The sequence below is a fragment of the Asparagus officinalis genome, chromosome 2 (assembly GCF_001876935.1).
Source record: "Asparagus officinalis chromosome 2, Aspof.V1, whole genome shotgun sequence".
Classification (NCBI taxonomy): domain Eukaryota; kingdom Viridiplantae; phylum Streptophyta; class Magnoliopsida; order Asparagales; family Asparagaceae; genus Asparagus; species Asparagus officinalis.
Window position 1 is genome coordinate 65,531,329 of NC_033795.1, and position 64,486 is coordinate 65,595,814.

Below are 64,486 nucleotides of genomic sequence, written 5' to 3' on the forward strand. Positions count from 1 at the left end.
CCGGATCTTTGTAACCCAAGATGACAATCATATCAATGAAAAAGAAAACAGTTTTCCCCGCGAACAGCAACGTGTGTTAGGCATTGACTTATCCCTGCTCAGGATTTGGGATAAAATTCCCCGTGCGTGTGAAGCACGGATTTTGGTGTTATGAATAACAACCTGCCACAATGTCGAATATGTGGGCTTTTATTCTTTTTACGGTTAAGAACTAACCGGAAACGCGTGTTAGACGTTGACTTATCCCTACTTAGGCTTCGGGATAAAATTCCCCATGCATAAAAGGTATGGATTTTTGTTGCTACGATGCTGAATACGTAGACTCGGTCGTTTTTACGAGAACGAACCACCCAGCAACGCGGGTTAAGCGCTGACTTATTCCTACTTAGGCTTCGGGATAAAATACCCCAGACTGGATTCTGGTGTCTTTTTCAATCGGTGAAAGACCAAACCGGATAATCCTAACTGTCGGAAGGTTTGATTACCGAACTAAAGGTGAATTTCTCATTTATCGAGAGTGAATTATGGTTTTGACCCTAACTATAGGAAGGTTTGACCAAGCGGGAGTTTAAGGTGATCCTAACTGTAGGAAGGTTTGATCACTTGGTTTGAAAGTTGACCTCTCGTTCATTAAAGGAATCGGGAGGGGATTTTGATTGTGGTCCTAACTGTAGGAAGGTTTGACCGAGTGAGAGTAGGAGTGTGAGATGACCCTAACTTTTATAGGTTTGATCACTCGATTTGTGGATCTCTCGTTCATTAAAGGAATCAAGAGGGGATTTTTGCTTTGGTCCTAAGTGTAGGAAGGTTTGACCAAGTGAACAGTGAGAGTGGGAGTACAAATTACAATGAGAGTGTTGATTTGTACAAATCACTCAAAGGGGGTTTTTTAGTGTTAAGTGACAAATACCTAACACGGATGGGTTTGACAATCGTCAATGATTAGGATGTTGAAATTCTAATTACTTTGTCCGGAATTTAATAATGGGAATGCTGAGTGCACAAACACATAGAAGTTTGAGTGGATTCAACCGAAAGGAATTTTGGTGATCACACCGTCAATTAGTCTTATCGATAGGGGATTTTGTGGTGGAAGACTGTGAGTCGTCAAACACCAATGAGAGTTTTATGAGGAAAAATTGATCAAACAAAGTGATCGAATCTCATCTCAGCAATAGAGTGTTTGGAAATCACATTGGGAGTTTAGTGTTTATCACTTTGTTCGTAATGATCGGGTTATCTCTAAGAAAATTACATGTATTATTCTTCCGGGAACTTCCCATTACATGAATCATCCACCCCTAGCTTCCTTTGCGGAACTGGGTCTGACATTATACTCAGTTACATGACCGGGTTATCCTTAAGAATATTATGTATAAAAATTCTCCAGGAACTTCTCGTCAAAGGTAGGAAACAGTTTAGACTCGTATACCTATTGGAGTATCAGGGAGCAGTTTAACCTCATATACCGGTTAGAGGATTGAGAAGTAGTTTATACTCATATACTCTTCGGAGTGTCAGGGAGCAGTTTAACCTCATATACCGGTTGGAGGATTGAGAAGTAGTTTATACTCGTATACTCTTCGGAGTGTCGGAAGGAGCAGTTTATACTCTTATACTTGTCGGAGTCTTGAGAAGCAGTTTATACTCGTATACTTGTCGGAGTCTTGAGAAGCAGTTTATACTCGTATACTTGTTGGAGTCTTGAGAAGCAGTTTATACTCTTATACTTGTCGGAGTCTTGAGAAGCAGTTTATACTCTTATACTTATCGGAGTCTTGAGAAGCAGTTTATGCTCTTATACTTGTGGGAGTCTTGAGAAGTAGTTTATACTCGTATACTTGTCAGAGTCTTGAGAATCAGTTTATACTCGTATACTTGTCGGAGTCTTGAGAAGCAGTTTATACTCTTATACTTGTCGGAGTCTACATAGCTTAATTGAGCGATATAACGCCAGCTTCAACCAAGGTTTGGATGCTATTCTTGAGAGCGAAGCAAGCCTTGGTAGGATGAAGGATCCTCCTATGGTACGCACAGTACTTTGGATCTACAGTGTTGTCAGCTTCATCCTGATTTGCGATAGGTGGCAGTTTGATCATATTGTTTTTAAGGAGGGACTCGAAGATGGTTGGAACGTCTTCGTCTTTGAAAGAGTACTCTTTTTGGAGTCTCGAATCCGAAGTCTTTTGCTGTCTTCGGGATTGTTGTTATGATGTTTGATTAGCATCAACAGCTACTGCAGGTGCCTTCCCCTTGCCACGGGAGACGAAGCTTGAGTTCGGAGGATTAGCTATCGGTTGGCTTCTCTCGGCCTGTTTCCTTCTAAAGAAGCGTTCGACCCACTCTCCGCGAATCTTTAGTTCTTTCTAGGTATTGGAGGGTGCTACTCCCATAACTTCCAACACGTCCAAGGAGAGGTTGTTGTGATAGGTTTGTAGGATGAAATCCTCTGTGATCGGATCTCGGCAATTCATCGCCTTATTCCGGAAGCGCTTGATGAAGTCGTCGACCGTCTCGTCATCTTCTTGTTTCTCATCGAAAAGTGTCCTGATTGACACCTCGGCGTCATCGTCAAAGAAGTGAGCGAGGAACAGGCTCTCCAGGTCGTTCTAACTGTTGATGCTTGCAGACTTGAGATGGCGGTACCAATCGAAGGCGGGCCCGCGTAGGGTGCCAACGAGTGACCGAACAATCAAGGCTTCATTGCCGGAGATCATACCCAAGTAGGATTTGAAGTAGATCAAATGCTGAGTGGGCGAACCCTTCCCGTCGAACGGCGTGAAGTTAATCAAGTTGAACTTCGTCGGGTATGCTATTGAATCTCACTCTCTTGGATAGGGACACGGAATGCCAGTCTTTTTCACCTCTCGAGGAGATATTAGAACGTTGATTTTGCTCTTGAGATCTTTCATTTTCTCATCCTCGCTCGTATCGGGCTTTGGACGATTCTTAAGAGGAATAACGGGGCCACCCCCGGCGTTGTCATCATTAGTGGGACCACCCCTAGCGTCGTTGTTTTTAGTGGGACCACCCCCAGCATTCTAGTCAATGGGAGGGTTATCAGCATTGATATATTCATTCACGTCTGAATCGCTAGCTGCTTGGCTAACATTGTTACGACGACTGGATTCACCTCACCTAGCTGATTTGAAAAGGCTCGGATCTGTTGGTCATGCTCTTCCCTCATCCGCCGCATAGCCATTTCCATTTCGAACTTGAAGTTCTCTTTTTGCTTAGCCAAGGCATCCTCAACTATTTTAGTTACTTCCTCGGTGTTAATCATAAACACTTCGCGGGATTATCCTAGGCAAGATACCGTATTGTCAGAAGCGACTGCAGAGTTAGCATCTGATGCTTCATCATCCGAGGATAATCCCCTCTACATTCTCTGGTAATCCCTGCGTCTAGTGGTCCCTACGCGTAGCCGAGTCAGACGATGCGATACGAGGGGGTCAGAACTAGAAGGTCGAATCGACTTTCCCTTATCAGCCATGTTAATTGTGACTTCTGGAAGTTCGTCACCATGAACAGCCGATCATTTCTTACGGAGATGCTTTGGTTTGGACTTGGCCATTTCGTTGGAGATCCTCTTGAATACCGAGACCCTCTGCGGAACGGTCTTGGGGCAGCTACATGCTGATAATACTGCCCTGATAATGTTTGTGCACAGACAGTGAGAGTCCGTTTCTCTGGTACCTCTCTTTCGAGATCTATTCGTACCCCCAGCCCGATAGTACAATAATGCGGCAAAATTATGTACCAAAATTATAAGTGCACAATTGATCAAGTTATAGTATAAAGTGTTATCGATCCCACGAGGAAGGTGTTTTGTAGGAGAAAATATAAAATCGGTTCTTATGTTGTGTGCGTGACAAATAGGAGTGATGAGTGAATGTGATTGTGGAGAGAATGATTGTGATTGTGTAAATGAATATATTTGAGTGTGGAAGGGAGTAAAAAATAAATGTGATCAACAAGGCAAGAAGGAAGAATGAATAAAATCGAGAAACAAATAAAAAATTAAGAATGTAAAGATAGCGGATTCAATTAAAGATATGGGTAATCTAGAATTGAATCCACTTCTTAGAAAAAGATGATTCCCTAGAGGGTTGTAGCCTAAAGGCGAATCAAAGAAAGTAAAAATAAACAAAAAGAAAAACTAAACCCAAGAGAGTTCTAGCCTCAAGGTGAATAGTGCAAGAAATTAAAATCTAACTACAAAATAAATTGCAAAAATCTAAACTACAAAATAAAATTGCAAAAAAAATTATTATTATTAATTGCAACAAAAGTTATAATTTTGGAAGGCCTTCTCAATTAAGAGTAGCCCTCCTCTCTAAATAGAGTTACAAAAATTTTCACACCTCTAACCCCTCATTCTCTACCCCTATTTATAGTAAACATTAGTGAATGAGAGCCCTTGGATTGAAATCTTATCCAAAACAAGCAAATTTTAGCCTTTGATCTGTAACAGAACGACGTAGGTATCGATACCAGCGTCGATGCTGGTATCGATGCTGCCATCGATACGGGTATCGATGCTGGCATCGATACCCATATCCCTCCTTTTGCAATCCGCTGATTTTCTCTTTTATTTGGCTTTGGCTTTGGGCTTTTGGACTTGGGCTTGGGCTCTTTCATATATTTGCATATATTCTTCATTAATTCATGGGCTTTGTTGAGAGATGAGATTTTTGGGTTTTATTCTTTATTAACCTGTAATTAAAGATAAAAATAATTATTAGTGGTATATTTATTTATTAAAAATAGATAATGAGGGTATAAAATTATAATAAAATATGATTATCAAATACCCCCACACCTAAACTTTTGCTAGTCCTCTAGCAAAGAAAATAAAAAGAAAATCCTAACTCACTTTCACCGGAATCGCGGTTGTATTTAACGCATACAACAAGCCTTTAAACCTCTAGGTTACCCTAGTAGACGAGTTGTAGTCTCGTGAGGGTTTACAGTGAATATACCCATAAAATTCGGTCAACTTGCCAAATTAAAGAAGTTAGTAAATAACTAAATTTACTTGATAATTGAAGCTAGTTATTACTCAAGAAAACATAACTCTAAGGTATATTTCCTAGAAAATCTTCTCATTATAGCAATACAAAACCAAGCCAAACTTAGAAATTTAATTTAAAAGTTTTGAAAAGAACATGCTAACTCTTTGTTTAAAATAATATTTAAGTTGCTTGATCTGAAATATTTTCTAAGACCATATATACAAATATAACTATATATAAAACATTTATTAGTATTTTATTTTATTTTTATTTTTATTATTATTTTTAACTCTTTCTTCATTGGTGATTTTTTTCTACTTTAACGGGCTTTTTAAGCGACCATTTAATGAGTTTTGGGCCAATTGATCCCAACCCAATTGAGCTTTGGTCATTAAGTATGAAAATACTCATTGGGCTTAATTACTCGGTCAACTTAGGCTTTATAAGATAGAATCACCTTAAATTTAAGAGTTTTTTTTGGGTGCCCATTTATCACACTCTTCTTTTGTAATTTTTTTTAAAATGTATATGTATATATATTCTGAAAAATATGTAAGTCAAGACACTTTGAAAAATTATTTTTAACTCTAAGCTAAGCATGCATACATTCTATTATTTTAAATAAAAATCTAAGTTAAGGCTTAAATGAAGTATACTACTTTGAAAATCATTTCTTAAGAAATTTTTTAGAATTATCATAAAAGGTGAACTTCAGTAAATAACAGATTAGAAAATTTAAAATTTAACAAATAAATTAATTATTACATAACTCTATCAATTTGGCAAGTGACAATATTTTTATAATTTTTTTTACAAAAATGCAACTAAAAATGTAAAATAAAGAGAAAAATTAACTAATTCCCACCCCCATACCTAAATTTTGCATTGTCCTCAATGCAAACTCTATGATACATAAAGTAAAGCAGATAAAAAGTAAGGTACTTACATTTGGTCAGGTGATAAAAGTCTGCAATTACCTTTGATCTAAAGAGGATAGAATCAGAAATTTATTCTTTTTTTTCTTTTTTTTTTCCTTTTTTTTACAACTAAATAAGAAACTCTAAAATAAGAGAAGATTTTATTATGCTGAAATAAATAAAATAAATAACGTAGAATAAAATATTCAACATGAAGAGCTCGTGTTCTACATTGAATCCTACCTTATTGCTAAAAATTCTTCCCCGGGTTTTAAACAATTTCAAAATGATATAATCAACACTGTGCTGAAATTCCAAGCATTCCGGGGTGTTCAATGATTTTTGTGGCAATGGAAGATAGGTATTATTGGTGTCATGCATATTGGACTTAGATTCTTGATTTGTGAACGTTTGTTCTCTAACAACAAATTTTTCTTTAACAATTTCCTCAACCCCAAGATTCATGGTTGATGTGTAAAAATTTGGTTGTTGTTTATTTTCCAAAAATCTTAGTTCATCAAGAAAGAGTTCTTCAAAATTTAATTCAAAGCAGCCATTGTTTAACACAGTTTCCTTATTTTGACAAACCTGATCTGCTTCTCCTAATATTTTCAGCTCCTCACCAAAAACCTGATCTGCTTCTCCTAATAATTAATTCAAAACCTGATCTTCTTCCTCTGGTCTTTCCTGGATTGAGTTGTTATAAGGAGAATGAATTGGAACAAGAATTTGGCTTAAAGGTGTTCTTTCCTGATTATCGACGTGTTTTACTGACTGTAGTGCATTCATTTGAGTGTCCTTAGGATTGACCACGGGTTGATTCAGAATTTCTCCTTCCTCTTCTTCACTTATGGCACTAGCTAGTTGATCAATGTGGGTTTCTAATCTAGCTATGGCTTGAGTGTTAGAGTTAAGCATGAGTTCAGTTGATTGCATAAATGAGTTCATCGTGTAGGATGTTTGAGTTAACATATCCGTGGCTAGTGTGGAGGCCTTAATTATGATTTCAAAACTTTTTTCCAAAATATTAAGACGTTCACTATGATCTGTATCAAGAGGAGTGTGAGTTACAACTTGATGATGGGAAGACTGATTTTGCTGTGACAGATTGGGTTGTTGAAATTGTAGATGAGAATTAAAAGGAACTGTGTTTTCCCTAGGAAAATATTGGGTCGAAGAGGGAGTGAAGTTTTGAGTTTCGGAGTGGTTTCCCTGATTCCATGCAATGTTTGTGTAATTTGCCCGACCTAGGTTGTAGGTTGGAAAAAATGGATCATTCATCGAATCCTGAGATGGGCTCCCTACAAACTCCCGAGCTTCATTGGGGATTTCAATCCTATTGGGATAACATAAATTTTGAAAAACATGTGGACTAGCCATTCAAAACGAATTTGTCGATGTGTATTGTCCCTAATCCACGTTTTGCATGCACCAACAACACTTTCTTTTTATACTTTTTTTTTTATAAAAGTTAGTTTTTTTAATGAGGAGAGAATGGAAAAAGAGGAAAATCCTAACTAAAACAAATCAAAATCAATCACTTTTCAATCACTCTAACTCTAGGGTTTAGCCTAACTCAACTAGACCAGCTCCTAACCAAAACCTCCTATAGTGAAAAGATTAAAGTTTTACCCAGGTAGTTAGCCAGGTAAGATAGTACTAGAGGGTGATCAGTGATCAATTAAATACCTCGTTCCTTGCGGAGCGCTTTACGCAACCCCTAAACCTTGCCTTAGACACCAACTAATCTGAGAAAACTTAAATCGGTTCACTTAAGGATTTCTTGTTCCTTACTGAGCTCGAGTCCTTAGGGCCAATGTCTATGAGTTTTATTAGGCTTGGGTGGTGTAGTGAGAAATTAGTGATTTTTGGGCTAAAGGAAGGGTGATGAAATCCCTCACCTTATCTTGAAAATGGGGTTTTGCCCTTAAAAATATTTTTATGTGTGTGCCAAATCAAGATGCCCAAATCACTTGGCGAATTCCTACTAACAATATGAAATGCAACCCTATGAATTAAAAGCAACTAAAAAGGATGGATTTTTTTTAGGGTTAACAATCAAACAAATGAGAAGGGGGAAATTGTTTGAATTTATTATCTTGTTAGTAAATGTCAAAGTAGAGGGTGAATTTTATTATGGTCAACGAAAATAAAATCTTTTTTTTAGATCCTAATTGTCACTAATTATGAGAAACTAACTAAAGGTGTGGAAATGAAAATATTAGGAAGAAGACTTACCACAAGCGAATATTCAATTTCTCAATCTCCAATTCTTGATCTTTAATCTCCAAGTAGTTCTTTCACAATAAACACACAAGTTAAAGAACCAAAATAATTAAAACCTACTTAGCACCTTCCCCGGCAACGGCGCCAAAAACTTGATGCGGCATAATTATGTACCAAAATTGTAAGTGCACAATTGATCAAGTTATAGTATAAAGAGTTATCGATCCCACGAGGAAGGTATTTTGTAGGAAAAAATATAAAATCGGTTCTTATGTTGTGTGCGTGACAAATAGGAGTGATGAGTGAATGTGATTGTAGAGAGAATGATTGTGATTGTGTAAATGAATATATTTGAGTGTGGAAGGGAGTAAAAAATAAATGTGATCAACAAGGCAAGAAGGAAGAATGAATAAAATCGAGAAACAAATAAAAAATCAAGAATGTAAAGATAGCGGATTCAGTTAAAGATATGGGTAATCTAGAATTGAATCCACTTCTTAGAAAAAGATGATTCCCTAGAGGGTTCTAGCCTAAAGGCGAATCAAAGAAAGTGAAAATAAACAAAAAGAAAAACTAAACCCAAGAGGGTTCTAACCTCAAGGTGAATAGTGTAAGAAATTAAAATCTAACTATAAAATAAATTGCAAAATCTAAACTACAAAATAAATTACAAAAATGAAAGAAAATAAATCTACTCTATAAGCATGAAATAAATCTAATCTATGAGCATGAAATAAATTTAAGGCAATAACAAGAAAATAAAATCTAAACTACAAGCATAGAAATAAATCTAACACCTCTAACCCCTCACTCTCTACCCCTATTTATAGTAAACATCAGTGAATGAGAGCCCTTGGATTGAAATCTTATCCAAAACAAGCAAATTTTAGCCTTTGATCTGTAACAGAACGACGTAGGTATCGATACCAGCATCGATGCTGGTATCGATGCTGACATCGATACGGGTATCGATGCTGGCATCGATGCTGGCATCAATACCCATATCCCTCCTTTTGCAATCCGCTGATTTTCTCTTTTATTTGGCTTTGGCTTTGGGCTTTTGGACTTGGGCTTGGGCTCTTTCATGTATTTGCATATATTCTTCATTAATTCATGGGCTTTGTTGAGAGATGAGATTTTTGGGCTTTATTCTTCATTAACCTGCAATTAAAGATAAAAATAATTATTAGTGGTATATTTATTCATTAAAAATAGATAATGAGGGTATAAAATTGTAATAAAATGTGATTATCATACAACTCATCAGTCCGAAGACTGGAGCAACCTATCGTGTGTTGGCACGACTTCTCAGGTATAACGTCATCATCTGATGAACACGTTTCCTTTTGAGGGCTTACTGTCTTGTTGGCGTTCTCAAGAGTCACACGTTTGGAGCTGCGCTTTCGGGAGCGCAAGACCTTAACGGGCTCTTGGATAATGATTCGCAGTCCTAGGCGATCATTTACAGGAGTTTTCCGTGTGTGACCCCCAGCTCAAGTAGTTGCTCGGGATTCAGTCACCCGACCCAAGAGTTCTTTGACCAAGGCTTTGCCTCGACCCGCATGTGAAGGACCAAGACGATCCTTGATCTTAAATGGGGACAAATCCACGCTGCCGCGGTGCTCCATCGGAGGTGCGGAACTCGATGGGATCGACAAAATAGGTGCAGAACATCATCTGTCTTGACCCTGGCACGGGTCAAATTTGAGTGACCCACGGGTTGGAAGGTCGGATGTGGGTGACCCGCGACTTGCAGGGTCGGATTTGGGTGACCCACGACTTGGAGGGTCGGATCCGGGTGACCTATAACTTGGAGGGTCAGATTTGGATGACCCGCGACTTAGAGAGTCGGATCCGAGTGACCCGCGACTTGGAGGGTCGGATTTGAGTGACCCGCTCGCTGGAGGGTCGGATCTGGGTGACCCGCGAAGTGGAGGGTCAGATTTGAGTGATTCACGAAGTGGAGGGTCGGATTTGGGTGACCCGCAGCTTGGAGGGTCGGATCTGGGTGACCTGCGAATTGGCGGGTCGGATTCGAGTGACCTGCGAATTGGCGGATCGGATTCGAGTGACCTGCGAATTGGCGGGTCAGATTCGAGTGACCCGCATTTTGGCAGGTCGGATTTGAGTGACCCACGTTTTTCAATCTTTTCGGCCTCTATCTTGGACTTTGGCCTCCAAACTTTATGCAGTTTTTGTGTCTTCTTTTCCACTTCTTCCCTCTGCAACCTTTTGGCCTCTTGCGTAAGAATTCGCGCGTGCGCAAGCAGTGCGCGATGCTTTTTGATCCGCTCTTCAAGAGTTGAACGGGTCCTTTTGACTTGTACCCATTCACTTGTTGGTGATTTGGAGGAGAGGGCATTTGTTCGCTGTTGGGGCGCTTGGCGTTGCCTAATTTTTAGATCCGCCTCGTAACGAATCCCGTCAATTGACTCCAAATCCCTAATGAGTTGGTGCGCAAGGCGTTGGCGCTGCCTTTGGCGAGCTCTCTTCGATGAAGTGGGCGCGCCTTCTGTACTCAACTCCTTGATTGAGGAGGAGTTCAGATCTGCAGATCCGGACTCGTTAGAGGCCGGAAGTGCGTTGCAAGGTTCAGCTACTGTAGCAACGGGGGCGTTGATCTTCCTACGCTTGCGAGAAGCGGAGGATCTAGAGGAGGAGGATGAGAGGTATTTTTCGTACTTCTATTGGTCGAACTCGTATTCGACCACCTCTTCAACCGGGATCTTAATCATCGGTTGCGACACGACGGTCTCGGCAGCGAGACCGTTGGCTCCCGCTGTGGTCGCCAGTTTGTTTTCTCTGAAAGTTGTCTTCATTACTGATTTCATTATAACTTTAGTCGTTTACAAAGAATTCAAATAACGAAAATAAAAATTACAACTCTCTTGAAAATAAACACAAGATCCGTTTATCGGCTCCTGCTTGCGTGGGTGTCTTCGCCTGTACCGGGGTTTATCCGTGGACCACCTTTGATCAGATCTGGTTGCTAAAAATTTGGTAGACCTTCTACCTCACCAAGGAGGTATTTGCTTAAAGCGCTGAAATCGACCAAGCGAAATCAGTAGCTCTTCTTGAAATTAAGACCAAGCCTAATCTCGAGGAACGGACGAGAATAGGATTCAGATCCTTCGAATTGCTCCTTCTTTATGCCAGAATTCGTCGGGATCTCGCTAGCCCTTACTGAAATTCGTGCTCCTTTGCTCTCCAACTCGGCAACACCTCCTCGTCTTGATAATTAATCCCCTTTGAAATGAGCCTCCGAGCTCGTATTTATAGGCTTCGGTTGGGGGGTTTTTGGATCAGAATGAATGATTCGTCCTTATCTTCAGTTAATAACTGATTAACAACGTTTAGGGATGATATCAGATCAGTTTGGATGCCTAGGAACGAACAAATCCCGAGAAAAACCGTCAAAAATCGAACAGGGGTCGAAACAACGCGCGGGGTCAAATCTGACCCACGCTTGCGCGGGTCGGATGGATCCGACCCGCACTGGGGCGGGTCAGACGGATCCGAACCATGCCTGCGTGGGTCGGTTGAGTCCGACCCGTGCCGGCGCGGATCGGATCATTCAGACCCGCGCGGGCGCGGGTCGGTTTGGTCTGTCCTGCGCGGTCCGCTGGGATTTTTAGCTTCGCTGATTTCTTGTATTTTCCAACTCTTCCGGGGCTTGTATTTTCCACTGTTTTGCGTATTTGATCGTCTTGTTGACTTGTACGCTCTGCGCGAGTTGACCGACGCGCGTGAGTTGACCAACGCACACGAGTTGATTATTGGGCGCGCGTTTGATTGATACGCTTGAGCTGATTGACGTGTGCGAGCGGATTGACTTGACGCACGTGAGCTGACCAACGCACGCGGACTGATTGTCAAGGGCGCGAGCTGATTGTTAAGCGCGCAAGCCACTCGGTTCACCGTTTTGCTTCAGGCGCTTGTCGGCGTTAGATAATCCTATTAGACTCGGATAACGACGTTCATTGTCTTCTCTCCGTCTCGAGTTGTGTGTGGATACCTATAGGTATTTTTAGACGCCTACAATGCTTGCTCTAAGGAAATACATAGTCTAAACAGGAAATTAGAGCTCTACGAAGGAACTGCTAACCTGGTTGATCCTGAAGACCTGAAGAAAAATATGGAGGCTATTATGTCTAAGAGTGATAGGCATACAAGGGCTGCACATGTGAAGAGGAAAAGTAGTATTGATAGCATTGACAAGGGTGACGGTGTCGATTGCTTCAATTATGACGATGTGTGCATTATTGGTAAGGAAGCCTCTCATATTGTGGAGGATGTAGCGCAAGCAGAGCAAGAGGTAGATAAAGTTGACCAAGACGAGGATGAAGAGAAGGGAGGGGAAGATAAAGAGGAGGAGATGGAAGAGAGAGAGCAGGGGAAGAAAGAGGAAGATAAAGAGGAGGACGAGAAAGAGGATGATAGAGAGCAAGAGCTGTTTGAGGAAGATAGAGAGTAGGAGAATAAAGAGGAAGATACAGAGGCATCTAAGAAAGAGGAAGATAGAGAGGAGTACTTTGAAGAGGGAAATAGAGAGCGGGAGATGAAGTAGATGAGAAAGAGGAAGAGAGAGAGCAGGAGATGATTAAGGAAGGGATGGAAGAAGAGAAGAGAAGTGCAGAGAAAGTGGTGAAGAGGAAAGTGGAGGAGAAAGACTTGCTACAAGTTTATCAAAAGAGAATGAAGAAAGTTGTTTCCAAGGGGACAAGGGGACCAAGTACCAGAATCAGGACGCGATCTCAGCTAGTCCGAACCCCTTTCACTGAAGAAAAGAAGAAGGTAGCCCATCCAGATATAATTACAATTTCACACCATAAGGAGGATAATAGGAAAAAAATCAGGTACTACTACAAGCATGGTGAATGCACTTGGGATTTTCAAAAGAACAGGAAAATCAAGAAGAAGGAGGAGGCTTTGTTCAAGTTGTTGAACGAGGGTATTCCTGTTGTTGATGATTTTAGCATACGCTTGGTTGATAGTGAAGGAACCTTTGTTCACAACTTTAAAATACCCCATCATGTAGTGGCAAAGCTCACACTAGAGGAGAACAGATGAGTCTCAGAGTTTTACAATCAGAAAGCTCATCAGTAAGTTTAATTCATGTAAACTAATGTTTCTATATGCATGTTTATGTTAACATATACATGTTAACTTATGACCACTTATGTTAACCTTTGCTAGAACATGTTATTGTTCACTGTTATATGTTAACATTTCCAAAATTATGTTAACTTATGCCCATTTATGTTAACCTTTGCTAGAACATGTAAGCTTTCATTGTAATATTGTTATATGTGCACATATCGATAACAACTGTTAATGTTTGTATCTTTCTGTCATATATCAGGTCATGTATTGTTGTTAATACGTCAAACAGTAGCATCGATTCTTTGGAGCTTCTCAATCTACTACGAGGAGGTCGTATTGATGACTATGCAAGTTTAATTGCCTCACTATATGCATTTATGTCTTTTTTAAGTGTTTTGTTATTATGCAATTTAATGTGTATCTTATGTATGGCAAATTTACAGGTCATGGAAGCTTTGATCGATAGAATAAGCACATGGCTAGATAGCCCAGAAATTGCTCCCCTGAGCCATAATTATGGGGTTGTATCAGTCTTCTTCTGCGTAAGTTAACTATTTTCTACTACTAAGCTTCTTTAACTCCTGTTTACTCCTGGCATAACATTATATTCTTGGCAATACAGCACAGCCTTTATGCAATCACTCTTGATTTGCCTCATATCTATACTTCATTTATACAAAAGCATGTTGCTGCGAGGAAGAATATACTCCTTATCCCGCTTGTGTCATATCTATACTTCATTTATACAAAAGCATGTTGCTGCGAGGAAGAATATACTCCTTATCCCGCTTGTGCATCAGGACCATTGGCATGTTGCTGAAGTATGTTGCTGCGAGGAAGAATATACTCCTTATCCCGCTTGTGCATCAGGACCATTGGCATGTTGCTGAAGTCAGGTTGGATGGGGACGTTATCAAGCATTACAGCTCAGTTACCCACGATGCATATATTGAACCAGTGAATAAAGTAATTGGTTTCATGGATCATATGAAGTTTGGTTTTGATCCTGATAATGTTAGGAGAAAGTTCAGATATGAAGCCGTCCCTTGCAAGCAACAGTCTGGAATGTTAATATTTCACAAGTTTATCTTTTTCATTGCATCCAACATCATATATCTAACAGAACATCATTTTGTATCTCCGTGTTGCAGTTTTGATTGTGGGCTTTTCGTTCCCTTATACATGAAGGCTATAATCAATGGGGCAGATACGATTCAGGTAACCAATCCAGGAGACAATTCTGTTGTTATCCGTGCCAGGCTTGCAGCCAAACTTCTTGTGGAAGGATGGGAACAGAGACATCAAGAGGAGATTGGAGTACAGAATGGGTGAAAGTATTATCATTATGTAGTAATTGAACAAACTAACTATAAGAACAAATGTAGTCTTGTATATTAATTGAACAGTTGTGAATGAGTGAAAGTTTGAAACTTCTTGTTATGGTATTTCTACATAGGTTAACATATGTTGTTGAAAGTTAACCAGTTTCATCGAAAGTTAACCAATTTTAGCGAAATTTAACCAATTTCAGTCAAAGCTAACCAGTTTTATCGAAAGTTAACCAGTTTTAGCAAAGGTTAACATGTCGCTCTAAAAGTTAACCAATTTAAGTAAAATTTAACATGGTAACCTAAAAGTTAACCACTTTGGATTAGATCAAATAGCTTTGAAAGTTAACCACTTTCGGTAAAAGTTTACAAGTCGATGTTCAATAAACTTACAAAAAACAATGTTTAATTTTCATACCACAGTTTTCCATTATGAACTGCACATGTTTCAGTTCATTTTCAACTTGTATATCACAATGTTTAAGCAAATTAGAACCACACAAAAACAACATAGAAAGAACAAACAAGTTTTTCATTTTTCAACTTCACGATTTGATTGCTTCAATGCTTTCTTCAACTGTTTTGTTTTGGCTGCTATCTAATCTTCAACAGGTAAGTCTTGGTAAACGGCCATATTCTCCTTTATTGCATTAGCATTGTGAGCCTAAGCAAAAAACTTGCATTACCTATTTGGGAACTTTGCACATCCTCAGAAGTATCTACCTTTGTTGTTTCTATTTTTGCACTGCCTGAGGGGGGTTGGAATTTTGCAGAAATAACATACCTCTTCTAGTGCTTGAGAGCCCTCCTCATTCTTCATCTCACAATCTAAAAATGAGATTTGAAGGGATGACTGGAACAAGAGATAAGGTTTTAGTTGAGCTTTGCATAACATTATATATTGCATATGGAACAAAAAGCTAGCCGTTGGGAATATGTCTGTCAGAATAGTTAATCAGCTAGCCGTTGAACAATCACCTAGATTTAAGAACAATCACCAATTTAAACTCAAACTTTGGGGCTAAAAGGTAACCACTTCAGATTTAAACTCAAACTTTGGGGCTAAAAGGTAACCACTTCAGCTAAAAGTAGTAGTACAGGGATAGTTATATGTTAACATGTTCAAGTAAAAAATTCAAAACATCTTGCTGACTTGCAGCAGATTACAATTGTCTCACAATATATAGTCTAAACTTGTATACAACTTATATTTCTCTAGCGCCATTCCTGTTGTAAGAAGTATAACACACTAATCACCGATGGGCTCGTTGCAAGTTGATCGGTTGTGCCCCTCAGCTTTGCATCGACCACATTTGAAGGGACGTTTCAAGACTTCTCTGTTGTTTATGCGTCTTGTTCTATTTCTTCCCCTCCTCTTCGTGGTAATTGGTGGCAAAATCTGGATATGCGTCTTGTTCTATTTCTTCCCCTCCTCTTCGTGGTAATTGGTGGCAAAATCTGGATTTCATCCCTGAGCACACTCCGCTTCTCATAATCTGGTATGAGATATATTATTTTAGCGTAGCTCTTCTTAAACGCTTCTACGGACATGAACCAGTCACAATATTGGTATACCCCCTTTTTCATATAAATGATGACTGCACAAGCATGCACACAAGGAATACGAGTTACGTCCCAAGCACGGCAAGTGCATGTCCTCTTCTCTAAATCAACGTGAGTGGTTCTATGTGATTGCACTTCGAATATATCACCTCTAGATTGATTAATCTCTAAAGTAGATCCTTTTTCCATATGTTCTCTAACAATCTGCTTAGCTTTAGGATAAAGATAGCTTGTCCACTTATAAGCCATTATGCGTCTGTTGTTCATGCGAGTCATAATTTGTTTGCGGATATGCTCCACGATTTGTAGGATATGCAACAATCGAGCTTCACGTATCCAGATATTAAAGGATTCTACAACATTAGAGGTCACATGACCATATCTGCAGGCATTCAAAATAATAGAAAGTATGGTCAGCATCTAATATATAATAAGATTAACACATAGCCACAAAACTTAACCTTTAGTAGGGAACGTTAACATAACTACATGAAAGTTAAAATATATTGGTAAACGCTAACATATATCAGCGATAATTAACCTACAGAAGGGAAAATTCACATATATCAGCGATAGTTAACTTACAAAAGGGGAAATTCACTCATACTGATTGAGTGCAGTACCTAATGCCAAGGAAGAATGCATTTGCCTAATGCTCTGGCGAGTAGTTAATTACAATCTTATATGCAGCTGGAGACATCTTATATATATCCTTCATGTAGTCGTTCCATTCCGCAACAGTGTATTTATAGAAAGCTGATTGGAGCAAATTCCCCAAAACTTGTGTGTCCTTTGCCTTCATTCCCAAAGCCTTTAGCTTTGATCTAAAATTTTCAACCAGGTACAGAACACATCTTGAGTGAATTGCTTCAGGGAAATATTCTCTCACCGCTTCTCGGATCCCCTTGTCGGCATCAGAAATAATAACCAATTGATGGGAAGGATAGTATGGGTCTGGCCTTTCATATAGTATGGACCACATGCCTTGAAGGAACCATCTTCAATTATCAACATTTTCCTGATCACATATGCAATACGCAAGTGGAAACATCCATTGGTCTCCGTCATATGCTATGGCGCTCAGGAGCGTGCCTTTGTATCTGTCTTTCAAAAAGGTCCCATCCAAAAATAATAGGGGTCTACAACCATTTAAGAAACCAATGATGCAAGCAACATAACATATAAACAGTCTTCTAAACCTTCCTTCATTCTGGTTGGTGCAAATGTAGCTTCCTGGATTCGTTTCCTTCACCTTTTGCTCATACCTGTACAACAATGTGACCATATTTCACATAAATATAATAAATTGGAATATAAGGGTAATATATATTAACATAAAAGATCACAATTTTTTATGAAATATAACAGTCCACGGTGATAGCTGAAATATATATTAATAAAAATTAACATGAAGCATTTAAGGAAAATATATTGCATGATAAATTAACTACTAACATTGTGGGTGGATCGACTACGATCAAAATTTATACATTTAAACAGATAACTGTAAAATTTACCATCTTAATTGATCGTAAGACTCATAACTAAAACCGTACATAGCCTCTTGTGCTCTTTCTTTGCCCCACCATATCTTACTGTATTCAAGTCTCAATCTATATCGAGTGAGGAACTCCTTTTGCACATCTTTTGGGTGGATTTCAGGTCGAACCTTTAAGACAGGTCGTAATTGGGTTGCTATGAATCTGCGAGATGCCCGTGATTGCCCTGACAAGTTAGTATGTTATCCGCAACTGTGTTCATTCACAAACCTTTTGATTGCAATTCTTTTTTTCATTTTTAACAAGAGATGCAAACAGCATCCAAGGGCATCCATATGTCTCCTTATATCGATAAATAACTCGGATACGTTTAGGTTCATTCTTTACAAATTCATAGTCAAACTTTTTCGCCATGGAATAGTATTGCAAAGCTAGTCTCAAATCATTTACAGTTTTAAATTGTTGGCCGATTTTAGTTAATACTGTGTGCCACCATTGAGGAATCATGGAAGTGTTATTAAGAATATAATTAGCTCTCATTACAATCTCACCAGACGGACAATCATTTTGGATTCTCTCTGAATTGGAAGCACTTCCTCGAGGAGAAGGATGACAATATTCTTCATTCAAAGATGCATCACTGCTGCACAAATTAATCAACCAGTGAGATATCCTGTACACTATAGTATATAACTTATCTTCTAATATTTTAAATTAACCATTTTTCGTATAAATTAAAAAAGAGCAGTGGAATTTAACAGACACAATGCATAGTTAACTCGTTACGACGAAAGTTAACATGATCACACGAAAGTTAACATGTTTACGTGAAGGATAACATATCTCGTCGAAACTTAACATGAAAGATGAAGAGTTAACGTATAACCATCAAAGATGACAACTATGTTTTTTGACTGCGCATCGAAACCTAAAATAACAATTTTTATATCACACAACCCCAGTTTTTACCAGAGTTCATTGTTTACATATAAATCAGTAATAACTTTGTGCTTTCTTGAAGAAGTAGGACACTCTATGTTATCAAAAACTTGCATTTGAATCTCCGTACAACAAGTGTAAATATTGTGATCCAACATGCACTTCACGATAGGAAGAATATAGCATTAACGCATAACCACACCGTGCACATCAAGTATTTGACGGCCGTTGGGGGTTGTTGACAGTTATGAGGACAATTATGAGGTGACAATTATGAGGTGAAATTGAAGGGATTTAAAGCGCATAGGGGGTTTTGGAAAGATGAAGGGAAAAAAAACTTAAATTTTTTTTCGACTTTGCCTTAAAACCTGAAATCAATATGTTTACATCACACAAAACTCAATGTTATAAAGCGCATAAGGGATTTAAAGCGCATAAGGGGTTTTGGAAAGATGAAGGGAAAAAATACTTAAAATGTTTTTCAACTTTGCCTTAAAACCTGAAATCAATATGTTTACAACATACAAAGCTCAATGTTATAAAGAGTCATTAATTACTTACATTCCACTAATAACTTTCTATTTTTTCCAGAACTGGAACACTCTATATTAATAGCTGTATTAACAGCAGCTTGTATGTGAATCTCTGTACAACCAACATTTCGATTGTACTCCAACATGCACTTCAAGTCATCTTCATTATCAACTGAAAAACTTAGGTTGGGGTGCCTCTCAGATTTATATATCAAGGATAAAGCTTCTTCAGGTACTTTCAGTCTTTCAGCCACATCAAATTTTTAGTTCATAAAACCTTGTTGTCGAGCATAGCTTCAAGAATATGGCATTCTCACCCAAAGACACCATACAAATCAAGTCCTTGGCGGCCATTGGAGGTGATTTAGAGTTATGAAGACAATTATGAGGAGTAATTGAGGGGATTTAAAGCGTATAAGGGTTGTTGAAAGTTGAAGGAAAAAACCCTAATTTCATAAATGGGAGAGTGAGAGATAAAATTAGCCAATTTATAACCCATGATGGTGAAGCGCACCAGTAATGGAGGGAACCCACCACTTTTTTTCTCGCTTTTCTCCGTCTCTTCGCCTTAACTGTGATGGGAGAGATCGGTGATCATTTAATGCCTGGTAGGGGTTTTCTGTGAGAGAGAAGAGGGCATTTACAGGATTTATGTCTAAAGGGGTTGGACCACACAACAAACACAATTTTGAGACTAAAGCCCGAGGGTGTTAATTGGTGGGACTGGGCCGGTCTCCAATTTTGGGACTAGACACAATTTTCTCAAATTTCTTTCCACGGTTTATCTTTGCCAAATTTGAGCTAATGTAGGACTTACGGATTTGTCTTATGGTGTGTTTGGGAGTTTACTAAGGGAAGGGAAGGAAAGGGAAGGGAAGGAAAGGGAAGGGAAGAGAATTGTAATATGTTGTAATATGTTGTTTGGGAGTTGAGTAAGGTGAATGAAGGTGAAAGGAAGTAAATATATGTAAATTTACATAAATGATTTTATACTAATAACACATCAGCTCTTTTATTTGTTTTGATGGGGGTAAGAATGTCATTACACCCCTTTACCCTCCTTTACCCTCCTCTACCGCCCAAATCGGGGGGAAAGAAAACCAAACAATTTTACCCTCCGTTCCCCTTCCTTCCTCCTCTCTACCCTCCTTAAAAAAACTCCCAAACAAGGTGAAAGTTGCATTTCTCTTCCCCTCCCCCTCTCTACCCTCCATCCAAACAGTGCATTAAAAAAAAGAAAAAGAAAAAGCATTGCCCTAATCGGCCAATTCTGGGAGTTCGACAAGAGTTAGCAGGAGATAATGGAAAACCCTAACCCAGAACTCCGTGAGATTTCTTGCTTCTTAAAGGTAACGTGGGAAATTTCTTACTCTTACTTTGCAATTTTCTTTTTTTTTTGTAATTTGAATTTTTTTAATTAGGAATTCTGTAATTTTTAAAGAACATCTCGTGGTCAATTCTTTATATCTATGTTTTGTTGACATTGAATGCAAATTCCATGATTGTACATGTAGCTCTTTAATATGTTCGATTAAAAGAGTAATCTTTATCGGTGTTTTATGATATTGTGTTGTACTCCCATTTTAGTAAAGCCAAAAAAAAAAAGGAAGAAGAAGAAGAAAATGAAAAAACAAATTTGAAATATCTGAATGTTGCTCAAACGGAAGGGTTAAGAGCTTTTTGGGATTATTTGAAAGGAAATCTTTATTTACTGGAGGATCTAAAGTTCTATATATTATGCATGTGGCCGTTGGTTAATGATCTTCTTTTGGTATCTACACCTATACAGTGGTTATTTTTTCATCTGTTGTTGTCGAACTAGCTTCAACAATATCAGTTTCCTTGAAGGGATGACATAATGTTTTTAGTAATTGTACATTCTGTTACGGATATAGAGGGAACTTTGATACATTTGTTACATATTTATATTTTTTTTGGCATGATGACATCTAGCAAGGTGTTTTTTCCCGCTTATTCTAGTTTGACGTGAACATAATTTATGGCTCCGCTGATTGTAGGTCAATTTAAATCAAAGATATATCTTTGCTTCTTTTTTCAAATTATAAATGTGGATGATTTCTTGATAAATGTACTTGATACTTGAGGTGTGATGATGACTTAGAGTTTTTATCTTGTCAAAGTAGTAGTAAACCATGTAAAAAGCTCCGCCTTGCAATAGTACTGTTCAAAGCCTAACAGTTTAAAAATGACTAATTTTTTTCTTAAAAAAAATTCATGCAACGATATTCGTCATTAGCCAATAAGTATATTTCTAGTATTCTTCCCATAACAAAAATGACATTGACGCACCATATTCTGGTCAATTTATCATGGCTTGGTTGTGTGTATGAATAAATATAGAGAGCAAGCTACAAAATTTTGTATAGCAGTGCTATCTACAAAACTTTGACACATCAAACATCCTTTATTCATACGCTCCTCAGCAACAACATTCTTGTTGATTAAAAGCAAAAGAAACTGTATAGACAAATTAGGTGATGCCTGCCGTTAACTTATATCTCATAGGTCATTCCCACCTTGAGTAACTTACTCCTTGGAATCTTCATAGCCTCTCCTCCCTGCCGAAAGTTTCTCCTCATGAAGTTGTAAACATAATCGACAACTATTCTCTTAATAATCGAAGAATTCTTTCCCGCAACCACTTCAGTTTCTCCTAACAGGTACACTATCCCCTTCTCCATCTCTTTCTGAACAAATTGTTGCTCATCTTCGATTACTGACTGTAAAGACTCTGAAGATTCCGTGATGGTATATTCATTGTGGATGAAGTTCTTTAATTGCTCAATAACCAAGCTTTCAAACTCTCTAGCTTCTTCTATGGCGTCTTTATACCCATAGCGTACCACACAACGATAAATTCTGTATTCTCTTGGCTCGACTTGCCTGAAGAGAAATCGTTCGTTTATCTCAACTTTAGTGACAGGCAAACGTTTCACCGAAACAAACACCAGAACTGAGTGTATCGAAGGTACTTTCTCAATGAAGTGGGCAAAGATTGGTGGAATGCCTTCAACTAGTTCCGAATACAGAAATCCAACCCCAGAGATCCTTTTTATGTCCTGTCTAAGAGCCAAGTCTTTTATGTAAGTGTTGGATATTTTGTTCTCAACCTCAAATTTGTATCTTTTGACATGTACGTAGTGCCATATGGCCATGATCTGCATGAGGAAAAATGAGAAGACGAGCGGGAGGAAGCCACCTTGAACAAATTTGGATAGGACTGAAGATAGATATGTAAGCTCTGCTCCACCAAAAATGACAAAGAATGGTAATATTTGCCAAATGCTCTTTTTCCATATCATGAGCATTATTAGAGTGACCAAACATGTTGTGATAGTCATATCACAAAGAACCGCAATTCCTGCAAAAGGATATACAAGTATCATATTTTATCCAAGAACTCCTAAAACAAGTAGATTGATTATTCGTCTTCATGGGTCTTAAGTAAGGTTTATCTCTAATACCATTTTCAATATAAACGCACATATAGGATTTGCGAGCTCCGTGGAAAGTATCGGATAAGCCTATTGGGAACTGACAAGACTTCTGGAAACATTATAGATCTGTTATGAATCTGCCTTTATATTCTCGACCAGAACCCTACCTTATATGTTAAATAAGTTCATATTTCCATCAAAATAGTATTAGGTAGGTTGACAATTAATGGTAATGATTCTTTCCAATTCATATTTTCATATATTTCATCAAGTAATATGTGCACTCAGTGTCAAGGTTTTCCTGATCTTCCAATTATTTGCGATGAGTCCATATTTGTTGATATCTATCTATTTCACATTCGAGTTAGTTGTAGTGTTTTTCACTATTGATAGAAGACATGGCAGAAACTTTCATATGAATTCATTTATATACAAATCAGAACAATGTAATTGCGCTTCACGAATGGATAACCATGCCAACATAAAATCCTAGAAGTTGGAAGTTCAGCTTAACTTTGAACTATTCTGTATAAAATGCTCGAGAGCCTTTCTTAGCGAGCATTTTGTGTATAATCTGATCTTCTGTTAGGTTTCCGGACTTTACACAAATCAGCAGGATGATATCTCTAACATAGTACGGACTCATAATTTATATCACCACATGAACATGGCTACCATGTCCAACTTGTGCGTGTGGACATCATTAGTTTTATCACTGTTTTCAGGGTTTTTTGTGGGACATTTGATATACCTCGAACTATAATTATTGTAGATAAATAAGTAAAAATTGGATAAACTTCCATTATAAATAATGATGATGTTGACAAAATCCTTACCATAGGCATTGCCTATATGTTCTGTTGTTCTGAAGCTCCCCGTCACTAATATACAAGCGATCATCAGTGCAAAGTTCAATTCTGGAATGTACACTTGTCCTTCATATTTCGCAGAAGTGTGGACAACCTTAACTCTTGGAAAGCAACCTAGAGTTTGAGCCTGTGCTATGATTGAAAATACACAAGCTATCACAGCTTGGCTTGCAATAATGGCAGCAGCAACTGCGACTACAAATGTTGGCCAGAATAATGGACCTACATCAAATTAAGCTATATTATTCATCACACAATCTCCTATACTGTCAATAATAGATATATTTTAAATCACATTAGATATGTATTTAGTATTCATCACACAATCTCCTATACTGTCAATAATAGATATATTTTAAATCACATTAGATATGTATTTAGTACCTGGAAGTGATTTGTAGAAAGTGTCAGCAACATTTTCCGGATATTTGGTTAGATATGCAGCTTGCCCGATGTACGCTAGTGATACTGCAGGGAGCAAAGCCCCAACGAAGCTAATCTGTAATTGAAGATTTGGATGGTTGAGTTTACATTTTCATAAGAGCTTGGCATCAAAATGGACAAGCGATGACGGAATAAAACTTGCTAAAGAACAAAGATATCCTTCTAGTTTATTTTTGTTATGTATGAAATTCGGAGGAGTTCATTGTCACAGGTGCAATCTTTGTGCTATTCACTAATCACCACATGTTATGTATGAAATTCGGAGGAGTTCATTGTCACAGGTGCAATCTTTGTGCTATTCACTAATCACCACATTATCTCTCTATCTGTGTTCCATAGTCATTGTCACAGGTGCAATCTTTGTGCTATTCACTAATCACCACATTATCTCTCTATCTGTGTTCCATAGCGAATACAAATCCAGTGAAGCATATCCATGCGATCACTAATTTACATGGTAAATACATAGGTTAAGTATCATAAGGTATGATTGCCAAGATCATTCATTAAGGTAAAGAATAGAGACTCTAGATTCTTTTTAGAAATTATTTAGGAAAGATGTAAACTTGGACGCAGTGAGGAATGCAAAGAAGTGAAACAAACAAACAGTTATAGTCTTCGATATATTTGGTTGGTAGCGTCATAGGAAGAAATAACCATTACCAAATCTAGGGAAACATTGTAGAATCTTAATAAGATTTTGAACTCTAAACAGGCCTAAAACATTTGAAGGCAGATTTGAAATGTCTAAAGGGTATATAAGTACCTGAATAGCTCTAACATTGAAGTGGCCCAAGTCAGCAAACATTGCTTCAGCACCTGTTTTATGAGTATTTTGGGTCCACATCATTTTTTTTAACAAACTCTAATAAGGCTCAGTGCAAATATCATGATGAGTTAAATACCTGTAATGCACAGCACAACACCTCCAAGGGAGATCCATCCTTCTTTTCCATTTCTCTTGAAATAGTCTATAATGTACATTGGATTGAAGGCGCGCAAAACCGTCACGTCATGCTTGAATAAATTGTACAGGCCAATACCACCAATAAGGCTGAACCAGAGTAGGATTACAGGAGCAAACACATAACCCACTTTATCTATGCCGAAGCGTTGAACAGAAAACAGCATGATCAAGATTATGATCGAAATAATTGCGATTTCTCCTGTTTAAGATGAAAGAAGAGAACGATGAGTGATTATCCTTTAGTGAAAACCTACATTTTGATGAGCACCAAGGTCCAAAATATTGCATCCCCATGTATATTTATATCTGTCCGTCAACTTTGAACGTTTCTTGGATACTGAAGTCTCGAGAGCTAGCATGGGGTCTAGGACTTGAGTATGTTGTTATATTTAAAATGCACTTTGCTACAAGGCTACAAACGAGTTGCAATTTTTTATGGAGAATTTGGAATTTTAAGGTGTTTGTCATGTGCATTAGATATGGAATTCATTTTAGCAAGATACAAAGCTAATTGTAGATATAACTCTTAAGACTTATACAGTACGCTATCCGAATTTAAAATAGGAATCTAATATTTCTTTGTTTCTTTTTTCTTTTTCATTTGGTTACATATAACTACACAAATAGTTGATTTTAGGAATGGTAAAGAACCTTGGGAATCATGTTGCAATTGGGGTGCGCACTCTTTATTTGCGTAATTTCACATGTTTTTTGTTGTTATTTTTCTTTAAATTTTTTATTTTTCAAAATTATATTGGTCTTGATTCTAAATTTCAGTAGCCAGAGTTGGCAATTTGGGCCACATGTTCCCGGACATTGAACTTGGGTCACAGTTCCGTATACCATCGAATGAGGCAACTATGATTTTTTGTCTTGTTCTAAAAGAGAGAGTTAGCATTTCATTCTTACAGTAGAAACTGGAATTATTTTCTGAACATACAATTTTTCAACCTGCTTTTATACATTTTTTAGTATTTGCGGAGTCAATAATCAACATTCATACCTTCAGTTAAGGAAGTTGCTTTCTGCTGAATCCCACTTACTGCTGAAAGGACTGCAAAAAATAAAACAAAATTCCAACAGGAAGTTGCTTTCTGCTGAATCCCACTTACTGCTGAAAGGACTGCAAAAAATAAAACAAAATTCCAACGTCATCAATGATTATACAAACAATTATTGGGTCCTATGGAATCAGACATCCTAGTTGCTTACCAGAGATGCATGGAGTTAAGACTCCATCACCCATAATCATCGATGTACCTAAGATTGTTAGGAAAATAAGGGCGACTTTGGCTGCTTTACTGCCCTCCAGCTTCCCTTTGATCCATTGAGCCCTCTTCATTTTGGTTGATGGTGTTTGTAACGTATAATTCGAGAGCATTGCATCTTCAACCTGCTGATTTGGCAGCAGGCTTACCTTAGCATACCGTGATATCAAGGAATACAGAGCAAAAGCCCCTCCTACAAGACGGTTAATTGCCAAGCAAGTGTTAGATGTCAGGAAAAAAAGGGTAAATTTCATGAACTTGGGATGAGGAGAAGAAGAGGTACAAACTCACCATTCCCATTATCATTAGCCCACAGCACGATAAGGGCATATTTGGTCAAAGGTATGAGAAGCAAAGTGTAGAGAATGAGAGAGAGAACACCAAGTATGTCATCTTCATGTTTGATTCCACGAGTAAAAGTGCTTGCATACACATACAATGGTGATGTCCCTATATCTCCGTACACAACCCCAATGCTTTGGAAAGCTAGATGCATTGTGATTGCCCAACTCGCCTGCAATTTTAATTGAAGATTAACTCGCCGTCATAATCTGTGAGAATTAACAGTGATTTCTTTTTTTTAATTTGTTGGGGTTTTTTTTTTCCTACCTCCCTCCCTCCCCGGTATTCACATTTGGCTCCTTAAATCTTTCATATGTTTAATTTGTCTCTCAAATAATAGAAACTACGTACTATTAATTAGCTCTCTTGTTCACATAAAAGCTACTCCAAATTAGTTCCCATGGCGAGTTATGATTTGGATTGGAGGGAATATACCATCAAACTTAATTTTTTGACGTGCTCTTCCAGTTACACCCCCATCTCTAAACAAAAAACCTGTTAAAAACCCAACCCAGAACCCAAATATTTATTTCTTCAATCCCTCCCATCAGTGATCTTCTACTTCAAACCCATTTTTTTTCAATGGCTCTTTTTGCTTTTATGGGGGTAACCCAGACAGACTTAAGGCAGTTGACGGAAAAACTAACACAGGAACTAATTTGAAGGAACTTATACGAATTAGAGGAGTAAATAAAAATTTCAATGAATTTGTTGGAGACCAGCTTAAAACTATGAAAGATTTAAGGGACCAATATTTGAGGAACCCCAATCTTTTTTGTAGAGTTATGTGTCTCTCATCTACAAGCAGTCACCTAAAGATGTACTAAAATCCTATGTTGCAGAAATAAATGTTACAGGGAAAAGAATCACGAACATTAGCACCATGGCTCGTGGCACTGGACACGTTACCAGCCTCCATATTCAACGAGTCGAAACGATGAAGCTTTCTTGTGGATGGCTTTCTTCCTCCTGGAGCTTCTGTGGATTCTGTATTCTCCACTACTTCAGCTTCCTCGACATTGTTGCAAGTATCAAACTCTGCATCAGCCATCCCTTGAAGCTTATACTGCTCTAGCCTTTGGTATGCTTGAAACTCTTTTTGTTATCTTCCTTCCATATTTATAGGCAGGCAACAAAACAGTGAGATATTAAGGGGAAGCGGTGATAAAGTATGTACATGTATTTATACATCTGTAAGCATTTGTATTTCAGTAACAGGACAAATAATGGTATAAGCTAGTCAACAGAATCTCCGCTTGCTAGCAAGATAGTTAGCTGTGCTAATTATCATTTGGGAATGTGTAAGTTAGTGTACATGCATGCGCTAAGAAGTCATGCACGTGTGCTAGATTGAAAAAAGGACAACTTCCACAAAACCCCCCGAAACTTTGGGGTGATTTCCATGAAACCCCCATGGACTTTGTTTTTCCCACAGAACCCCCAATCTCAAAAGAGTCCTCGATAACTCCGGAAACTAACTATTTCCAGGAAGCCAGCAGGGGAAAAAAAGCCAAGGAGAAGAGGAAAGGATGAGCCCAACAGAAAATAAGGAAAGAACAGAAACAAATAGATAATAAGTTCTTGCAATTGCGAGCAACGTTTTTTTTGTTTTTTTTATTTTTGGTTTTTGGTTTATTTTTTATTATTATTATTTTGGGGTTTTTAACCCCTTGTGAGAGTTAGCCTTAAAAAATGCAAATTTAGCATGGGCAATTGTAAGTTTACCAAGTGGACTTTATAAACAAAGGAGGTGAACATGCCTCCATCTTCCGGAACTCAGCTCTCTTTCAAAATTCAAAGGCAATATAAAATTCCACTCTATCTCAATTATTAGAGTCGTAGGTATTTGAATTTCTTTCTGAATGGCACTTAAATATTGGCTAAATACCCATATTGGTGTTTTAATTCAACCCCATTTACCAAGAAAGTATTTTAATTAGGAAAATCGGCGTTAAGGCATTTTAATTGATTAAAATTACCAATTAGGTCATTTTTCTCGTCGGTGACCACTTTTCCGGCGAGAACTCGTCACGTGCGTTGCACACGGTGGCTTAATCTGTGTTTAAGCTGCTGATGTGGCACTGTTTTTATGACGTGGCATGGAGAATAAAACATTCGGCCATCTCTGGTCCTCAAAAAAACCCTCGGGTTCACCCTTTACTTCTCTCTCCTCCCACTTCCCCTCCGCCATTTCTTCTCTCTCAAGCTCAGGTTCTGTTTCACCCTTTACTTCTCTCTCCTCCCACTTCCCCTCCGCCATTTCTTCTCTCTCAAGCTCAGGTTCTGTTTAGGTTTTTATTTCACGATCAATTTCATGCGATTTTTCTCTCAAATTCTGCGATCATCTAGCGTTTCATTTCCATCAGATGGTTTCGCGCGCCGATCCAATGGAATCCTTCGTCCAATACGTAAGAGATGCAATCTCCCCTCTCGAGTCAGGATTCATTCGATTCTCTAAAGATCTCGAGTCCCATTGGTCGAAGGATTCGAGGTTCGAGCCGAGGGATGAGAAGAAGAAAGGTTTAGATCGTTGATCGGATCGATTTTCCCCAATTCGAGCAAGGAACGGGGAGTGAAGGAGGATGAAGAGGAACGAGACGAGTCTTGTTCAATTTGCTTGCATTTTGCCGTTTCTTGGTCGATTTTTGTGAATAATTTTGTTCAGGCATTTCCTAGTCCGTTTAAATCGAAGACAGTGCCACATCAGCAGCTTAAACACAGATTAAGCCATCGCGTGCAACGCACGTGACGAGTTCTCGCCGGAAAAGTTATCGCCGACGAGAAAAAGGACCTAATTGGTAATTTTAATCAATTAAAATGCCTTAACGCCGATTTTCCTAATTAAAATACCTTCTTGGCAAATGAGGTTGAATTAAAATACCAATATGGGTATTTAGCCCTTAAATATTCTATGGTTTTACACACTTAAAATTCTAAGTTGTAAAGTACAGCAGTTAAATACTCCCAGTTGCCAGCTGCTAAAATATTATAAGGGGCTGTTTGGTTGTTGTTGGTAAAGTTATGTATTTATGACACAACTTGGAAAGTTGTTGTCCATCTCATCAATTTTACTTTTATACTTTTCTTTGTTTGTTTTTTATTCCATTGGAATCATAAATTGTTTGTTTGGTTTGTAAATGTAACTTTAATTGTTTGTTTGGAAAGTGTAAAAAGTGTTCCCTACTCAAATGATCATATTGGTTGGAATTATTTTTTATTATTTTTTCCTGACTTCAATGTCAGCTTTCTCCTAAAATCATGTCTTTTTTTTATAAAATCACTTTACAAGCCACATCAGCATATGAAATCACTTTACACTACCCCCCCCCCCCCCCCCTCCCCCACCCAAAAAAAAGTAAGAAAGAAAATAAGCTATGGTTTTAATGAGGTTTTCTGATAAAACTTTATATTAGTTAAAGGGGGATTTTCTAAGGATCCCTATACTTTAAGGGTTTTTTCTTGATAATTTGAAAGTTATGTAAGGTTATCTTATAGTTCTCGACAGCTGAAGGGTCTTTTATGTGATTTAACTAAGCCGTTAAATAAATTCCCCTCACCATTTTCATCCCCCCCCCCCCCCCCTCTTAAATAATGTAAAGAGCTTTCATGGCCTATGCCAACAAAAAAAAGGAGGGGGGGGGGGGGATCTTTTAATAAGAAAATGAGGATAGATTAAAGCAGTAATTATAACAAAAAATTGGGTCAAAACAGTCCTAACTATGGCATGTGATGATCACATGAGAAAATTTCCTAGAATATTCTCACTTCAAACTAACAGAAGGTAGTAACATATCAGATTTGGACAACTAAAGTACTTTAAGCGTTACGTTTTATAACTTAGGGTATTAAAGTATAAAGGTGATGAAACAATAAGGTATTTAAGTGTCATTTAGCCTTCTCCTCTTTAGTGACTTGCGGGCGTTTGACTATTATATTCATTTGAATATAAAACTTATTTAGCCTTTATGTATGGGTGGTTGTTGTAACCTTACTATAAGTTTTAAGGTTATAACCAAATTTAAAGGCTCACCATTTGTGTCTAGAAGCATATTCTCAAGCAAAAATTAAATTTTCTAAACATAGTGACTATTGAGCCAACACATCATGCTTGGTTTTTTTTCAGTGTTCTGTAGCAGATGATTTACATCTGAGTGCAACCTTGGTTTTGTTTTCTGGGACTCTAATTTTGCCATAAAATAAGACATTATTGATGATAATTTCTTAAGGAGTTGGACAAGCATCCAGGACTCTTCAACTCCTTGTACCCCAATTCCAAAGGCATATTGTTCACATGCAACTCGCTCAGCCTAGAAAGGGTAATATAGCTCACATGCTTCTTTGAAATAATGCAAGGGCAACCTTTGACATTCTAACTAAAATATACGGTAAACTTTACAAAATCCCCCAACATTTTGGGCCATTTACCATGATATCAAACTTTTTCAAATGAAACCTCCTAACTTAATTTATTTCTTTCCTCACGCCTGGGTAAAGGTTGAAGCTCCAAATCATCGTATTTTGCTCTTATTTAGAAATTTCAAATCTTAATCCTTGCATTTTGCTCTTATTAAAATTTCAAATCTTATGTATTCTCTGTTGGATTTTTGCTTCTAATATTAGGAAGTTTTGGAATCTCTAGGTCAATTTCCAAGATGGTTTTCTCATTCAAACGGAAGAGATATTTTTTGGTTCAAGAGCCATGACACATATCTCTAGAACTGCAACCAAGTATGAACGAATATTATGATTCAAGACTGACAATTTTAAAGTTGGAGGGTTTTGTGGGAGAAGTTAGGGAAAAGGGTGCGTGCGTGCGTGTTGCGGGTTGGTGCAAAGTTTTGGGCGGTTTTGTGAAATTTACCCAAAAATACCCGCAACAATATCGCTAGTAGTTTTATGTCGGTTCATGAATGAGAATATCCTTCCTATATTCGTGCATTTGTTTATTTATTTATAGATGGGCAACTTAATTTGAAAGTTTTGCAGAGTAACGAGCCTTCTTTGTTGACTGCAAAGATGTTCTTATTTAGAATCAAGTGCACGTGCTTATTGTCTCATTTTATTTTCTTCTACTCAGAGCTAGAAAAGCCCGATGTCAGCTTAAGAGTTTTGAGGATTTTGGCGATACGCAGGGTTAGGTGACAAGTATTTCTCTGAAGACAAGTGTGACTTTTCTCGGAAATAGAGGAAGTTTCGATGCTTCTGCTGTTTGGTATGGATCATCATGGAATCTCTCTTATCGAAATACACCAAGAATTTGTCTCATACTGAACATTCAAATTCTCCTTTCCTTTTTTGATGTTTGATGACGAAAGTGCGGGCTTTTGAGAGGGGGAAGTTGGAGGGCTGACATCTCAAGAATAGACCCATGGAGAATTATGCACTCGAGAAGAAGATTCACCCTCTGGTTTAAAGAAACAGGTGCTTTTCTATTTTCACTTGATTTTTCGACGCGTGCAACTGCAACGTGCCTGCTATCCAAGGACTTTTGCAAAAAGAAGAAAAATATTTGAAAATAACTAATTATACAATATATTATGTTATTTGACAAATTTCAAGAAAAACTAAAATCCATGTAGAATATCATATCATATCATATTTCCTTTTAAAAACACGAGTTCTGAAAAAATTTTCGGTAGACAAAAATACCCTTGAAATTCAAATACTAATCCATTAAGTAAGAGTGAGCTGATAAATTGATGAATTATTATTAGATATATATGGTATGAAGATAAGGATGTAGTTTAAATTGAAATGTAAACCTGAATAAAATTATTAAATACCAAATTTATAAATGTATACAAGATGAGGCGTATATACAAAAACTAAATAAATTAGTGAGACAAATAATATCCGCCCCAGAGGTCGAACCCAGGAACAACACAGACCTACAGATGTACAAAATATGGATGGGGTATTTGCAAAATCCACCAAACAAATTAATGAGACAAAATCGTTCTTAAAATTATAAAAAAGGAAAATTAAAACAAACGCTACGATGTGAGGACACAACGTGATGATCTCTCACCAACTAAATTTCAAATAGTTTACGGTACTGCATAATCATTTTTAAAGTTTATTTATACTCTTATTATTTAAATAGAACTCTATTTGCAATTGTTATCCCCTCAAATACAACATCATATACCAATGTATATAAGCCAAGAAATTACAATAATTTCCATAACACTTTCATCTCCTTCTACGGATATATGCCTTTGTTATTTTCTTCTTATTAGACTAGATTAGATTATTTTAAAGTATTAATTATATTGTATATTTGATCTTTTTTTTATATCAAGAAATATCAACAATTTCACAGTACTTTCATCTATTTTATTCTTATAAGATTAGATTAGATTATTTTAAAGCAATTAATTATATTGTATGTTAGATCTTTTTTCATATTAAAAAATTCAATAAATTTTATAGTACTTTCATCTCTTTTAATAGGTAAGTGCATGTGTTATTTTCTTCTTATTAGATTAGATTAGATTGTTTAAAAATTATAAATTATAAAATTATAATAATTTTTACATCATTTTCATCTATTTTCTTCTTATTAGATTAGATTAGATTATTTTAAAGCAATTACTTATATTGTATGTTTGATCTTTTTTTTAGATCACAAAGTTTAATTATACTATTATTATTTAAATAGATACTGTTTGTATAAAAATCAAAGAGAATCTCACACATATATTAGATCTCATTGCCGATTGTAATATTTACACATAAGTGTGGGTTAAAATAAATTTTATGTATGGGCTTAACTTATATGATCCTACTTAATTTAACCGGATTAGATAATTTAATTTTTTTAACACCTAAACTATTACACAAAATTAAAAGAGAATAGCAATACTATAACTATATATATCCACATGGCCACATATATCTTGAAAATGAACGAAGAAAATCACACAAGCAAAAACCATATTAATTACCTACACGCACCCACTGTTTTCAAAACCACCCTTCTTCATCTCCATCTATAATATATCCACATACCAAATTAAGCTGTTGGAGTTTCCCGTCACTAACTACACTATTGATCAACCTGCTTTTTTTCCTTTGTACTTAAATTGTATAACATTCATTGCAATGAGAACTCACATGAGCCCAATTAAAAAAATATACTAGGCCTTGTATTTAGTTAATAATGAGATCATATGATTATAAACAAACTAAGTAATGATTAATAATTCTTAAGAATGTACTACATTCCCCTAGCTTCTACTACAAACTTGTTAGTTATTTATTCCTAGCCCCAAGAGATTTTCAAAATTAATCATCTATTTCATAATTTTTTTCAAAATGTTTAAATAAAACTGATGTCAAATGTAATAATCCATGTGTTGATGTTAATGATCACACAGTCAATTAAAATGGTTGGATGTGGTTGATGAGGGGCCGCTCCCTTCCCCGAAAATCCGATTCTGAGTTAGGGGGCTGATGCCTGCACAAATAGAAACTAGTGAGAGAACGGGGACTGGTTCTCCCGTGGTTCCTCCGATAATCAAGTCAGCTAGTGAACTTGAGTGGGGAAAGAGGAACTGTAAAAGTTCTTTTGTGTCCTGTAGTATAATTTGCAGATATTACTTAAAAAATCAGATCTAGAAGTTAGAATCTGGGAGCCCTTTTCTATGTTATAATAATACCTCTATTTATTTTGATGGTATAAGGGTATAATGGTCACTTTGATCGAGTATAGGATGGTTGTAAAGAAGTATGGACTGGCGGCTACGTTAGCACCTACTTTACAAGTGTCGGCTGGAGACTAGGGGAGAGATCACTTCTGTGTTAAATGAGAAGCGATTAGAGGCATGACGGTATTGACATGGTTCGATGAGTCATGAAGACTATCAGTGCTAAAATCATGATGGCGCCTTGTTTGGGGGGGAAGTTGATATCTTCATTGATATAGTCATTACAACTTCAGTCGTTATAATGACAACAAAAAAGATAGTCTTTTTATAAGACCATTACATAATGAAAAACAAAAAAAAGTATAACTCTCGTCAAACAGCGCAACGAGTGTTTATCGCTCGCTGCTTGCGTGGAATCTTAGCCTGTGACGGGGACGTTGATATCCGTAGACCACCAAACGATCAAATTAGATATGGAGCTTCGTTGATTCGCGAAGGAATCAAGAAACCGAAGCAAGTATCTTGGCACAGTGAGATAACCACTCTTCTCGAGATCACCGTAACGGGGCGATCTCAAGGAACAGAACCGGGCTGTAGATCTATCGAACTCTCCTTCTTTATGCCAAAGAATTCACCAAAGTCTCCACCTCACTTCTGAAATTCATGCTCCTTCAGTCTTCAGTTCGGTAGGGCTTCGCCAACGCTCGAGAATTCCAGACCTGAAAAAAATAAAGGCCTTAGGGCTGTATTTATAGGCTTCTGGAGCCCTGTGTTCGGATAAGAATGATCGATTCACTCTTATCTTCAGTTATAACCACTTAACCATATTCTTGGATGATATTCTATCATTTGAAACAAATCCAGGCGGTTAACAATCGAAAAACAGCTTTAAACTGCTAAAATTTAGTTTTTCGGGTCTGCGGACACCCGTGGGTGTCTCGGCATGGCCGAGACACTTGTGAGTGTCTCGGCCTGGCTGAGACACTCATGGGTGTCTCGACCATGGCCGAGACACTCATGGTCTCGGTCATGGCCGAGACACCTCCGGGTGTCTCGGAATGGCTGAAACACCAAGGGGTGTCTCAGCGAGGCCCAGAATGTAGTTTCATTCGCTCTGTCTATTTTCGCCGTATTTTCGTTGTCTGAACTCAAAATTGCATGATTCAAAGTGTGTTGGAAAGCCGTGAGGAGATCTACAAGCTCCCATGATTGAATCATATGTGGAATAAATAGGATACGAGGGGCGCTTCGCCTCTCGTAAGCGACACAAGGCTTCCTATTAGTTCGTGTTTCCATTATTTCAAAGTTCCATTGCTTCGTATGGTCCGTCGACTCACTTCATGCGTTTGTCATCTTCACATGAGCTTCTATGACTCGAATAGTAACGTTTATCGTCTTCTCTTTGTCTCGAGCCGTGTGCGGGGACCTATAGGTTATTTTTGACACCTACAGATACCCCCTCTAAAGTGTTTCAGTCTCGTTTCTTTTATAGATGAGCCTGAAATACTTTGGATATGATCGGTCTGACATTCAGTCGGTGTAAAAGGACTTGTAGTTAGCTTTGACTCTTGACTTCTTTGATTTTCAGTCTATTCAATATCTTAATGAATACCGAAATTGTTCCGACGCTGCGTTTATCGTCTGACCGTCGTCGAAGTCTCGAATCAAAACTGGTGAGTTAATTTTGGCTCGTACCATCGAGTTAACTTTGAACTGATTATCTCCATCACAATATATTGACTTGCGTTGACTTTCATCACAATGCGTTGAATGGCGTTGACCTAGAGTTACGCGTTGATCGGTGTTGACCTAGGGTTTCGGATCGCCCGACGTTGACTTTGTATTATAACACGTTGACTGATGTTGACCTAGGGTTACACGTTAACCAGCATTACCCCAGGGTTTTGGATTGCCCGGTGTTGACTTTTTAATGCAACACATTGATTGTCGTTGACTTTCATCGCAACGCGTGGTAGTCTCAAGTGTTGATAGTCTCAAGTGTTGAGGTTGCAGGACCAACTATTAAAGCTAATTCATCTGCAGGCATGGATCTTATCCTAAATTTATTGGATGCTCAAGTCACGAGACCAACTAATGAAGCTGGTACGTTAATGACTCTCACATGCAAAGGATTTTTGGCAAACCCTCAGCCATCAACGGGTTTGATGAACCTTTACCGACTATCGTTTTAGTCAGGCTAGCATGCGAATTGTTTAAGTCTGTTCCGTGTGTGACATTATGCTAAAAGAGTTAACTCTTTTAGTGTTACGATATTGAATATGTAGACTTTATCTTTCTTACGGGAATGGACTACCCGGCAACGCATGTTAGGCGTTGACTTATCCCTTCTTAGGATTCAGGATAAAAGTCCCCAGACTTGGATTCTGGTATCTTTTTTAATCGATGAAAGACTAAACTGGCAACGCGTGTTAGGCGTCGACTTATCCCTTCTTAGGATTCGGGATAAAATTCCCCGTGCGTGTGAGGCACGGATTATGGTGTTATGAATAACAACCTACCACAATGTTGAATATGTGTGCTTTTGTTCTTTTTATGGTCAAGAACTAACCGGCAACGCGTGTTAGACACTGACTTATCCCTACTTAGGCTTCGGGATAAAAGTCCCCAGACTCAGATTCTGGTGTCTTTTTCAATCGGTGAAAGACTAAACCGGTAATGCGTGTTAGGCATTGACTTATCCATACTTAGGATTCGGGATAAAATTCCCCGTATGTGTGAGAAACGGATTATGGTGTTATGAATAACAACCTGTCACAATGTTGAATATGTAGGCTTTTGTTCTTTTTACAGTCAAAGACTAACCGACAACACGTGTTAGGCGCTGACTTATCCCTACTTAGGCATCAAGATAAACCTTATCAGACTTGGATTATGGTGTCTTCTTCAATCGGTGAAAGACTAAACCGGCAACACGTGTTAGGCGTTGACTTATCCCTTCTTAGAATATGTGATAAAATTCCCCGCGCGTGTAAAGCACGGATTTTAGCATTATGAATAACCACCTGCCACAATATCGAATATGTGGGTTTTTGTCTTTTTTTACGATCAAAGACTAACCGGCAACGCGTGTTAGGCGTTGACTTATCCCTTCTTAGGATTCGGGATAAAATTCCCCATACGTGTAAAGCAATGATATTGGAGTTAAAGGATGGTGTCTTCTCCTGGGGCACAGACGAATCCAAAATGGGAGAGGAAGAATTTTATATTCTATCTCCCAAAATCGAAGAGGAAGAATTTTATATTCTATCTCCAGTTGCAAAGGAGACTCGTAGTGGGATCTTCACCTCGAGAATTTGAAGAGTGAAACTAAGAGTGGGATCTCCACTCCGAGAATTGAAAAGATTCAGATACTTCTAACTGTCGGGAGGTTTAATTACCAAACTAAAAGTAGATTTCTCGTTTATCGAGAGTGAATTATGGTTTTGGCCCTAACTGTAGGAAGGTTTGACTAAGCAGGATTTTAAGATGACCCTAACTGTAGGAAAGTTTGATTATTCGATTTGAAAGTGGACCTCTCTCGTTCATGGAAGGAATCGAGAGGAGATTTTAGCTTTGGTTGTAGTCCTAACTATAGGAAGGTTTGACCAAATAAACAGTGAGAGTGGTAGTACAAATTACAATGTGAGTGTTGATTCGTACGAATCACTCGAAGATAGTCCTTGGTGTTAAGTGACAAATACTTAATATGAAGGGGTTTGACAATTGTCAATGATTAGGAGACTAAAATTCCGAAACTATGTCAGGATTTTAACAGTGGGAGTTTAGTGTTTATCACTTTGTTTGTAATGACCGGATTATCCCTAAGAATATTACATGTAACATACTTCCAGGAACTTCCCGTTACATGAATCATCCACCCCCAGTTTCCTTCGCGAAACTGGGTCTAATATTGTACTTAGTTGGATGACCGGGCTATCCTTAAGAATACCAGACATGGTACTCTCTAGGAACTTCTCGTAAAAGAAAGGAAACAGTTTAGACTCATATATCTGTTGGAGTATGCAGGGAGAAGTTTAGCCTCATATACCTGTTGGAGGATTGAGAAGCAGTTTATACTCGTATACTCTTCGGAGTGCCGGAAGGAGCAATTTATACTCTTATACTTATCGGAGTCTTCATTCGACTTAATTGAACATTATGACGCCGGCTTCAACCAAGGTTTGGATGCTATTCTTGAGAGTGAAGCAAACCTTGGTAGGATGAAGGATCCTCCTGTGGTACGCACAGTACTTCTGATCCGCAGTATTATCAGCTTCCTCCTGATATGTGATAGGTGGTAACTTGATCTTGTTATTTTTGAGGAGGGACTCGAAAATGGCTGGAACGTCTTTGTCCTTGAAGGAGTACTCCTTTTGGAGTCTCGGATCTGAAATCTTTTGCTGTCTTCGGGGTTGTTGTTATGACGTCTGATTAACATCAACAACTGTTGTAGGCGCCTTCCCCTTACCACGGAAGACGAAGCTTGAGTTCGGAGAGTTAGCCGTTGGTTGGCTTCTCTCGGCTTTCTTTCTTCTGAGGAAGCGTTCGGCCTGCTCTCCTCGCGTCTTCAACTCTTTCCATGTGTTGGACGGTACGACTCTCATAACTTCTAATATCTCAATAGATAGGTTATTATGATATGTTTGGAGGATGAAGTCCTCCATGATCGGATCTCGACAGTTCATCACCTTATTCCGAAAATGTTTGATGAAGTCGTCGACCGTCTCTTCATCTTCCTGTTTCTCCTCAAAGAGTGTCCTGATGGATATCTCGGCATTGTCATCAAAAAAGTGAGTGAGAAACAGGTTCTTCAGGTCGTCCCAGCTGTTGATGCTTTCAGGTTTGAGATGGCGGTACAAATTGAAGGCAGCTCCATGAAGGGTGCCGACGAATGACCGGACCATTAGGGATTCATTCCCAGAAATCACACCCAAGTGAGACTTGAAGTAGATTAGATGCTGAGTCGAGGAACCCTTTCCGTCAAATGGCGTGAAGTTGATCAGGTTGAACTTTGTCGGATACGGTATCGAATCCCACTCTCTTGGGTAAGGGCACGGAATACTGGTCTTTTTCACCTCTCGAGTAGATATACCGTTGACTTTGCTCTCGAGGTCTTTTATCTTTTCATCCTTGCTCGTATCCTTCCTTGGTCAATTTTGAGGAGGAATAGTGGGACCACCCTCAGTGTTGTCATTATTGGCGGGACCACCCCCGACGTTGTTATTCTCAGTGGGGCCACTCCTAGCATTTTTGTCAATGGGAGGGTTATATGCATCGAGGTATTCATCCATATCTAAATCGCTAGCTGCTTGACTAACATTATTATGGCGACTGGATTCACCTATCTGATTCAACAAGGCTCGGATCTATTGATCATGCTCTTCCCTCATTTGCACCATAGCCATTTCCATTTCGAACTTGAAGTTCTCTTTTTGCTTAGCCAAGGCGTCATCGATGATTTTGGCCATTTGCTCGGTGTTGATCATAAACGCCTCGCGAGATTGTCCTATGCTTGACACCGTATTGTCATAAGCGATGGCAGAGTTCACATCTGATGCTTCATCATCCGAGGATAATCTGCTATTCATCCTCTGATAGTCCCTACGCCTAGTAGTTCCCACGTGTAACCGAGTTATACATTGGGATATGTTCAAAAAATATCGGGGATTGAAACTTCGCGTTGACTTCTCATTATCGACCATATTGATAGTGACCTTTAGGAGTTTATCATCTTGCGCAGTTGATTTTTTTTCTAAAGAAACACCATGGCTTGGACTTGGACGTTCTTGTGGAGATCCTTTCAAATATTGAAACCCTCTGTAGAGCAGTCTTAGGGCAGCTACACGTTTATAATACTACCCTGATAAGTTTGACACACGGACAGTGAAAGTCCCCTTCCCGGGTACTTCTCTTTCGAGATTTATTCGTACCCCCAGCCTGATAGTACAACTCATCGATATTACGGTTAGAGCAATCTATCGACTATTGGTTTGATTCCTCAGGTGGAACGTTGTCGTCTGTTTGGCGTGTCTTCTTCTGAATAGGTAGCATTTTATTGGCTTTAGCAGGAGTCACACATTTGGAATCACACCTGTGTGAGGATGAAATATTAACGGGCTCCTGGTTTTGTGCAGGCATCTCCACGCGGGTAGTTATGAGAATCAACTTGTTAGGATGTCGCATACGACCCCCAATTTGGATGGTTGCTCGGGGTTCCTTCAACGATCCCAAGCGTTCCTTAACAGGCATTTTGCCTTGATCTTCGTGTAAAGGACCCAGACGACCCTTCAACAGAATTCTAAATTTGGAGAGGTCCACATCGCCGTAGGGTTTCACCGAAGGTGTGGTGGTAGAAGGAGCGGGATCCGAAGTTGACGAAGGCTGGGGAGCAACGTTCCTTGCTTTTGTCTTAGGCGCTGATTTAGCCTTTGGCATCCAAATTTATTTGCATCTCGATAATCTCTTAACCACCTCTTCCTTTTGCATTTCTTGTGATTTTCGTACAAGAATCTGGGCATATGTAAGAAGTGCACGATGCTTCTGAATGCGCTCATCAAGAGTGAAACGGTTCCGTTTGACACGAACCCATTCATTAGTAGGTGGTTGATAAGAGGTTTGCGAAGCTTGCTGTGGAGATGGCTTAGCCACTTGGCGCTTTTTGAACTCTAAATCTGCTTGGTAATAGAGTCCGTCTACCTGATCTAAAGCCTTAACGAATTGGCGCACAAGATGTTGGCGTTGCCTTTGACGTGCTCTCCTTGATAGAGTTGGCGCACCTTCAGCAATTTACTCCTTGATCACGGAGGAGTTCGGATCTGCAGATCTGGTCTCATTGGACGCTGACGTATCGTTGTGAGGTGCAGTTGTAGCAATGGTAGCAGGAAATTCACCTTCTTGAGTCTTCAGATCTGAAGACCAGCGGATCTTTCGGGCGGAGGAGACCTTTCTGTGCTTGCGAGGAGAGGCGGATCTGGAGGAGGAGGAGGAGACGTACTCCTCAAACTTCTATTGGTCGAACTCGTATTTGACCTCTTCAGCCACGAGGATCTTGATCGTTGGCTGTGACACGACAGCCTCGTTGATAAGACTGTTAATAACACTGTTAGCTCCCACTATGGTCGCCAGCTTGTTTGGGGGGAAGTTGATGTCTTCATTGATGTAGTCATTATAACTTCAGTCATTATAATGACAACAAAAAATATAGTCTTTTTATAAGACCCTTACACAATGAAAAACAAAAAAAAGTATAACTCTCGTCAAACAGTGCAACGGGTATATATTGCCCACTGCTTACGTGGGATCTTAGCCTGTGACGGGGACGTTGATATCCGTAGACCACCAAATGACCAAATCAGATCCGGAACTTCGTTGATTTACGAAGGAATCAAGAAACCGAAGCAATTATCTCGGCAATAGCGAGATAACCACTCTTCTCGAGATCATCACAACGGGGCGATCTCAAGGAAAAGAACCGGGCTGCAGATCTATCGAACTCTCTTTCTTTATACCGAAGAATTCACTGAAGTCTCCTCTCACTTCTGAAATTTGTGCTCCTTTAGTCTTCGGTTTGGCAGGGCTTCGCCAACGCTCGAGAATTCCAGATCTGAAAAAATAAAGGCCCTGAGGCTGTATTTATAGGCTTCAGGAGCCCTTTGTTCGAATAAATAATCGATTCACTCTTATCTTCAGTTATAACCACTTAACCACGTTCTTGGATGATATTCTATCAGTTGAAACAAATGTAGGTGGTTAACGATCGAAAAATAGCTTTAAACTACCAAAATTTAGTTTTTCAGGTCTGCGGACACCCGTGGATGTCTCGGCGTGGCCGAGACATCTCTGGGTGTTTCGGCATGGCTGAGACACCTTGGGGTGTCTCGGTCTGGCCGAGACACCAAGGGGTGTCTCGGCGAGGCCTGGAACGTAGTTTCACGCGCTCTGTTTGTTTCCATCGTATTTTCATTGTCCGAACTCGGAATTACGTGATTCAAAGTTCGTTGGAAAGTCAACGAGGAGATCTACAAGCTCCCATGATTGAATCATATGTGGAATAAATAGGATACGAGGGGCGCTTCGCCTCTCGTAAGTGGCGCGGGGCTCCCGATCAGTTCGTGTTTCCATTATTCTGAAGTTCCGTTGCTTTGTAGGTCTGTTGACTCACTTCGTGCATTTGTCATCGTCACATGAGATTTTGTGACTTGAATAGCAACGTTCATCATCTTCTCTCTGTCTCGAGCCGCGTGCGGGGACCTATAGGTAATTTTTGATGCCTACACACATGTCAAGCATTAAATGCGATGCTAATATGTTGTTAGTAGGATAGGGTCGAGGCTGAAGTCGTCCTTTGACTCAGTCGAGAAGTAACGCCTTTCGAGTCAACCTCATAATGGTGTTGAATAGCTAGTCGAATGGGCTCGTAGCGAGTCGTCTTTGACAAGAGAGCCTACAAGTTCCGCCATTCGAGTCGACATAAGGGATTGTTGACTTGGTGAGTCGGCTAAGGTGGAATCCTTGTGGGTCTTTGGCTGCCAATTTGATTGGGGCATTGTATGCAGAAGTACACCTGTCCGTTGCTGCTAAATGGTCACACTATGGTGATTGAAAGCACCATAACACCATGTTTATAGATTTTAGCTCAAAATAAATCTGACTTATTTTATAGTAAGAAAATTAAAAAAAAATTATTTTGATATTAACCACGTGCATTGCGCATGCACAAGAACTAGTTCATTAAAAAGAACTCGTTTTCTTGTGCACATACTAAGTGTACTAAAACAAACTTAAAATGAATCTTTCCTCTAAGATGACCGAGAGGTCCTCTTCTTTAATTAAACTAATTTGTATTTGCTTATATAGCTTAAGTATCTCATACATTAATGGAAGATTATATCTTTTACAAATTTTCATTCTTAATCATAGTTTTTATGGTAATTCATCATACAGAGTTAGAGATGCCGGAAGAATGTCTGCATAGGCCCAAGAGAGCTATGGTCCAAACCAACTTAGAGGCTCAAAAGCCCATCCAAGGTCAAGTCTCTCGAGCAGATAAGCCATCTTTCGATCAAGGGACATCATGACCAACTCGAAGTGTGGGATCAGTCACCCCATTGTAATTAAGACGACTCCTTGAGTAGATGACTCGACCATACACTCAACCCAAAGCTCACTCAACTATCAGGTCGGTAAATCATAATGATGGCTCGCAAATCAACCCGCCTCGACTAAAGAGATAAGATCCAACCAAACTCACTTCAGATGTCAATCGACACAACAGTATTAACTAGTCCCATCAAGATCCCCATTCTGACAAACCTCGTACCCAAGCCGCTTATTCTGCTTACAAGTCACTTCCCAAAGATTGCCATGATGCTCTCCGGTGCACGAATGATTTATTCTCCAATCTCCAGCTGTCATCTGGAGAGAGAAGGACGGCTAAGCAGCTGACCTATTCTCTACCCTACCTCATCTGTCAAATCCAGGATACTAAGAGGACATCTCTCTCCTATATTCGAATGACTTCCCTTCCAATCGCCAGCCGACATTTGGAAGGAGAAGGATGACTCAGGAACTCTACTGCTCACCTCTCAGCCGCCTCCTATGTATAGTCAAAGCCGAAGGTCAACCACTCAGAGGCAATGGACTATAAAAGAAGAAGAAAAGAGGAACGCAAGAGGTAAGTTTTTTGGGGGGAACTTCTTCGCAAAAACAAGGAACCTACCTTGGTTAAAAAAAACTATTAAAACTCCCAAAAGAGTACGCTCCGATGACTTGACCGTCCCTCAAACCCCACTCAAGCTCTCAAACTGACTTGACCGTCGGAGGTACCACGGGGGAATTGGTCCCCGCCCTCCCAAGGGTTTCTTCTTGTTTGTGCAGAAAGATCAGGAATTCCAGCCGAAGGGTCGGGCGTAAAGTCGGAGGAAGAGTCGGCCCCAACATTCATCCTCTCCATTCTCCTCAGCGCCGCCAGGATCGAAATTGCATCCTATGGCGGAGACCCCTCATCGACTGTTTGTCAACAGGCATCAACAATAGTAGTCATAATAAACGAGACAAATCTATACTGATGTCCATTACAAGTGAAGAGTCTAAGATGAAGACCGAAAACATTCATTAAGACCTTAAAAATAACTGATTAATGTCTAAGCAGAGCAGAGGAAAAATATTAGTTAAGACCTTAATGACTCATTAATTTTTAATCAGGTAGGAGAAAAAAATTAATTAATACCTAAGAGATGAGCAAAATCTAATCAAAGAGGAGAACGTAATAGACGTTACAAATGACTAATTAAGCTCTAATATATATAGTATAATGCTTTCCCATGAGAAGGACATAATGTACAGAGTGCATGAGAATCAAACTTTTATATGACATAAACAACTCCATTATTTGTTAGGATATGTTATCATTTTAATAAAAATAATGTTTAAGCAGCATAAATTAATGGTTACAGCATGTGATTATTCTTATTTTATGATGACTAACTAAGCAGTATATTTAAAACAATCAATGGCGTGGAATAAGGTGAAAGTGATCTGAGAGTTTCCATCAGAGAAAAGAGAGAAATATTTTTTGAGATCCCAAATAGAGAATATATTGAATTATCAATATGACTAAGTACAGGTTTATGTAGACAGGTAACAACCTTTACCCTGTTGAGAATTTATTTAAGCCTTAAACAAATCAAAGTTTTGAGAAAATGTAGACCAGATTTTGGACAAGATTAGCTCTCAAAAGATTAAACAAGACATAGACTAACATTGGAACTCTTAAGCTTTGTGCACAAGCTAGTAACAGTAACGTAGTTTTGTTTGTGTAAATTGGGAGATTCATGCACCAGGCTATTTTTTTATGGGGTTTTTCGATGTACAACCTCTAAATTATAGTTATTTTTAATTTTATTTTTCCAATCATTATAATAGTTAATTTGTTTTCATTTTTCTCCCAACCTAAATGTCACAAGACAATAGTTGGAATATTCCATTGTAGTTTATTGATTTGAGTTAATCTTTTTACAATTTACTACTTATCTAATTACACTCATTGTTAGATAACTTTTTAATTAACTCTTACATCTCTTACGCCTCGTTTAGTATGTGGGAATGAGTGAGAATAAAATACAATTCTAACTTCTTATTCATGCTTATCAAACATGATGTATTTCTGGATACTAGCAATGTCATTCCTATTTTTCATCAATTCCTACTTAATATGGGAATTGCTATTCCCAATGAATTATCAAAGAATTGATATTCCCACTTAAGTGAGAATATGTTATGTCAATTGACAAAAAAATATTAGAAGAGATTAACTATCCAATTAATATTTTAATCTACATGATATATTTGTATCATCACTAGAAATGATAATTCTTCTTTTACTTCTAGAGATTGTTGATGGCAAAAAGCTTTTTTGCAGGATTACCCAGGAATAAATGAAGGGTAAAAGAAGAAAAATTAATTATCATGCAAAAAATTCAAAAAAATTGGTAATATCACAAGGATAATATAATAAAAGGTAACTGTGTCTACATTATTGCTCTGAAAAAATTATAATAAGCTTATACACCTCCACTAATATTGGATACAAATGATCATCCTAATTTTTCATGGAAATTTTGTGTCAAAGCCCCATAAATCAAAAGTTCATGTGTTCCAGTGCTTGGAATTATTTTCCATGTGTAAAAGCCTCAAAGACATTGTCATTTGCACTTTAGCCCCTTACACACTATCAACTCAGGAGTGAAAGATAAAACCCAAAATTACCCCTTTGCAATCATCATCATCTCTCTCTCTCTCTCTCTCTAAACCATGGCTACGTTGCTTCTCTCTCTAAACCATAGCTAGATTGCTCCTCTCTCTTCCCCCTCTCAGCTTAAACCCGCCCCCTCTCTCTTCTCCTTCTCTCCCTCCATCCCCCTCTCCCTACAATGGAGTCCACAAATATAATCAAATCTCTCCTCTCTCTTCCTCATTCCAACTCAACACACACACTCTCTCATCCTCACTCGACTCTCCCCTATGATCTCCTCTCTTTTCCCTCTCCGAACTGTAGGCTATCTAAAAATCATAACAGATAGATGATCCCCATCAAACTTCAAAGATAGAAGTTATAATTTGACGACTTCTACATCAGCATCTCGATAATTAAAGTTATAATTAGACAACTTTCACGTTAATAAACGAAAGCTACAATTGGAGAGTTTTCACGTAGATCGAAAAAGGTTATAATTCAATGACCTTCACGATGACTGATGAAAGTTCTGATTCAATAGCCTTCACAATCAACAGCGAGAGTAATAACCCGACGACTCTCATCTTAAAAATAGCTAAAGTGAAGATTACAGAACAATGGTCTTTGCAACGCTTTAATAGGGGAGGTTACAAACCTACATTCTCTTAAAAAAAAAACACACAGCGACCTCTGCGTTTCAGCTTCAAAACGCAATCCGACCATTGCATTTCAGCATTAGGCGTTTGAATCATTTAAACACGAGTTGAACGGCTTCAAAACCATTTTCCCCACATATTGAGGGATTCTCGCCCACTTAAGAGCGGATTAAGGGCTAGGTTACACCCCTTTATGCTCCTATAAATATCCAATCAACTCAACTGAGTAGTGGGATCAGATTTTTTGGGGAAAAAAAATTAGATTTTTGGAGATAGGCATCTGGTTTTGGGCTTATTCAGAAGGAGGTTTGAGGGATCTTTTCAGCAACAGATAGCTTAATTCTGTAATCAATTTTTTCGGTTTAACAATAACTCTTTTCATAGAGTTTAACTTATTTTGAGTTCATAAACTCTTAAGAGTTCTTTTCATACTTGCCACGCAAGTTTACATTAACTGTTTCAGTGAAGTGAGACATCAGATTGTTGACGAGAAGAAAACTCGATACGAACGTCGAGGGAGGCATCTCATCGCTGCCATGAAGAACTCAATTTTAAACAAATGTGAGGATCTCCGTCGACCCTCTTTTCTTTTGTAAATCAGGAAACCGATACAAGAAGATTGTAATTTTTTTTCTAATTTAGTTAGAGAGAAATTATATTGAGAGAATTGTATTCATTCTTTGTTTAAGCCAATTAGAGAGATAATATAATAAATCATATTCTTAATTGTCTTCTTCAAATTTTTTCTCCAAACAAAAGATGGCGACTCCGTTGGGGACTAGCTTTTCTGATGAAGAAATGACTGCGTAATCTGACGTCAATCTTACTAGAACGACTATCAAAACTCTCGTCGTAGAGTTCAACCAAGCCAAGTACGAGGATGCCATCTTCTTCTCCGGATCTCTCAACCCCAATGCTGGGCGCAAGATCCGAACGGTCACCATGACCAAGGCTACATCTGTTACTGCAACAACAAAGGAGGCCCTCCCTTTGATCAAAGTTACTAGAACAGCCCCTCCTCTGAAGGAGTGGGCTCAGCCTCTACCAAACTCGTTCAACGAGTTAAAAGTTCCACACACCCGTGTTGACATGTCGTGTAACGGGTCACAAGAGGCCTATTGTAGAGGCCGGTCCAATCAATACCGATGATTTTGCTTCAAAGGCTTTAAAACAAACCAAGAAGAATGCTGTTCGACGGAGGGGGAGATCCTTACGACGAGCTTATCTCCGAGAGAGCCGATCTATCAATCAACACAAGAATAGTGTTTATGAGCCTCAACCGGAGCACTGCATTTCCACTTAAGAACGCACGCCTCATGGTGGTGAGCTCAAATACAAGCCTCGTATGATCCAACTTAAACGTGACCCTTAATGGCGTGTTGTTCAACCAAAACGCGACCATCAGGGGAACGTTTCTAAAACCCAATGCAACTCTCATGAGTGTGTTTCAGAATCAGAACGTAGGTCTTCAAACCACGTTAATCACCATGAACATAATCCTCAGGGATGCGTTTCCCAAATCAAACGCAGCAATCATAAGTGCATTTCAACGTCAAAACGTGACCCCTCAAGGGCACGTTTCATCAATTAGACACATACCTTAGGAGTGCGTTCAACCACAATGTGACCCTCAAGGGTACGTTTCATCAGCAAAACGCAGATCTCGGTCTCGCATTAATAAAACAAAACACAACCCTCGTGTTTCTTCTTTAGAACATGATGCGATTCGTCATGTTCAAAAAGATTAACATAGATTTAAAGTTCATATTTGCCAAGAACTAGTCCCTTCCACTGATGGACAAGGGGTTCCATCTCCACCCTCACACTCTGTGAGGGGTCCCTCTCAAGTTTTCGATTTGCGAAAATTACTGTCGAGAGAAAGACCAATGCAACAAGCAGCCCACTCATGTCAATGTGAGCAGCTTATTTCTACAGTCCTCTCAGAATGTCAGTTCTCAGAATACCAGTGTTGCGCATCTGTAGCTTGGCGATCGGTATTTGACCAGTTGACAAATGTCGCTAGGCGTGCCAAGCGACGACGTCACCATACGAAGGAAACTTCAGAAACCAAATATCCCGAAGTCACTATTAATGTGATTAGCAGAGGAAAAGCCTTAGCTCTTAACTCTGATGACTCGAAAATAAGCCATTCGCCAATCGTCAGAGAAATTAGTGATGAGTTCGAAGGGATATATCGACACACCCGAACTCGAACAGTAGTCATTCCTCCTGTCCACTATAAACAACTAGCTAGAGGAGCAACTTCAAACAAGTAACACTCGGGCATCGCAGAATCTCAGTCCTCGAGCTCTTTTGTAGCGCATGCGAAACCTATGTATGTGATAGAAAGCTTAGATGACCTAGTAAGGAAGGTTGATGAACACCACGCCATGCTCTAGGCTCAACAAGAGGCTCTCAATCAACTACGAGACCTGATGATTCAGCTTATCACAGAAAAGGTCCAAAAAGCTGAATCCTCTCAAAAAACAAAATCGTGAAAAAGGAAGGATAAAGTGCATGAGAATTTAGACCATGAAGCTCATAGTATAAAATCCACCTCTGAAGAAGAAGGCGAGAACGAGCACAATCCTCAGTCAGCTAAGATGGAGGAGTTGAAAGCTCGTCTCAACATAATTGCCAATAGGAGTGCGCTCCAAAACGATGTAGTAGCGCGGCCTTATCCCACAGAATGGGACACAACTCCCTATCCTCTGAAATTCAAGGCCCCGACCCTACAAGCTTTCGATGGCACGGGGTCGCCGAATCAACACATCTACTACTTCAAGTCATAGACTGGAGATGTAATAGCGAACGATGCCGTATTGATGCATTTATTCATCAGCACCCTTAAAGAGGTTGCCTTCGAATGGTTCATGAAGTTGTCTGCTGGGTCTATTCAGAAATGGGTAGATCTAGAAAGGTTTTTTTTTCTTAGCCAGGTTCTTCGAAGATGATTCAGAAGTTTTTATCCTGACCCTTCTCACCACCAAGCAAAGAAAGGAAGAATCCCTAAAGAACTTTCTGGAGAGGTTTCGAAGTATGGCTCTAAGATGCCCCTCAGGTATGACACAATCTACTTTGGTGAATACTTGCAGACATAACTTGCAGACCCATCTCCTGGCTCAAATGGGAGTAGCAGAATATCGCTCCTGGAAACAGTTGGTCTCACAAGGAGAGTAGGCAGAAGAGATTGTTATTCAAGTCAGAGCTGAAGAAGCTAACAAGCTAAAGCCGCAAGCGCAACGCAAACAAGACAATGCTCCTAGACCTTAGGGAAAGTAGACTCTGGCCGCTGATACCAGCACCCGAGCGCCACCTACAAAACAAGGCAAGACATCAAGTCAACAGAGGGCACCCAAATAGTACTCGTTCAAAGAGAAACATGTGGACACTTTATTCCAGCTACTTTGAAAGAATAATAAGCCGCAACTTCCTAAAATCAAGAAACCTGATGAGGCAGGAAAGGTGGACGACCCTAATTACCGTCGTTATCATAGATTTCTAGGACATCCTACCAGAAAATGATATGTCTTCAAGGATATCCTGCAAAATTTGGTTAATGCCAACGTGCTTACATTAAAGCCCGAACAGAAGACCGTATCCACCAATTTGATATCGGTCCAGTTCGGTGACTTCGCTCCTGTGGCGCAGCCACAGACAACGTCATCCCCATTCATAAAGGGGAAATGCATATGAATAATGTTGACCCACATGATCAGAAGGATAGAGGATTAATATCCCTCCTATCCTGAGAGGGGAAATAATGTGGGTCCATCCTGATCTAATTGAATACAAACAGTGAAAAAATACCTTGTTCAAAAAGAGAATGGGTAAGGCTAAGCCATCCAACATGATTAGCCCCTCTATTAATGAGGATGATGATCATCTAAAACCTCTCACAGACTCAGAAGAAGAGAGAATTGTTCTTACAGCGGATCAAGGAGTAACCCTGGCACCCGATCAGGAAAAACATACTTAAAAATTTATAGCCAAGATGCTCAAGGAGAAGAAGAGCAAGCCCAGAGGCTGGGGGTTCTGCTCCGAAGAAGACGATCGATAAAAGGAAATAGAAAGAGCTTTGTTTCAACCAGAACCTTCTTCAATAGGAGATTGGAGGACCAAGCATGACTTTCCGATTCAACGTCATGGCATAGTTGGCTAACATCCCTACAAGGATCACCCTGTGCCTGCGGTTGTCCAAAGATACAAGAGAAGCTCTAATTGAAGCTTTGATGAACACGAAGAGCTTTATTACACAAGTTACTCCGATCCTAGAAGCTTCTCAGAGACAGTCTTGTATGTAGTGTCTACAAGCAGTAAGAAGTCTACCGTGCATATCATTCACTTAGGAAGATATGCAGGTCAAACACAAGTATGACAGACCTTTGTACTACACAGGGTACATCGGGTCCTCGGAGATCAGCCACATCCAAGTTGACCAGGGCTCAATACTTAGCATAATGCCTTACAGGGTCATGCAAGTCTTTGGGATTCCCTTACATGAGTTGAACACTACACAGACTACTATCTTTTGTTTCAACGCTAACAGCACACGACCCCTGGGTAAAATCAAACTCAGGTGTCAAATTAGAGATCTTAAATCCGAAGTGATGTGTTACATTATTGATGTAGACACATCCTGCAATCTATTGTTGGTCTTAGATCCATGCAAATTGTATCGTCTCGTCTACTCTACATCAGGTCATAAAATACGCTGATGATGAGAGGGAAGTTCGAACCCTAAGTGCTGAAAAGCATCCTTTTAGGGGAGGGGGGGTAGAGAACTTGTCACGCCCCGCTTCCCAAAATACAGGGGAATCAGAACGTGAACAAGCCCGCGACGTATTAGATTGAGAAGAAATATACACTATCACTTTTTTCTTTTTCTTCTTTTCTTCTCAATCCAATACGCTAAGCGTCTGGAAATAAATACAATACGAAGTCACAGGTCCCCGATCATACATAGCAAGAATATAATGATAATCCAGAATAAGAAATAGACATATCATCAATGGTAAATCATCCCAGACATAAAAATATGGGCCAAACATGCCCTTAGTACTAAACGGTCCAACTAAAATATAAAATACATAGTCCAACAGAAATAAAAGGAAAATACTGCTAAAACAACTAGATCCAACACCAAACTAAAGTAAGGTTCTGTAGAAAAGATCTAGGGCTCATCAACTACTATAGAAAGAAAAAGTCTAATCTTCAGATTGTTCTTCTGATCCATCTGGAAGACCTCACTGCTGCAAATCCTTTGGCTCCTGTACTATCCTGAACTGAGGCTGTTCATCTCCTAAATCTATCGTACACCCAGAAAATAGGAGTACGTCAGCGTGTATACACACAGCAAGATCCCCCAAGGCAGGAACAAATACAATAACAGTAAAGATAATATATGCATGGTCAATGCGATAACAGAAACAGAAATAGATCATGTGATGATAGTAATAACGATAGAGGCGTGCAACTAGAATACTAATAATCAGAAGAATCCAAATATCAACCAAGTAACAAGATCATACAATAGATAGAATTAATACTTAAAAATCTACAATAAGAGACGTAGTACGTCGAGCGAAATAATCCAAACAAGGAAACCCTCATATATATATCATATGTCTCAAATTATAGATAACTAAATATTAACCACAATCTATGTATGAAAAGAACACAACTAGCCATCTTAACACAACTCACTGGTCCCTATCTCACCCAGAGTCAACGTTCATATTCTTGGATAACCGGTTGTTCACAAATCATCCACACGCAACGTTTCACTACCCCCCTCAGACTCCCCCCAGCGCTACACAGGAATATCGCTGGTGCGAGCCTGGAAATAATCAACAATCACATATCACATCACCTCAGACCCACCCCAACGCTACATTAGAATATCGTTGGTGCGAGTCTGGAATAATCAACAATCAATATCACTGCACCTCAGACCCACCCCAACGCTACACAGGAATATCGTTGGTGCGAGCCTGGAATAATCAACAATCACATCCGATCACCTAAACCAGGAATTCCCCATCTTAATTCTTCTCGCTTTTCTAAGTCAAATCACATCCGATCACCTAAACCAGGAATTCCCCATCTTAATTCTTCTCGCTTTTCTAAGTCAACAAACAAAGGTATCTAGGTCCTATACACGACACGCTAGGCCACTAAGAACATAAACTACTAACGATTATCAATAAAACAAGAAATAATAAATAAATATAACTATTTTATGCAAATCATATGATGAACATGACTATATAGACTAGCGATGAATCAGGTATGCATATATGACAATGAATGAGTATAAATAAGAGTGTCATCATGTCGGTGTCAATGTACATGAAATGTCGTGTTCTACAACTATCAATCACACGGTCATAACACAAAAATAAACTTTTACCAAAATAACTTCTTTGAAAACATTTATCATTCTAAAATAATTTTCTTCCGCAACATAAATTCTAAAAATATTATAATAATTTGGTTATTCAAAATAAATTCTTTAATTTATTATATTTGTCCTGAAAATACTATTTATCCCATAATTACTATCCATTCAAAATTATTCATCAAACCCACGCAGATAAATATTAACAAATCTAAAATTGCAGATAATTCATAATAAATCGAAAAATTAGTTCTGAGCAAGCGGGATCTTGCCTCGGGTTCGCTCGAATGAATCGACGCAGTCAGACGGCGCGGATCAGACGGCTGAGTTCGCGCCTCCCGATCAGTCAGCGGGGATGGCTAGCTGGAGATGGGCGGGCGCAGCGACTTGGCGGTGGTGAGTCTGGTGCCTGGGGAGATGAAGGGAGAGGCAGAAGCGGGGCTGTCGGCGTGGCCCTTCGTCGGAGTTGTCAGTACTCTGGCGGCTCGCTGGATCTGGCAGACGGCGAGGTAGCTCCTGGAGGTTCTGCAGCCGCTGTTCGTTCGAACAGAGATGCGTCGGGCCCTGGTGGTCAGCTAGGTGCGTCGTCGGAGCTCGAGCAGGCGGAGGATTGCTACGGGGGCGGCCGCGACTCAGCGACAGCTCGGAGCGCGGTCGGACGTACAGGGCGTTGAGTTGCCAGCGGCTTGGAGGCGGGGGTTGTCTCGACGGCGTCCTGAGCGTAGTAACGCGGAGCTCGAAGGCTCGCAGATGGAGGTCGCGTTCTTAGCGCGAGAGAGGTACGAGAGCGGTGGTTATGATGGCGGTTGACGGGGAGTGGCGGTCTGATACGCTGGAAGATGCATGCTGGGTGCTGGTCGGGTTTATGCGCCCGCGAGCGAGCGGCCTGGGCGTTGGCTCGGGGAAGCGGCTAGGAGCACGAGAAGAGGGGGCGGTGGTGCTCAGGCTGATCGACGGCTCGGCCGCTGGGCGGACGCGGCTACTATCGCTTGCGCGGGGTCCTTGTAGGAGGCACAGTGGCAGTTTCTAGCGGTGAGGAGACTATTGATCGGGGGGCGAGGTCTGATGCGTGACGACCGCAGACGCGGCGGTGTCGTCCGGGCGGCTGAGCGGGGCGCTGGCGGCCCGCACGGAGGAGGCGGAGGTGAGAAACAGTGGCGGGTTTGACAGGCGGCCGGAGCGCAGCATGGCAGGTTGTGGTGGAAGAGCGTGGCAGCGAGATGGGTGCGGCGTCTAGGCGCTGGAGCGGTCCCGTCGTGCGGCCAACAGGGCTCCGACGAGGGGGATTTGGGTGTGAAGAAGAAGAGAGAGAACGAGAGATGGGGAGCTGGCTCAAGCTTTTGGGAAATGGAGGAGAGAGGTAGATAGAAAAGGAAATTATAAGAGAGAGAAAGAGAAATTTATGGGAATAAAAAAGAAATTGTTAAACGTGATTATGGGATTGATTGGGAGTGATTAGGAAGGGGTTATGGAAAGAATTCAAAAGAGAGAAAATTAAGGGAATAGAAAAGATTATGGAATATTTTACATAATATTCAAAATAACATTATATTAATAAATAATATTAAATAATTATTAGCAACCAAATATCTTTATATTTATATTTATATGCTACTATACTATGCTTAGGTTTACATCAACAATAATAAGATTATTAATAATATCAATGACCAAATAATTATTTAAAAATATTCACGATAACTATAAATTAATATTTAATAGAACTAATAAATACAGGACTATATATTTTATTTATTTATTTATTCATTTATTTCGAAAGCTCAGGAATTTCTAGAAATTAGGAAAATATTGATAAAATAGGATTTAATATTTTAAATACTAGAAAATTTTATTTAAGTACGTATCAAAAATTACGGTTGTTACAGAACTTCCACAAAGACTCCGTCTTCTACCTAGACTTTCAAGACTCAAAACAACCGAAAGAAGACGCTGACAGTGGAAACGAGGCTAGCATTGAACTAGATCCTGAGGAGGATTATCCATAGGAGTTGAATTTCGGTGTAATGAGTCGAAATGAGAGTAATAATAATGTACCGAGTGAAGGCGAGTGATGCATTATTAAAGATTTTCATTTGGCGTACTTGTCTGATGTGTCTGATACAGTACCGACCCTTGGCGCATATTGTATGCCGAGGTGTTACTCATGTTGCCGCTTAAATCCTCATTGGCCGCATGTGAAGAGATGAAATATCTACAGAAGGCTTTCTTTATGGTCCCGTCCAAAAGGAAAGGCCAAAGCCTATCTATTTTGGTAGAGTCAAACATGAACTACTCAAGCGGGGATGTTCAGAAAAAGATAATGGAGTTCCTTAATTCCGTTACCACAAACCTAATTTCATCTATTTGATGAAACGAATGGGTTATAACTTTGATGAGAAGAAAGGGTTAAACTTTTGGAAAGGAAGACGAACACCAATTCAGATGTCTCTCACTCCTGAAGGAAAACCTCCTAATTATTATCAAAAGACTGGAAGAGGTGTGAGCTATGTCACAACCGATCCCCTTTCAGTAAATGAAACCGATGACTGTCTGTGTCAAGACCAATCATCCGGAACATCATCATCAGAATTCAATGTCAGCGTTGGAGCCTTCTTTAAAAACTTGATCGTGAACATGGTTTCGACAAGTCACCCAGATGAAGATGCAGGGGGTGATGAAGAATTGATCGAATTGACTAACGACCCTTGGATCAAGCGCCTTAACATCTTGTGGGATATGCATTATGAACAACGAAAATCGCCCACCGAAGATAAAGTGATCCAAGTTAACATGGGAGATGAATCTGATCCCAAACCTATCTTTATAAGTAAAAGTTTATCACCATTCAAGAAAAAAAGATCTTATATTTCTCATTCGAGAGTATATAGATGTCTTTTCTTAGAATTATGAAGACATGCTTGGCATTGACCCAAAAGTGGCTATGCACTTACTTAACATTAATCCAGATGCAAAATCTGTTGAACAACAACAACGTTGGTTTTGTCCAGAGATTATGGAAGCAATTGAGTTAGAAGTCAAAAAACTTATAGACTCAAGCTTTGTTAGAGAGGAACAACACCCTGATTGGGTAGCCAACATTGTTCCAGTGCCTAAGAAAAATAGTAAGATCTGGATATGTATTGACTTTCGTGACCTCAACGCAGCATATCCAAAAGTCGAGTTTCTACTCCCCATCACGGATGTCATGATCAATAACACCTGTGGGTATAAGAGGATGCCTTTCATGAATGGATTCTTCGGGTACAATCAAATCAAGATGTATCTTGAAGACGAAAAACATACTGCTTTCAAAACGCCATTGGGGGTATATTGCTATACTGTGATGCCTTTCGGATTGAAAAATGCAGGTGTAACCTACCAACGTGCAATGAACATAATCTTTCACGAGTATCTACGTGAGAAGATTGAATGCTACGTTGATGATATAGTAGTGAAAAGCCAACACAAAGGTGATCATATTACAGACCTAAAGACTATGTTCGACATCATGCGAGCACATCAGCTAAATATGAACCCGACAAAATCTTTCCTTGGGTATCGAGTGGAAAGTTCATGAGATTTATAGTTACATCCAAAGGAATTTCTCTTGACCCAGAAAAAGTTTATGCCATCCAAGACATGCCGCCTCCAAAGAATATCAAAGAGCTCAGAAGTTTGAATAATCGAACCATGTATATAGTATAAGACGTAGATGATACCTTAAGGCTTACAGTGATTCTCAACTTATATATTGTGAATCAAGTCCGAGGAGAATATGAAGTACGTAATGAAGACTTAGTCCCATATCACTTCGCTGTGCTAGAGTTAGCTCAGAAGTTTGAAGGCTTCTTCATTGAATACATCCCATAAGCCCAAAATATATACACGGATGATCTAGCTTCACTGGAAACTTTATTGGCATTACCGCCAAAGGCTGAGACAATGACATTTGTTATGGGCCATGATTTGTATCATCCAAAACTTCCCTTGGAGCACTGCTCAAATGAGACAACAGCAGAAATTGCTTGTACAACTTCAATTGAGTTGGAACCAAGGGATTGGCGACTCCTGTATATCTACTACGTCTTGTATGAGATACTACCCGATGATGCTAAAGAAGCGTCCGCTATCAAACAGAAAGCTCTTCGATTCTACTACTATGCGGTCTCTCAAACCTTGTACCGTAAATCACATGATGGAATCTTACTTCATTGTCTTTCTAGAAGAGAAGCACATGAGGCTCTCAAAGAAGCCCATGATGGGATGTGCGAAGATCATCAACCCGAAGATAAATAAGGAGAACGTCTTCAACGAATTGGCTACTACTGGCCAAAGATGTTCTCAGATGCCATTGATTACACTAAACGTTGTCACGCATGCTAAATCCATAGTGATTTCATTCATCAAGCATCAGGGAACCTTCACCAAACATCAACATCTTAGCCATTTGAGATGTGGGGAATGGATATTATTGGACCCATCACTCTGCCAACATCCAAAGGACATCGATTTATCTTAGCAGTGATCGATTACTTATCTAAGTGGGCGGAGGAATTTCCGTTGAAAGAAGTCAAAGCTTCAAACGTGATCAAATTTATCAAACATCACGTCATCTACCGCTTCGGTGTACCAAGACAAATAGTTCATAACAATAGAACCCAGTTTGTTAGTCATGATTTTTAGAGATTCTGCGACAAGTTCAGGATCCAAAGTATCGCATTGACGGTATATTACCTGCCAACGAATAGCCTCGCAGAAGCATTCAATAAAACCATCGTGAAGCTCCTTAAGAAGTTTATCTCCAAGAACATACATGATTGGGATGAAAAGCTTGGCGAATGTTTGTGGGCCTACTGCACAACGGTGAGGACCCCTACAAAAGCTACCCCATTCTCTTTGGTGTATGGCTGCGAAGGCGTTTTACCATTAGAAATCCAAATCCCATCTCTGAGAGTCGCCCTTGTGACCGGGATGACAGATGAATAACAACATCAATTGCATCTTCAAGAACTTGAAGAATTAGATGACAGATGACTTCAGGCTCATCAACAGATCGAGTTGTATCAAGCTTGAATCTCCAAAGGCTACAACAAGAAGGTCAAAGAGAGAATCTTTAAAAAAGGCAATTTGGTCCTAGCTGTCAGACGACCCATTGTGATGATACACAAGACTAAGGGGAAATTCAATCCCAAATGGGAAGGACTCTTCATAATAGAACTAGTCTATTCGAATGGGGCATACCGTCTCATCAACCAGGAAGGCGACAAACTCACAGTGCCTATTAATGAGAAAATTTTCAAGAAATATTACCTGTAAGACATGAAGTCCCCTTCTCCTAAATCCCCAGCTAGGTCTAAGATAATGAATTAATTTCCCTAGGGTAGGGGTTGGTTATTCATGTTTCATTTGAAGGGAGAGTAACAAATTATGTTTATTTTCCCTAGCAAAGTCTAAGATGAAACATCAATTTTATTTAGACTGGGGGTTGATTACTCAGAATTCATTAGAATGGAGATTAATAAACCATTTAAAACCTCCCTCAGCTTATATATCGTCAAGTTAACAATATACCTCTGACGATTAAAATTTTCCAAGTGATAATAAAGAGAATTTCCGATTCATGCTAAGTTAACGTTACACCTATGGTATTTTCAATATTTTCATTGTCACAAATCAAAAACAAGGATAAGGCGATGAAAAGCATTATGATACCACTTTCATTAAACATTGTTAATCTAATACAGAGTGATAATACTTGGTATAAAATGATACAAAAATTCCTAACCCCGACTAAAAGCAATATAAAATTCAAGCACCAGGGCTCATCAATTTGAGGTATCTGAGCTTGGACTTAAGCACAGATAGCTTCTTCTCATGAGCTACTCAGACTTGTTCGGCAATCTCCCTCCTATGTTCTGCTTCAACAGGCGCTGCAACAACAATTTCTTTTCAAATTCCCTTAGAAGCTTGTAGTTCGTTGCAGAAGTTCTTAAAGACTTCGTCACTTTGAAGCTGAAGCCCTCTTATAATGTCTGCATATTGAGCTAACTGGGCCTTCTTCTGGGCTAGCTCAGTCTCTAGACGAATAACGGCTTCTTTGGTGTCACGAACACCAATAGCAAGACTACTCATATCAGTTTGTATCTGAGTATGCTACTCCTGTAAGTTCGCCATGTGAGCCTCTTTCTCAGATAAGCACTTGTGGAGAGCCTCTTAATGTTGCATTCTTGAGGCTTGGACCACAAAAAAGCTTGCTCCACTTCAGATTCTAAATCGGTGTGTTGCCAATTCAAAAAGGTCCTCAATTCTGCTTCCATGAGGATGATGCTCTCTCTGCAATTTTCGGTCCATAGTATGTCGCCCTGGCTCTTGATTTTGTTTATTAAGCTAGTTAGGAGAGGCTCAAAATCCTTGAAAGCAACTTGTCCAAGACTAACGACATTGATTGTTAATTTCATCGCATTCTCTAGCTCTTCAACGAGTGTCCTGAGGATTTTTGAACTCGGGGGAGGGGTGATCGGGTAGATTAAACCTACGGATTCAGGGGGACCAGATCCTGAAACGGCCTATCTCGTGGTCATTTCATCAATAGGTCCCATCAAGGGAGGAGACTATGAGCTCCCAACACTCAGTATCCCTTTAGCTTTAACATCAGGAATAGAAGGAATTGAGTGAAGTGCTTTTTCTTCTTTATCAACCGGGGGCACGACAAGTGCAAAATTCATCGCGTCTCCAATTAGCTTCGTCTTCTTAGAGTTTTTGGCCACAATAGGCCTCTTTTTTCAAACCCTTCTATCATATTCGCCCTCCTCCGTAGCAGTAAGGACCTTCTTCCCCACCGATCTTAGTGAGCGAGGTTCAAGAGTAGGTGCTTCCTCAAGGATTTCTTCGATCACCTTCTCTTCGCAAGGCTCGGCAGTTAGTGGCTCTTCTTAGACCTCTCTAGCTCCGGTTGCCTCCCGTTCGTAGGATAAATATTCATCCATCCCTGGCAGGCGAGTCCTTATAAAACCCTTTCTAGACTCAAAAAGCTCTCGGATTTCACTTATACAAGAAGTGTACATGTTATACTCTGGAATCTAAGAAGCTTCATAAAACCAATCGCAGAAATTGAAAATAGCAGAGCAGCTGGATGGTAAGTTGGGCAAGGTGAATTGGGCATGGGTCCCTCCTATAGAGAAGAAATACCATGCACGAGCATCCTCATACAAATTCCTGACTTGAGCCAAGTCCGGGTTAGGGTTACCAACATAAAGTTGGTCATATCCAAACTGTCTCGCGAATCGAGAAGGTATGTAAGGTTCGATGACACATTTCTCCCCTAGGCGAAAGACTAGATAACCCAATCTGATCGTGAGGAGCCACTTGAAGATGATTTCCTCCAAAGATGAGGAGCTATCAAAGAGTACGTCCGTAAAGATTATGCTCTCCTCTTCAGCCCCATCAAAATCAGGAGAGAAACCGAATATTTTATAACTATCCCCTTAGGACAAGAGCTATCGAGCCCGGACTATGTAACTGTATGTCCATATGGCTGACTCGAGCCTGTGCACAAATAGAATAGAAGCCTCACTATCGTTAGCGATCCCTGTCATCAATGGAGGGCAATGCAACACAAACTAGGCCACCAAGTATGTATACGGCACTGGTACACGAGGTTGGGGAGTTTTGAAAATTTTCTTTCCAGAAACATTTACCTCTTGGATGTCAATGAATTCAGAAGTCAACGTCTGTAGGCCACTCTGTATACAGCCTACCATGGTAGTGAGGAGACTTACGGGCCTTCTATGATCCAATAAAACAGCTGGGTATACTACCTCGGCTAAGATGGACTCTACTGGCTTTGATGGCACTACACAATGTTTCAGCCATATAATTAAGAAGATAGCAAATAGATCAGTGTCGGAGATGGGAGTCGTAGCCTGGTAGTGAAAGCTCTCGAATTCAGTACCAACTTTAAGTCCATCCATTGGATGCTTATTCTTATAGCTAGTGTTAGCAGCCTTAATTCAAGCCTTAATGCTTTTGGAAGAAACGGTTGCAAGTCGTGTCATGGCTGCTTCTTTTTGACTCAAATTCTAGAGAAGATAATCTGCCCAGGCAGTGTGCATAATGCCTCCTCTGCGTAGCCTGATAATTTAGGCGCAAATATGGAAGTGGCACATCAACTCCCAGAAGGTTACATAAATCTCTGGGTGTGTCGCTCTCAAGATAGCGAGCTCTTCCGTAGTATGAATGAACTCTTCATAGGGCATATTTCCGAATGGTAGCTCTGATATACCTTGCATTTCATGAAGAGCGAAACATAGCTCTTCGACAGGTGTGAAGAACGTGCAGCTATCGGGGTTTTATCGCTTTAGCATGGCGAATAAATTAGGATAGTTCTGAACAATCCTACGTCGAGTGGCCAACACCGAGATTATAAGGCCAGATCGGGCAAGCGGCTCCTTAAGGTCTACAAGGAAAAAGTCCACCATGCAAGTCCACCAACCACCCTCTCCAAAACACACCCAACCGGGAGATCTCAACATTTGTGCAGGAAATTTTCCTCGAGTGGCAATCAACTAGCGTACAAAAATATTTGCTGGAAGAGGCATCTCTAGAGTGAGATCTTTTTTCTCAAATCTGTCAGATCTTAGGCCTTTAATTTGTACACCAATCTATACACAAGCTTGTCGACTAGATCCAAGCAATACGTTCTTCCTCTCCTTGACGAGCTCAAAAGTCAAACCCCTACAATAGCTTACACTTAGAAAGTAGAAGAGTGGATATATTCTCTTCATACTCGGGAGAAAGAAGAAGCGATTGTCAATTCTGCAGAGTAGCCTGGAGTCTACCACATGTATAAGTTTATCATTAGCTGCTATGCGATCTCCAAACAAGAACACTGGCTTTATGAACTAGTCATGATCTGCTGGTGTCTCCATATCCAAGTTGGTGATCAAAGTCCTAAGGGTGGAACATCTGGCTTCTCGGATCAAGTGTGTCCGCTCTAAATCAAGGACAGTGCACAGTGAAATTCTTTCACAAAAATCGAAAATCTCGTCTTCATCTAGACTACCAATGTATCCAAAATGATGCTCCTGGGAAAGCGGTACATTAGGGAAAAGCACTGTAAGACAAAAAGTAGAGATTAGTAACTGAAACAAGTTATTGATATAGGTCCAAAAGACTAATCTCAAACACCAAGGTCAAGACCCGTGTTTTTAATCTCAAACGCCAAGGTCAAGACCCGAGTTTTTAATCTTAAACGCCGAGGTCAAGACTTGTGTTTTGAATCTTAAACACCGAGGTCAAAACCCACATTTTTAATCTCAGACATTGAGGTTAAAATCCGTGTTCAGATATCATAATTAACACAAAGTCCCAACTCTGCATTTCACAATTAATGCAGAGTCCCAACTCTGCATTTCAATTGTAAGAAAATGAGTCATCTTCCTCATTCCCAAGAACCCATTTAGGGCCTTGAATACTTGTTGAAGTAAGTTATCACGATCATCACCTACCATAGCAAGGAGGCCCACAGGGCGGCGACAACGACGAGGTGCCCGTGAAAGCTAAAACACCGCCGACATCTTTAACCAGCAGCGTATTTGAAGTCGTTCCCATGACTTTCTTCGAGCCAGAGCTCATTCTCCATGGAGCCATGGATCTTGCTGGTTAGAGAAGATGGAGTTCGTCAGAGGTTCTGTCAAAATTAATAAGAGTTCTCATTTACGGAATCAAGACAAGAGAAGAGAGAGTCGAATGACTCTTGATTTGACTGCTCAGGTTTATTTATAACAGCCGTCAAGATGTTAAGGCGATACGGGATTCTAGGATAGAATCCCAACCATTTTTAAAACATAATCTCAATGTTAATGGATAAAATCTAGTTAAGATTTAACCCAAACACAAAGTTTACCTCTGCGTTCAAATTCCAAACGCTAGGCCTAGACCCTGCGTTATGAGAGGTCCTAACTCTACATTTCGAACTCAAAACGCAGAGATCACCTTGGCGTTCCAATTATTCTAAATAAGAGGTCCACCCTTGCATTCATGAGTCCTTTTAATAGAGTGATGTTAAAACATTTGTATCTCCTCAGCAGGGTTTAAGCTGATTCAGCTGACAAAATTCTCTATAAGCATCAAGTTAACACTACACTTCTGACGACCATCATCCCCATAGAGTCTAAATTTCTCTATCAAAATCAACTTATTTATTCTCATCAATAGAATGATAAGTCCCTAAAATCACTCAACTCATGATCAATTTATTAACCTTCTTCAGCGGAGTAATAAATGACCAACTTATCAACTTTCTTTAGCAGAGTGATAAGTTTCAAAATCTTGTTTAAATCACAAGTACTAAAAATTCATCACCTTGAATGATAAATCACTTACCATTTCTCCCCAGCGAGATGCTAAGTCCCCTAAAATTATGCTCAAGTCACATGAACAAATTCCTATCACGTTAATATCACACCTCTGACAATCAACTTATCGAGTCTCTCCAATAAAATAATAAGTCCTCAAAGTTATTCCGATCGCAATAAATTTTTGTCATGTTAATATCACATCTCTGAAAAAATCAACTTATCGACTCTCTCTAGTAGAGTGATAGGTCCTCAAAGTTCCTCCGATCGTAACAAATTCTTATCACGTTAATATCACACCTCTGACAAAATCAACTTATAGACTCTTTCAAGTAGCGCGATAGGTCCTCAAAGTTGCTCTGATCGTAATAAATTCCTATCACGTTAACATCATAATTCTAACAATCATTCTTGTCACGTTAACATCATACCTCTGACTAAATCAACATATCGACTTTCTTCAATAGAGCGATAGGTCCACAAACTCGTCACGTTAATATCATACCTCTGATAATCATAGTCGTTTATCAATCCTCTTCAATAGGATGATAAGTGCACAAATTGCTATTATACCTTTAACAGTTAAATACCCCTTTCAACTTGTTATTCTTGTGCATATGAGTAACAAGTGTTCATAAAATCCCTAGTGGATAAAACTTTTCTAGAATTACCCCAAGGGGTGACAAAGCAAAGAAAATTTCTGAATTTTACTCTAACTAAAAATTCACGCCATGTTAATATTACACCTCTGGCACTTATGAGTTTCTCTTAGTGTTTTAAGTAAAAACATAGCACAGGAAGAAACAAGCTTGTTAATTCTTTTCAGAAGAATGACAATCAACTCTAAGGGTTTGATGATTTTTGAATAGAACATAGTGTCCGGGAGGCAATCACCCCCAGCAGATTGAAACTTTCTAAAATTATCATAAATGATAATAAAGATAAGTATTAAATCTCGCTTCGTGAAGGAATTTATGCTAAGTTAAAATCACACCTCTGGCATTTTTAATTATTTTTATTGTTTTTGGGCCAAAATATGACACATAAGAAACAGTGGAAAAACTAGAATGATATACCTTTTTTATTCAAAAACATTATGAAGTGATACAAAATTTTGTTCTTAACCAAAAGATCAATACAGAATTAAGCCCTAGAGCCCATTACATTAAAAGACGCGAGCCGAGACTTAATAGCAGAATGCTTTTCCTCATGAGCGGCTTT

General features: G+C 39.2%; 1 protein-coding gene and 1 long non-coding RNA gene across 2 annotated transcripts; one reads left to right on the plus strand and one right to left on the minus strand.

Annotated features, from left to right (window-relative positions):
• LOC109831557 lies at positions 20,352-27,720 on the plus strand. Its single transcript, XR_002244456.1, has 2 exons — positions 20,352-20,472; positions 27,314-27,720. It is a non-coding gene; the product is annotated as an uncharacterized LOC109831557 (long non-coding RNA).
• LOC109831556 (potassium transporter 5-like) lies at positions 21,438-27,552 on the minus strand. The gene is made up of 9 exons (XM_020398902.1): positions 27,346-27,552; positions 26,421-26,643; positions 26,074-26,322; positions 25,865-25,915; positions 24,800-25,060; positions 24,661-24,713; positions 23,835-23,949; positions 23,418-23,672; positions 21,438-22,505 (listed from the first exon to the last, which is right to left on the minus strand). The coding sequence occupies exons 1-9, from the start codon at positions 27,520-27,522 to the stop codon at positions 21,637-21,639; spliced, it is 2,253 nt and encodes a 750-aa protein (XP_020254491.1). The 5' UTR covers positions 27,523-27,552; the 3' UTR covers positions 21,438-21,636.

Excerpts from the sequence above, each read along its gene's own strand:
- LOC109831556 (XM_020398902.1), bottom strand. The coding sequence starts at position 27,522 with ATGGCTGATGCAGAGTTTGATACTTGCAACAATGTCGAGGAAGCTGAA. Across the intron at positions 26,323-26,420 it reads GGCTAATGATAATGGGAATG|GAGGGGCTTTTGCTCTGTAT; the intron begins GTGAGTTTGTAC and ends ACCGTCTTGTAG. Across the intron at positions 23,950-24,660 it reads TCAATGTTAGAGCTATTCAG|ATTAGCTTCGTTGGGGCTTT; the intron begins GTACTTATATAC and ends CTTCAATTACAG.